The sequence below is a fragment of the Saccopteryx leptura genome, chromosome 1 (assembly GCF_036850995.1).
Source record: "Saccopteryx leptura isolate mSacLep1 chromosome 1, mSacLep1_pri_phased_curated, whole genome shotgun sequence".
Taxonomy (NCBI): domain Eukaryota; kingdom Metazoa; phylum Chordata; class Mammalia; order Chiroptera; family Emballonuridae; genus Saccopteryx; species Saccopteryx leptura.
In genome coordinates this window covers 156,096,667-156,157,614 of record NC_089503.1, presented here as the reverse complement: position 1 = coordinate 156,157,614, position 60,948 = coordinate 156,096,667, and the positions used below count along the sequence as shown (strand labels likewise).

The 60,948-nt window shown below is 44.1% G+C and overlaps 1 protein-coding gene and 1 non-coding gene across 5 annotated transcripts; one reads left to right on the top strand and one right to left on the bottom strand.

Annotated features, from left to right (window-relative positions):
* Positions 1–7,749: 7,749 nt before the first annotated feature.
* Positions 7,750–32,988, bottom strand: HMGCS1 (3-hydroxy-3-methylglutaryl-CoA synthase 1). 4 transcript variants are annotated; one of them, XM_066378252.1, is made up of 13 exons: positions 32,876–32,988; positions 31,968–32,153; positions 26,908–26,968; positions 19,359–19,491; positions 17,792–18,249; positions 16,898–17,023; positions 16,240–16,404; positions 13,529–13,694; positions 12,559–12,729; positions 11,995–12,101; positions 11,109–11,234; positions 10,716–10,879; positions 7,750–9,479 (listed from the first exon to the last, which is right to left on the bottom strand). In XM_066378252.1, the coding sequence occupies exons 5-13, from the start codon at positions 18,237–18,239 to the stop codon at positions 9,390–9,392; spliced, it is 1,563 nt and encodes a 520-aa protein (XP_066234349.1). In that variant the 5' UTR covers positions 18,240–18,249; positions 19,359–19,491; positions 26,908–26,968; positions 31,968–32,153; positions 32,876–32,988; the 3' UTR covers positions 7,750–9,389. The 4 variants fall into 4 exon arrangements, with proteins under 4 accessions (XP_066234349.1, XP_066234338.1, XP_066234331.1 ...); XM_066378241.1 differs by lacking the exon at positions 19,359–19,491; XM_066378234.1 differs by lacking the exons at positions 19,359–19,491; positions 31,968–32,153 and having other exon boundaries at positions 32,876–32,926.
* Positions 32,989–36,735: 3,747 nt separating this feature from the next.
* On the top strand, positions 36,736–36,842 carry LOC136390310 (U6 spliceosomal RNA). Its single transcript, XR_010748723.1, has one exon. It is a non-coding gene; the product is annotated as a U6 spliceosomal RNA (small nuclear RNA).
* The last annotated feature ends 24,106 nt before the right edge of the window (positions 36,843–60,948 follow it).

Below are 60,948 nucleotides of genomic sequence, written 5' to 3'. Positions count from 1 at the left end.
AACAGAGCGACGCCCCGGAGGGGCAGAGCATCACCCCCTGGTGGGCAGAGCGTCGCCCCCTGGTGGGCATGCCGGGTGGATCCCGGTCGGGTGCATGCGGGAGTCTGACTGTCTCTCCCCGTTTCCAGCTTCAGAAAAATACAAAAAAAAAAAAAAAAGCACATTGGAACATTTGGGCATCACAGAAGAGCATATTCAGAACAACCAAGGGAGAGATGCATGGAGCTATCATGTAGAGCAGTTTATTTGGGAAGTGATCCTAGAGACCAGGCGTGAGGGGCAGGGGAGAGACAACGAAAAAGCCAGTACAACTTGGCTAGTGCTCCAGGTGACTGGTGCTCAGCCCTGCAGGCTCCTCTGAGGAGCCATGATCTTAGGAGTCTGCCCAGGGTACAAAAGGGAAAAACATTTATCCATCAGCATCTGTTCATGTTGCTCAGGAGCGGCCCCACAGTTTCACCGGCCCTGCACGCTCAGATTACACTGTGTGAGTGCCAAATGGGCTCCCTATGTTCCCCACGCCAGTGTTAGGGAAGCCCTGGGAAGTGAGAGGCACGCACCACTGGCCTGAGACAAGATGCGGTCAAGTAGGACCTGCACGGAGCTATCCACACGTGCATGGGAACGGTCACTGCATCAGTGGCTGGGGGAAGCAGTGGCTGAAAGGGTCTGAGATGCACACAGGGGCTGCCCAATGCAGTCCAGCCCCACCTAGCTCTACCCAGAGTTACCTTCTTAAATCCAATGCATAGCAGTTCTCTCCTCCAAGGGCTGGGGCTTGGGGGTGGGACCTGGAGGCACTTTTTTTTTTTTGGAGGCACTATTAAAGGAGCAGAATTAGTAGAAGAAGCTATAGCCTTGGTCCTCAAGTTCTAGTGCATCAGAATCACCTGGAGGGGTCATTAAAACAGATTGAGGAGGGCCCAGCCACGCAGTTTTTGATTCAGAGTATCTGGGGTGGGATCTATGAATTTGCATTTCTCCCAAGTTCCTGGGTTATGATGACGCTGCCAGTCAGGGACCACACTTTGAACACCACTGAGCTGCTGACCTTACGGCAGCTAGCCTTGGGGCCATAACTGGACTCACCCCGTTCTGAATTTCTCTCACCTCTGGCATGGATTTCAGCTGGTCTAGGTTGGGTAGTATGACCCAGACATTGATTGTCCAAGGATCTGAGCCTTTAGCTGCCTTGGCTTCAATCGCCTGCTCACTGTCATCATGAGGTCCAACAGTGACACTCCAATGAATCTCTGGAGTTCCAGACATACTCTCCTTTGAATCCTTATGATAATCAGGGTCAACAATCAAAGCACCTTTCTCTGCCTGCTTGACAACTGGCACAGAGATCCCAAAGTGACAGTGTGACAGTCATAGATTCCAGTTTACTGGACCCTTACTGGGTGCCCCTGAGGACCAAACCACTCTGATATAGCTGAGCCTAGGTTGTAGGAAACAGAAGTAGAAACTCTTCACGTGGGTCATTGATTGTGCTGGTGAGGGAAGTCAACCCGACGTCGGCCTGTTGGGTCCCAGCCTTGTGTATGTTAATAATAGGGGGGGCATGTATCTGCCAGCCATTATGAAAGCATGCTTACTGAATCCTGGAGGACAACCCCTCAGCCCTGCAGGGTACTGTCCTGTAGCTGGTGCCTTCCCTGACCTGCTCCGTTGTTCCACTTATACTGGCTGCTTCTGGTGGTGTGGCGAATATTAAGATGAGCAGACCCTGTGGTCGGGTGGCCATTGCCCCACTGCCTTTGCAGAAACAGTGGTCCTTGAGGGGATGTTATGTGAGATCCCATGACAGTGAGCCCGATATTCTCACCATAACATGATTGTATTGTAGAAAACACTGTGGGCAGGAAAGGCAAACCCATATTCCTACTAGATGTCAACTCCAGTGAGGACACGTCACTGCTGTGCCCACAACTCTGGCTCCAATAACACCCAGCTCATGAGACGTCAGTCCCATGGCTTGGTCCCTTACTGTCCCATACTCAAGTGCCCAGTAGCACTCTGGGAATCTGAGTAGTTCTCCGTTGCAGAAAGCATGTCCTCCCTCCAAATTCCTCCAGGGCCAAGCTATAACCTCCTGGGGCTGCCAGAGCCTCCACACAGCATTCTTCACTGCCACATGTACAGCTGGTGTAGCAGCACAGTTTTGATTGAAGCCTGAAACTGTGTCTTTATGTGTATGTGTCTTTGTGTGTGTGTGTGTGTGTGGGTGGGTCCACTTGAAGCTGGCAGCCCCAATAAATGGGTTGGAGGAATACACCAAGCACAACACCTGTGCTTGTAAAACCCAGAGAGGCCTATAGACCCTGTGTCTCTTGTCCCAGGGCCCAGGGGTACAAGGTGCAACAACTTCACTGCAGAATGAATATGCAGGCACGCCCCAGGTCATCAGTCCTCTGCTTCCTCAACGTGGGTGGCCCCCAGTTCCTCATGGAAGTTATCACCCACACTCTGACACACACATAAACCTTACCAGGGCTACTGGAAGCCTTGCCACTTTCTAATGCTAAATCCACCATGGGCAAGCACGATGTTCTGCAGAATGTCCAGCTTCAAGATACTGAGTGTGCCCTGGCCAGTTGGCTCAGTGGTAGAGCGTCGACCTGGCGTGCAGAAGTCCGGGGTTCGATTCCCAGCCAGGGCACACAGGAGAAGCGTCCATCTGCTTCTCCACCCCTCCCCCTCTCCTTCCTCTCTGTCTCTCTCTTCCCTTCCCTCAGCCAAGGCTCCATTGGAGCAAAGATGGCCCGGGCGCTGGGGATGGCTCCTTGGCCTCTGCCCCAGGTGCTAGAGTGGCTCTAGTCGCGCAGAGCGACGCCCCGGAGGGGCAGAGCATCGCCCCCTGGTGGGCAGAGCGTCACCCCCTGGTGGGCGTGCCCGGTGGATCCCGGTCAGGCGCATGCGGGAGTCTGTCTGACTGCCTCCCCCCCCCCCACCCCCCCGTTTTCAGCTTCGGAAAAATACCAAAAAAAAAAAAAGATACTGAGTGTATTGCATATACTTGTTGCCCCAGAAGACCTGGCCTCCCTCTGTTCCCCCGCCCCATGCACTGGATTGATAATTTGCTTACATCTGAGACCATCGTTTTCTCACTGGGGCAGGCTACACCAGGCTTCTGCTCACCAGCCTGCCTATTTTCTTTTTTTGGCTATGCAAGTCAAGTAACACTCTAGCCAGCTGTCACTCAGAACTCTGGGATCTGTTAGCCATTGTCACAAACCCCTGCAGGTAAAGGCACCCTGATTTCCATTTCAGCCTTCCCACCCATTACAGTATGTCCAACCTCACCCCTGATAGTTAAGTAATAATATACAGCCTCTGCCATACGAGAATCCCACCGTCCCCACTTAAATAGCATGCCCTGTTCCATGGCAGCATTTCCTGTCGACCCCCGAGAACTGCCACTGAACTTCCCACCAATGCTGAGCATTCTTTTTTTTTTTCTGAAGCTGGAAACGGGGAGAGACAGTCAGACAGACTCCCGCATGCACCCGACCGGGATCCACCCGGCACGCCCACCAAGGGCGACGCTCTGCCCACCAGGGGGCGATGCTCTGCCATCCGGGGCGTCGCTCTGCCGCGACCAGAGCCACTCTAGCGCCTGGGGCAGAGGCCAAGGAGCTATCCCCAGCACCTGGGCCATCTTTGCTCCAATGGAGCCTTGGCTGCGGGAGAGGAAGAGAGAGACAGAGAGGAAGGAGGAGGGGGGTGGAGAAGCAAATGGGTGCTTCTCCTATGTGCCCTGGCCGGGAATCGAACCCGGGTCCCCCATATGCCAGGCCGACGCTCTACCGCTGAGCCAACCGGCCAGGGCCATGCTGAGCATTCTTTATTGCTCCCGTGCAGGGCATGTGCTTCTGGGGACACAGGTGGTTCTTCCTTCTCATGTAATGAGTCCATTCTAGCCCTCACACCTCCTGGAACTGTCCTTCCCTTTCCTGAATTCGATGCCCCGGCAGTTCCACTGTGTCCGCCTCATTCCCTGTGAGCCACACCCATGTTCAACCTCAACAGCCATCCCAGCAATGCAGTAGTACCAGCTCAGAGGTCCTTGACCCCAAGTCAGAGGTCAAGAGTCTCTCATCCTGCCTTATATTCCTCCATCAGACTTCACCTCGGGCCTGTGACCGTCAGGACCCGCTTGCCCGCCTTCCTCTTGGTCCCGACAGTCCGCACCAGCCAGGTTGAGTTCTGTCAGTGTCTAAGCGGTCTCCTCCTAGATACAGACATGGGTTGTATTTCTCTGCTCAGGCTGTGTTAGGACTCGACCCAGTTCTCCTGGAGAATAAAGGAGGTTTTGGAAAGGGGATCTGGAGGAGGTCCAGCGTCCCCTTGCAGGTATCTGCCTCCCCAGAGGCAATGGGAGGGTTTTCAGGCAAGGAAGACCTGCAGGAAGGAAATCCTGGTGTCCTGCGTTCTCAGACTCCTCCACCCTCCTGTCACTCAGACCCCAGGCTCCTCCTCTTCCTGTCAGGGCCCTGACTTGGATAAAGGAGACTTGTCGAGACTGAGTTTATCTTTTTTGCAGTTCAGCCACCCTTCAGGTGGATCCTGAGATTGTTTTGGGTAGTTTCTAATGCTGCAGGAGAAAAAGCCCTCCTCCTAACCCTGGCCTTTGAGGTCCCTGAGTCTCCAGCTGATGGTTGGCTGAATGCAGCTTGTTCAGATTTTCCCCCAGGCCTCCAAAGCAGTTCATAAAAGCTGGCCAAATCTAGTCTTCATCATCGCCTCCATGCTGTTCAAGCACCACAGGTAACAGAACCCCGGGCTCACCGTCCACCTGCACCTCCAGGTGATTGTCTTGGTAGTGACCGTGCAGTGCGAGTATGCAGGGGGTTCTCAGCACCCTACTCACCAAAGTGCATTGGAGTTGTGTCTATGTCATGATGTTTTAGAGGTGTAAAACAACACAAATATATTATCTCACCGTTCTGTGAGATAGAAGTCCATCATAGGCCTTCCTGCGCTTAGATCAGGTGGAGGTCGGTCTGGGCTCCCTTCTCAAGGCACTAGGGAGAACCCATTTAATGGCTTCTTCCTGCTTCTAGAGGCGTCCTGTATTCCTTGGCTCGTAGATCCCTCCATCTGTCCTCAAAGCCAGCAGTGTGCATCCTCTGACCAGCCTTCCATAGGGCCATATCTGACCATGACCTAGACAGGTCGCTTTTAAGGACCCAAGTGATTAGGTTGGGCTTATCCAGACCATCTAGGAAAATCTCCCATCTGAGGTCCTTAGCCATAACCATACCTGCTTCACCACATGGGGTAACATTCTCAGGGTCCAGAGGTGGTCATCCTCAGGGGTGGGGCCGTCATTCTGCCAACTACAAACAGCAATGGGAAGTTTACCATGACTGATGAGTAAACCAGCTCCACCCTCCTTGAGGGCCTGCTTTATGACTATTCTGGGTATCAGTCAACTTAGCCTCAATTTTCCACAACAGTAGAGCCTGAGATGAAAGTTTGTAGGCAAGTCATTTATTTGGGAAGGGACCCAAGACATAGGACACACAGGAGTGGAACAGAAGAGGACACTACCATGAACGGACCATCGGAAGCTGCTTGATTCTGCAGGATCTTCTGATGCTGCTCAGAACCATGCTCAGGGGATGGATAGAGAAGCATTTATTCGCAAGTGTCTACCACTAGTTGAGGGTGACCCTCTGGGAACTTAACTCATCTGCTCTTCTGGGGTAGAAATTTTGGGCACCGAATGAGTTCTGTGGGGACCCAACATCAAAGGGAAGCCAAAGTGAAAGGTGTATGGCAGGGATCCAAGGGGAGGGGCTATCATATTTTGAGATCTTGGTCAAGATCGCAGGGCAGACAGTCGGAAGTGGGGCCCAAGGTTTCTGATGCACAGGTCAAAGGCTTGAGGGCTGGAACATGCTTGGCACGTTTGAGGAATGAAAGCAGTACGGTACTGGCAGGGACCAGATCTGCAGGAATCTGCAAGCCTGAATAAGGAATTTGGTGCACAGGGTGAAAAGGACTTACTACTCAGTAAGGTGGTCCAGGCAGCCATGAGGACAGAAGCAACTCTTGAGCTAGACTTCAAAGATCAACAAGATTTTGGTAAGGTGGGTTGGACCTTTTACAAAACTCAATAACTTTTATTTTTACTATTGATGTCTACATGGTGGTGGAATAGGACCAAGTTCCTTGTTTTCTACTTCTAAACATTAAAAATGCACACACATTTTTTATTACAAGCTAGAGTCCTGATACAGAAGTTTGCTGAAGATTGGTGTTCATAAACTCCAGCATCAAATTACTGCCTTTATAGTAATTGGAGGGAAGATCACTGGTCAATTATTTGCTTCCACCACCCTTTGGGGGGGAGGGATGAAGAACCTATGATTCAATTAAGAGCAGCTGCTAGAAATTTTAAAGAAAGTATTCACCTGTGTCAAGATTACACAGCTTGCCTGACCAGGCAGTGGATAGAGCATCGGACTGGGATGCAAAGGACCCAGGTTCGAGACCCCGAGGTCGCCAGCTCGGACCCAAGATCACTGGCTCCAGCAAGGGATTACTTGGTCTGCTGTAGCAACCACGGTCAAGGCACATATGAGAAAGCAATCAATGAACAACTAAGGTGCCACAATGAAAAACTGATGATTGATGCTTCTCATCTCTCTCCGTTCCTGTCTGTCCCTATCTATCCCTCTCTCAGTATCTGTAAAAAAAAAAAAAAAAGATTACACAGTTCGCCTGACCAGGCAGTGGCACAGTGAATAGAGCGTCGGACTGGGATGTAGAAGACCCAGGTTCGAGACCCCAAGGTCGCCAGCTTGAGCACGGGCTCATCTGGTTTGAGCAAAGCTCACCAGCTTGGACCCAAGGTCGCTGGCTCGAGCAAGGGGTTACTCGGTCTGCTGAAGGCCCACGGTCAAGGCACATATGAGAGAGCAATCAATGAACAACTAAGGTGTTGCAACGAAAAACTGATGATTGATGCTTCTCATCTCTCTTCATTCCTGTCTGTTTGTCCCTATCTGACTCTCTGTAAAAAAAAAAAATAAAAATAAGATTACACAGCTCTAAGTCACTTAAAGACCGTTATAGTCCTCGCTCTATTAGATTTCCACTTGACTCTTCTTGAGGACATTTCAAACAGCAGACAAGAGATGAAGTGTTTCAACTGTCACAGGAGGATCAAAAGTTGATGTTTGCATCTAGTTGAATTTCATCTAGTGTTAATCTTAGACTCACTCATTAGTGCGCATAAAAATAAAATTAAGAAACCAGAAGGTGGGGGGAAAGCTATATTGATTAGGGTTCTAGAATTTGCAGAAGTGATCTTAGAGAACACTGGCCTTTTTCTGAATAACTCAAAGATAGGAGACTATTCTAGAAAATAAATGAAATTACTAAATATTGAATCTAGGCACGATGATAAAATGAGCTAATTAGTACTCAAGAATTAGGTTTACTTCCTAATTCATGCAATTCTAAGAGTTGACAGGACTCTTAGAGATTACCTAGTCCAATATTACAGTATTATCCTTCATAAAACCCCTGGGAGCACCAAACACCACTCACCTTGTCAGTCTTGACTTCTGAGTGCCATGTTTAAATCATGTTTTCAAATGTTTATTGAATAATGAACAAATTAATTGGTGAATGAGTAAACTGAGATGACATGAACGCCCATATCTGAATACAGATTATTGATTTCTTGCCTAAATGTTAGTTCAAAAGGGAAAAAGAATACTCAAATATCTGAAATATTTCTCTAAAACTTTATTCAGTTATTCCCCTCACTGTCTGTGAGGTGTACAGTTAATTCTCTGCCGGTATTACTAGGCCTGCCCATTGCTGGCAATGGGCGTTGAGAAAAACCTATTTTCTGACACCCAAACGTTCAATTACTCTTTCCAAAACACACCAAACTCCCAATACTTGTGAAAGTATTGCATGCACCATTTCCCCATCAGTCTTTAAATCTGAACCTCCATCATCAACCTATATCAGTAAGTGTTAAAATGAAATTATTTTAACAAATTATGACTGTACAAATCAAAATACCACTAGTTAATATTAGACAAGAGTATTTTACAAACAGTACATATTACCTTGCAATTTGTAACATTACATATTTGTGTAAGTTCATTTTAGATAAGTGAAACTTCACAGAATTGAACAGCAAATAAAGTTTAAAATTTTAATTCTGTACATTAGTTCCAACTATCTCTATTTTACAATCTATAAGGCTCATGTCATTGTTCAGCACCAAAAATATCTACAGAACTGTCTAACCAGTCTTACTCTACCATGTGATAGTTCCTTTTAAGGTAAAAGTCTGAGAAAATGCTTTACAAATCCTACTTCCAGATCTTGAAGTGGAACATTCGTTTTGGCTGATCAAACTATGTAAAAACTTGGGTTTCACTTTTTATTTTCATTAAACAGGTTTGTTTTTTTTTAAAAAAGGACATGAATACTTACACCATGACTTTAGGCTGTCAGTCTTCACATTGAATTTATAGCACGGAAGCCTAAGAAGTCACCTAAGAATGCCTTGCCCTATCCTTCCTTTTTAAAATTTTTAAAAGGCAGCCAGAAAAATGTTTTCTTTATTTTTCAAAGTAAGGTACAAAGGTTGCAGCAACAAACTTTCTCATACACAAGTTCTAGTAAGAACTCCACGTTGTGGGCCTGAGCCAGCGTGGCTGAGTCCGCAGCTCCCAAGAGTACCAGGTGGGCGGCCCAGACGCCTGCCCAGGGCGGCACCGCTGTCAGAACCCTTTACAATCACTCGTCACCACCGGCCTGGGTAGAGAGCCACATTCCGGTTCCCAGAACCAGAGTTTCCATCCCAACTCTTCTCTCTCTTCAGAATGTACAAAGTTTAAAAAAGAACGTCTGTCTTGCCATTTTCAAACAGGGTTTGTGCATATCACATGTAAGAGCACACATTCTTTATACTAGAAGCTTTTTTCAAAAACCACAGGTACTTTCAGCAATTTTATTCGTTCAAAGTATAAAATTCTTCCATGTTCACAAAAATTAAAAATTGACTAGTATCTCTGCTCTTTTCTGCCGGAAGCACACGATTCATCAAACCACATTAAAAAACTAATAAGCTTCATGCATACACATGGCCGGAGAGGTATGAAGTTTCACAGAGCCCTTAACATCACTGGAGTACGGTAAGCACTGGCTAGATCACAACAGAAAGCATATTAGCAAACTGAGCAAAGCGACTTCCCCAAGAACGCGGTGGTTTTCCAGGCTCCATGTCAGTCACATAAAAATTTAAGCAATATGTAATCCTTTAATATTGTCCCCAGACATCCCATGCCCAACCGTCCCATACATACCAGCCCCACCCCCCACACGGAAGGCCCGTGCCGCCCAGCCGTTCCTCAGTGCTCCCCGTTGCTGATGACAGCTGCTTCCGGGTCGGCTGCTGTCCCCGGGAGTCTTGGCACTTTCTTAGCCGGGCTTGGAATATGCTAAAATCAAAGGGGAAAAGTTGTGTCTCTTTCTTTTTTCTTTTGAGTCATGTGCTAATAAAAGTTCCAATGGAAAAACAGAGAAAACAACTTTGAAGAGGTTTGTGCTAAATATATATTCTCTGTTCTTAGCGGGAACTAAATATCCATTCGTTACCTTATGGTGAATTTATTATGCAATTATCAATATAGCAAGAGAGAGGGGAAGGCCACAGAGATCTATCAGACACTGTATTCTACTTGTTACATTTTGCATTCATGACTCAAACTCTAGAAGGTTGACCTGCTACCTAATTTGTATAATAGCAAGAAGACTGCAGGCCCCAAATTTGGGGTGAGCAGATAAGTAACTTCAAGGTTATAAAGTCCTTGGTTGAAGCCTAATTATCTAGTCTTTATTTTGTATTTTTCTGAAGTGGGAAGCAAGGAGGCAGAGACAGACTCCCACATGCACCCGATCAGGATGCACCCAGCATGCCCACCAGGGAGTGATGCTCTGTCCATCTGGGGCCTTGCTCCTTTGCAACTGGAGCCATTCTAGCACCTGAGGCAGAGGCCATGGAACCATCCTCAGTGCCTGGGCCAACTTTGCTCCAATGGAGCCTTGGCTGCGGGAGGGGAAGAGAGAGAGAGGAAGGAGAGGGGGAAGGGTGGAGAAGCAGATGGGTGCTTCTCCTGTGTGCCCTGGCCAGGAATCGAACCCAGGACTCCTGCACGCCGGGCTGATGCTCTACCACTGAGCCAACTGGCCAGGGCTATGAAATCTTTAAATGTCTTACAGCCCCGTCTCTAAAATGGGCCCAGTATCATATATTGCAAAGTAGTTTGTATAAGGGTTAAATTAGAGAACATAAATGAAGTACCAAGCATGGCAGAAACACAAAGCACAGCTATTACTGTTAACTCCTGGTAATTCTGACCTGTATGAAGAGGTGAGGGCCTCACACCTTGCCCTGATTCCCTCACTAGACATACCCTGGAGATCAGCTTCCCTTTAAATTCTGGTATTATAAAACCTAGTATTGACTGTGCATTTTAAAAATGCTAATAATTTAAGTGCAAGGACTTTATAAAATTGGACAATGGCACAGCAGTCGTCCAACCCCAGAGCCCTGCGCAGAACGTCCCTGCTTCCCCATCCTCCTCTAGGTGGCCAAGCCTCAGCTGGGTGCTGCAGGCGCAGGGCCTGGAGCAGCAGGTGCACCAGGGGAAGCTCAGGACAAGCATGCTCCCTACCTCAGCCGCTGAGCTCGGGTGCACCAGCCCCACTCCTCCGTCCAGAGTGTCCTCGCTGGGGGAGGGTCGCCGGGCGTAGGTTCTCCTGTGCTTCTCGTCCACTCTCACGAGGTACCATGTCCCTTCAGCTAGCGAGTCTACCGGGCTCTGCGGGATGTAGTTGACTAAAGGAAAGGGAGAGAATATAAAAAATTAGTTGTGACATACAACTTATCTGGCAACAAATGAGAGAAGTTCCATATTTCCCTCTAGTTTTTACCAGCATCAGATCAGTGTGAATACAGCCTAGATATATGAAAACCCTTGTCTTCCATGTGACGTCACAAGTGTTGCTGTGCCCTCTAAGAGGCTCTGGATGTACAATTGTGGACATTAACAATGTAAGGTTTTTACCCAGGTGATGAGTGTCCTCTCTGAGCTTCATGCTTTCAGTAAAGACAGCTGGTGCCACACAAGTTCTCAAGTCAAGCCTCGATTTAAGATCACATAAACTTGCTGTTATTTTATCAAGAGCAGATCCTATAATAATAAATAATTCCAACATTAAAAGACTAAAAATAGCATGTCCAAAAGCCTACACAAATGTTGCCAAAAGGAAAACTGGCTGTCGTTCAGTTACACATAGACGGGATCTGTCTGGCCGCTCCCTGTGCCGTGCCCAGCTCTGTGCAGGGTCAGCCAGAGCCCCGGGCAGGAAGCAGACAGGTGGGACCAGGAACTGCAACTGGCTTGTTGTCTCGGCAACCCATGACAGCTTTTAAAGCAATGCCAAGTGTACCATCACTTTTTTTCAATGCTTTTGCTTCTTTCAGCTCACGAAAGGCACAGAAATTTCCTTACATATAGCCAAGACCATAAAGCTATAAAAACCAGATAACGTAGATATTAGTGCACAATAAGAAATCATTTCGTATTACTCAGGTGATCAGACTCGATTATTAAACACTCAAACCTGCCTTTCCCAATTACATGTTTAAAACATGAGATAAAAGATAAAGTTATTTACCAAAAAAGGAAACGTCAAAAACACTTATACCATAAAATATGTTTAAACTGATACTTCTTTTCTGACTTGGAAGGCAGGCAAGAAGACACCCTCACTCAGACACAGCCCTGCCCCTGGCCCAGTCCAGGCAGATTTTAGACTGGAGTACAAAGCTGGCTACGGGAGGAGTAACGACGATGGCGACGTGGTGACGACCCACGGGGCAAACTGGGGAGCTCGCCGGAGACGACGCCAAGTCCCCTCAATGCAGCCCTGCCGAAAGACAGCGCTCACCTGGGGTGGCATCCTGTGTGACTTTGAGGGAGTACAGCGTGGCAGCCAAGCCGGAACCGTAGGAGAACACACCAATCCTCTTCCCTGCCAGCTGCTGCGGCGAGTACCTGTGTGGCAAAGAAGTCATTAGGAAGGTTCCTCGATCCAAGCAACGGTGGGCAGGAAGCTAGGAACAGGAATAAAAACCCATCCCGTGGCCTTAGGGGCCTAACCAAAAGCTTCTGCCTTGCACAAGCGCACTGAGCCAAGCACTTTTCTCTCTGAGAATGATGGGGCTTACTTAGAACAGGTATTTTACCATACAACAAGCTACCTTGCCAACCCCGGGTTTATGGCTCAACTGTAGGTCAGGAATAATAAATCCATGAGAACAGTAGCCAGAAAAGCCAGGTGACACTGAATGCTCTGGACTGACTGTGGCCTCACCCAGGCAGCCTTCATGTCAAGGGACAATGGGCCAGAGAGCCTGGGAATAAAGCAGCTGCCTGTGATCTGGCACCAGACCTGGTCTTAGAACCCAAGCACACCCCACGCGAGAACTCAAGCAGCCCAGACGGTACTCACTGTGCTAGGACAGATGCGAGGGAGCCGTACACAGATGACGTGTACATATTTCCGTTCTGATTTGATACGAGCAAAGACGCCTTTGTTTTCTGATTAAAGAGTTCAGAACTAGCCTTCATAAATGCCTTTTCCACGTCTCTGTCAAAGTAGGTATCTTCTAGTTTAACATCCCTGGAAGATTTGTAAAAAAGACAGTTTTAGTGTTCAAAGACTCCATTTTTATTGTATTAGACAGTGCACCTAATTAATGTTCTAATCTGCCCGTGTGTTGTAACTCTGCTTTTCATGATTCCATTTGTTAAAAGCCAAGTAGGATGTTATGGAAGACAGAACAGTTGTAGATAGAAAACCCTTTTTTTCAAAGTTTTTTTTTTTTACAATCAAGTTAAGAGAATTTGAGTCTAATGGGGTGATAAAACCACTAAAGCACTGTTGTCCCCAAAGTATACTAGTAGGCCCATAATGTCTACTTAGTTAGAAGGGTCATTATAGTGTAAGAACCAGGTCTCGGAAGTTGGGTAGAGCTGGGTCCGCGGGGGAGGGACCTAGGCAGGGAGACAGCGGCGCAGCAGGGCAGCAGCCAGGGAGCCCTGGAGGGGGTGTGACGGAGCATGGAAACGGCCCGACACTGGCCGTGAGCAGGGTGGAGCTGGGCCCGGGGACAGAGAGCAGCAGGGAGGACAGCGCGGACACTGTGTGACACAGGCACGTGTGGGCCCCTCAGTGTGGTGATGACAGAAGGGAGCTAAAAGTGGAAAGCGGAAAATCTGAGTGGGAATGATGACAGAATTCGTGTAGGTAAGCCACCACTTCTCTGGGACTGGTTTCTTCACTGATGACATTAATCAATCAGACTAGATTACTTCTAAGATCCTTTGACTATAAAATGTCAGGTCTGTACAAATAATGGTTTAACACATATAAAAATGCTCTCACACAGAAGGAAAACAATCCTAACAAGTCCTCTTACCCAAAGGCTTCCAAGCCACTGTAGATACTGTTTTTATCTCTGTTCTGGTCATTAAGGAAGTCGTTCAGCAGCATCCGGGCCAGAGACTTCTGAACCAGCTTACAGTAGGGTGAGTGGAAGATCATGAAGCTGAAGTCATTCAAGGTAAAATCTCTATCATTCCCCTCTGAAAAAGAAACCCAAAGGCATTAGAAAATCCATGTAGGCCACTGAGTTTTGAAGTTTTATTTTTGAACAGAGCTAGGATATTTTTAGTATCTTTAAATCACAACCAAAAATATACTGTACCATGAAATAGCTCTATGGTTTAAAATTCATATCACAAAGACATTCAGGGGTAGAACAATATACACTACACTATCACTGTTTTTCACAAGTGAGAGTCATAACCCATTAGTGAGTTGTGTCATCAATTTAGTGGGTCAATGCCTATATTTTTTATCTTAAAAAATTTGTTTTGGGCCCTGGCCGGTTGGCTCAGCGGTAGAGCGTCGGCCTGGCGTGCGGGGGACCTGGGTTCAATTCCCGGCCAGGGCACATGGGAGAAGCGCCCATTTGCTTCTCCACCCCCACCCCTCCTTCCTCTCTGACCTCTCTTCCCCTCCCACAGCCGAGGCCCCATTGGAACGAAGGTGGCCCGGGCGCTGGGGATGGCTCCTTGGCCTCTGCCCCAGGTGCTAGAGTGGCTCTGGTCGCTGCAGAGCGACGCCCCGGAGGGGCAGAGCATCGCCCCCTGGTGGGCAGAGCTTCGCCCCTGGTGGGTGTGCCGGGTGGATCCCGGTCAGGCGCATTCGGGAGTCTATCTGACTGTCTCTCCCCGTTTCCAGCTTCAGAAAAATACAGAAAAGGAAAAAAAAAAAAAAAATTTGTTTTGCCTGACCAGGTGGTGGCGCAGTGGATAGAGCATTGGACTGGGACGCAGAGGACCCAGGTTCGAGACCCCAAGGTCGTCAGTTTGAGCACAGGCTTATCTGGTCTGCTGAAGGCCCCTGGTCAAGGCACATATGAGAGAGCAATCAATGAACTAAGATGCTGCAACATCTGTCTGTCTGTCCCTATCTTTCCATCTCTCTGTCACAAAAATAAATAAATAAAAATTGGGTGTTTTTTTTGTTTTTAATGAAAGTAGAAAATAAACTGCATAATTTGCAGAATGAATAAGTAATTTCATGACATTTTTGTTCAAGTTTAGCATGCATAAGTAATGTTAGGTGTATTTCTTACTGTGATCCTAATAAAGGTAGAAAATCACTGTATTGTTGAATGTGTCCTGAGAGACAGTGTGACATATCACATACAGCAAGAATGCTTCTTATCTAGAGCTACTAGGTTCTGAATACCTGTTTTCTAATCCTCTTTCACAACCTCTATAAAGCACAGCTGGACTACAGGGTAAGCATATTTTATGTGATACTATGCGTTTTAACAGCATTGACCCAAACACTGTCCTTTCCACACCTCAAGATTTTGTTCCATTCAAGTTCTGTCAGGATGTTGTTTTGTAGACCAGTGGTCCCTAACCTTTTTTGGGCCACAGACCAGTTTAACGTCAGAAAATATTTTCACAGACTGGCCTTTAGGGTGGGATGGATAAATGTACAAAATAAAATTATGCGACTGGCGTAAAAAACTGTGGTATTTTTAAATATAATTGTTGAACTTACAAGACAAGCATCAAGAGTGAGTCTTAGACGGATGTAACAGAGGGAATCTGGTCATTTTTTAAAAATAAAACATCGTTCAGACTAAAACATAAATAAAACGGAAATAATGTAAGTTACTTATTCTTTCTCTGCGGCCCGGTACCAAATGGCTCACAGACCGGTACTGGTCAGCGGCCCAGGGGTCGGGGATCACTGTTGTAGACAACATGCTGTGATGTGACATCTACTGCCACGTCCATATTCAAGTTACATCGTGAAGTCTGCCACTCTTGAAGTGGTCATCAAAGACATAGGCTGCTTGATGTTTAACCAAGTGTCCTAAGCATATACCTGAGGTTGTATCATCATTATTTTTATTCTAAAAAACTATGCAGCTTAGATTCTAAAAATAATTATAAAGTACACTACTGGGGGAATAAAGGGAACTTTTTTTAGGGTTAGATAAAGACTAATGATGACATTAAAAAAGCAAATATGAATTCACAAGTCAATGCAAATGGGGGAAAGGGAGATCACACTTTAAAAATTGAGCTTCACTAGTTTTCTCTGGATCACAGCTGCAAACTAAAACCTTGTGAAGCCCTGGCCAAATAAATAGCTTGGTTGGTTAGAGCATTGTCTCGATGCACAAGGTTTGCTGGTTTGATCCCTGATCAGGGCACATACAGGAGCAGGCCCATGTTTCTGTCTCTCCCTCCCTCCCTTTCTTCTAAAATCAATAATTTTTTTAAAAAAGCACCTTATAGGAATGCCTTTCTTGAAAGATGAACAGAATTAAAGTTACTTTCTTTTACCCTACTTCTGGTTTTCTTACTGGGGTAAGTCAACCTAAGTATTTTCGCAGAGATATTGTATACCTCATTTCCAAAGCTTACCTCTTTTCCTAAATTACCCATTCTCCAAAACTACAGAAAAATGCTATTTGGTGAACGAAGCAGAAATAGTTCAAGGACACTGATGAAGGATGCCCAGGAAGCACCTGCTCACTGAAGACTCTGGCACATCATCACCCCCAGAGACCGAGCCCAGCAAGCCGGAGAACCCCACCTTTCTGCCACTTGGCATGGATCTTTTTGCGGTAGACAGAGTAGCAGCGGTCCAAGGCGCTGAGGTAGCACTGGATGGACAGCTTCCCATCCACAACGGGATATTCAGAAAGCATGTCCGGCTTGTAGAAGTCATAGGCATGTTGCATGTGTGTTCCACGCAGTCCTGTTAGAACCGAAAGGAAGATGTCAGGGTTTCTGCTTCTCGATGGTTGCATGTGAGCACCACTGGGGCCTTCCTTAACAAGTCACCCCTTGCCAGTGTGCATATATAATCACCCAGGAAGTCAACACATGATTAAAATAAAACAGGCTAAGACTCCTTGGGTGTACATTTTCATGCAAGTTTCATAAGTCTTACTGGGAGACTACAATTTCTTTACTGAACTGAAAACAAACTTAACATTTACTGTGCCTATGGGCAAGTTACTCCTTTAAGTTATTAAACCCAATGTAACCCATTTCACTTCTCTGTAAATGGAGAAGTATCTCTCGTCTCATACAATTGCTGTGAAGACTAACTATAGTAACACACATACCACACTTAGCAGCAGGTGGTACCTGCATTGAATGAACAGTCACTACTAGATTCTATTTTCAAATCTCTCAGCATATTGTGCTAATTAGAGAAAACACAAAGAACTTTCACAAACACTCACCTCGCTCAATAATTAAAGGAGCATTGGGCCCAATGAGCAGTGCGACGGCTCCCACTCCGCCGGTGGGCCTGGCGTTGCCTGTGGCATACACAGCAATATCTCCTGCAACTACCAGGGCATACCGGCCTGAAAAACATGGTTAGCGCAAAAGCAGGTGAGCCATACTATAGATGTTACGCTGGAAATTGAAGTGCTACATTTTCCCCACAATATGTTTTCCCCTTTTTAGGTAAAGAAAGAAAATGGTCTGACTAAATTTGATAATTACCCAACATGTGCCTGACAGGTAGTGGCACAGTGGATAGAACGCTGACCTGGGACGCTGAGGTCCCAGGATCATAACCCCGAGGTTGTCAGCTTGAGCATGGGCTCATCTGCTTTAAGTGTGGGGTCACAGATGTGATCCCATGGTTGCTGGCTTGAGCAAAGAGTCACTGGCTCGATTTAAACTCCCTGGATCAATGCATGTATGAGAAGCAATTAGAGTTATGCAACTACAAGTTGATGCTTCTCATTTCTCTCCCTTCCTAAGGCCTGACATGTGGTGGCAGTGGACAAAGCATTGACCTGGAATGCTGAGGTTGCCAGTTTAAAACCCTGGGCTTGCCCGAGTCAAGGCACATACGGGGAGCAACTACCATAAGTTGATACTCTCCCTGCCCCCACCTTCTCTCTCGTCTCTCTAAAACAAAAAGAAAAATAAAAAAAAATTTTAATTATCCAACATGATAAAGATAACTGATTCATCATACAGGTGAACTGAAAGTCATAGCTATATTTCTGAATATATTCCAATAAGCAAAGTGGTCATGTTTGCATATGTCATTAATTAAAAGGTTATTTGGGCCTATTCATCCTCAAGGACCATTTCCTTGAGACAGAGACGTAACGTACCATCCCACGAGCTGGACTCGATCCAGTTCACAGCGTTGAAGAGCGCGGCCGTGCCCCCATAGCAGGCATTCATAGTGTCTACTCCTTCTATATCTGTGTTCCCAGACTCCTCAAAGAGCTGCATCAAATTAGTCTTCACTGACTTCGATTTGTCGATGATTGTCTCTGTTCCGACTTCCAGTCGCCCAATGCAATCGTAAGAAAGGCTATGTCTCTCCATGAGATTCTGAACCACAGTCAAGCAAAGAGAGTTGATATCTTCTCTATCTGTGCAGAAGCCCATCTTGGCCTGGCCCAAACCAATAGTATACTTTCCAGCGTCTACACCATCGTATTTTTCCAACTCTGCTTGGTCAACATATTGAGAGGGAAAATAGATCTCAAGGGCAACAATTCCCACATCTTTTGGCCAGCAGGCTTCTGCATTCAAAGGAAGTGAACCAGGCATGATGAAAGAGCTTTAGAAGAAAAACAAAAGCCATCGTTTGTTATATAATCTCAAGTTCAAAGTTGAGAAATCAACATTAGAGTTCAACCATCACCTAAAATATTAGTTTACTTTCTAAGTTTAGCATATTTTACTTAGGGCAGTCAATTTTAAATATGTAAAAGTAATAATATAGTAAGAAACGCTATTATTTAAAATTATTATCTTTCAAAAAGGTTTGCACTTTATTAAACATTAGACATCTTTAGATTTGAAGCATGATTATTACAAATAAAGGAAACTCAAATAAGATTCTTCAGTATTGGTCTGACTGGTGGTGATGCAGTGGAGAGTGTTGACCTGAGCCACTCTGGTCCCTGGTTTGAAACCACGAGGTCACTGGCTTGAGCCCAAGGGTCACTCACATGAGCAAGGGGTCACTGGCTCAGCTTGAGCTCCCCCCCAAAAAAATATATATGAGAAGCAATCAATGAACAACTAAAGTGAAGCAACTACGAGTTGATGCTTCCCATCTCTCCTTTCACTCTCCCTTCCTGTCTCTTTTTCTCTCAAATCAATAAAACATAAAAATTAAAAAAAGATTCTTCTGTGTTGTAAAGAACTATAAGATGAAATATAGTGACAATTTAGTATTATGGTCCACAAATCGGAATTCAAGTACCTGGTCTATTCCTGGCCACTCAAAGTTTAAATAAGTTAGTCAGTCATCACAGTCATTATTCATAGCTATTAACTTTATGGGACTTTAAAAATTGTTAGATCAAACAATACTGCATTCTTCATTGATCTTCTAAACAACCTCAGCTAGTAGAAAAACCACAATATAGAAGTCTACCAAGCCGATCTATATACAGCCCTGATGTTATGATCCTACCCTTCCAAAGAAGCCCCCTCCCAGAACCCAAATGATTAAAATTTTAAGCGAAGACAAGTTCCAGGACCTACCACAGGTTCAAATGCCAATATTCTATATTTTCTCTAACTAATGTCTAGGTGGTAAATAATCATAAAACCACAAGTATCACTTAGCTTCTAAATTAGAAAAAAGAAAAACTGATTTTAATTTGAAAACTGGTAAACCACACATTATTAGTATGGCAACTAACTCTTAGATAATACCTCTCAAAACCACTCCTCAAAGCCCAAGGTTGCTGGCGTGGCTGGAGCCCCCCGGTCAAGTATAAGAAGCAATCGATGAACAACTCAGCTGATGCAACTGTGAATTGATGCTTCTCATTTCTCTCCCTCCTGTCTGTCTCTCTCCAGAAAAGAAAAACAAACAACAAAAAACCCTCACAAACTTGTTGACCAAGCTACAGGAGTAAAGGGGCCAGTGGGTATTCAGATCCCATGAGCTCCCACTCCAACTGAAGCTGCTGGAGCCACTGTGTCCAATTCTCTGCCGCTGCTCTGGCACCCAGAGACCCACGCCTGCGGCTGCCATCGCCACACCTCCTCCCCTCTACCCCCACTGGGGTGCCCCCATCGCAGTCCCACCAGAACCCAGTTGGCACAGGAGTCAGAGAAATGGAGTTGTCAGGCTCTGAGGAGTGGCACAGCCCTCATTTTTATAGAAAAAAATTCTTCCCGTTAACTAAACTTCTACAACTCAGTTTCCTGTTTACGTACTACATAATTGGACGGTGTTGCCCAAGCGGCAGGATTTCAGCTCTTCAATGACATAAGGGCTTGGCTTACGAGAGTTACCTGGGTCAAACTGCTTCACTAACCTTCTATAGCATTTGCCAACTCACCTCTAATTTGACTCCTGAAAATACAAAGTCAAATCCTGTATTGGTCACCTGTCCTCTGCCACACTGCAAACTCTGGAATGGCGTTAGGTATAATGAAATTACAGACCACCGCCAAAGTGAGTTAAATGTTGAAATCTTGAGAGAATATCAAAAGTATTATAGAAAGGCTGTCCTTAAACCATGAAATCTAACCTTAGCCCATAAATCATCAAATTATGTATATATTAAAACCTAAAAAATAAGCACCTTAAAATATAATCTAACTTAAAGATCTTAAGCGGTATCTGTTGTATCTTCTTTCTAAATATTAGAATCATATATTTTTTCATTCAGCCAAACAACAGCACGTTGCATGTCTAAGATTTGAGGTGAGTTTCAGATATGACCCTCGCTCTCTCAAACATGGACTGTGTCTCTTGGGGTGGTAAGATAAATAATTAACAATAAACAGCAGAGACAGTCGCATTGTGTTTTAGGGAATTATGGGACTCAGTTTGGTGTAAGGGGCGTGTGTGAGAAAGGCTTCCGAGTCCCTGGTGCCCAACTTGAGTCTTAGCAAAGAGCAGGTCATCAGGAAAAGCTCTGCAGAAACGACGGTGGTAGGAGATTTTCAGCAGGGTGAATGGTGCACACAAAGGCACACCCCAAGGAACTATAAAAAGTGTAACTAATTTATTGAAGTGAAAGGTGAGGCCCAGTGAGTAGATCAGATTGTTAGTAGGTCTACATGATCACTGGATCCGGTCCTAAGGGTCTGGTATGATTAGGGAGCTTCAAGTTTACCATAGAGACAATAAGACATCAGAATATTAAGCAGGAATAACAGGGTCATATTTAGTGTTCAGATGAGTATTTTTCCAATTCTAAAATCAAGTCAGTGGATGATAAACAACACTTAAAAAAAAACAACAACAACAAAAAGCCAGGGAGTATCAGACTGTAAGCACAGGGTAAATATTTATATAAGAATTTTGTGTCAGTTATCACACCTCCATGAAGCGTGCTTCTCACAGAGGGCCACTGCCTCACAGTCACTCGTGCTGTCTAGAGAACGAATTTGAGTTAGGAAGCTGATGCAGCAGTCCCAATAAGATGGGCCATGAACTACAGCCTGAACTCTACAGCACAAGGCTTGAAGAAACAGCTTTAGAAAATATGAGAGAAGCAAAAAATTGGCAGGACTGTGATAGACTAGACCCGCAATTTTCAACCAGTGTGTCACAAAATTTTTTTAAATGTGCAGTACCTGACTACTTAGTCAGGGGCACTGACCTCTTTCCCTTAGATTGTCAGATAAAAACATGACAATAGCCAGGCAGCCCTCAGGGACTGGTTCATTTAGTGAGAGGCCGGCCTCAAGCTCCCTGGGGCCCCCAGGCCTCTGCGAGCCTCAGACTGGAGAGCACAGGCTGCCCATCCCTGTCCTCCACTGGCATCGCGACAATAAAGCAAGCTGCCCTTTTATGCTGAAAAATAAATAAATAAATAAATTACAAATAAAAATAATAAAATGACAACAGCCAATATAACAATAGCTACCCGGTGTGACTGAATCAAAATTATACTTATTTTATCAGATGGGCAAAAACATACTTTTAGATGTGCCGCAGAATTGTAGTAAATAGTTTAGGTGTGCCATGAGATGAATAAGGCTGAAAATCACTCAGCTAGATGTTAGGAGAAGGAGTGCTCAGGATGACATCCAGATGTGTAGCCTCTACTGTTTTAACTCGACTGGCTCACTGGTTCCTCTAATGAATACAGAGAAGCCCCTTTCCGTCTTGTTCTACCTTCCCCTTCTCCCACGAAACCATCAATTTCATAGTCTAAACTTGGCTACACTGGAACTTTTTTATTTTTTTAGAAAGGAGAGAGAGAGGGAGAGAGAGAGAGGAGAGAGACAGAGAGAGAGAAGGGGGGAGGAGCAGGAAGCATCAACTCCCATATGTGTCTTGACCAGGCAAGCCCAGGGTTTCGAACCAGCGACCTCAGCATTTCCAGGTGATGCTTTATCCACTGCGCCACCACAGGTCAGGCTACACTGGAACTTTAATGAAGATATAAGGACTATCTAATAGCACTAGGCAGATTCTTAGTGTAAAATAAAAGTAAGAATAAGCCTTCTATACAGTCCACAGAGAAGAACTCTACAACTACTGTTCTAAAGACCAGTCCGTATACTTATAAGAGGAGCCCCTCCTGCAGGCCAACTCTAAGTCACAAAAGCAGAAGTAGGAGTATTAGCCACCTTCCCAGCCTGTCCCACAGATTCCAACTTTTTAATATACTCTAAACAAGCTGGGGATAGTGTAATCTTCCCAGCCTGGCCCAATGGCTCACAATGCTTGCGGAAACGAAAAGGACAGGTATATACACCATCTTCTGAAGGTATAAACAAGTTTATAAAAAGTCATTAAAGCCAGGCTTTAATTCCAGAATTACTCTGTATGTACCATATTTATGACAACTAACCAGCTCTGATTAATTCTTGTATTACAGCACTTAAAAATAAGCTGTTGCCCTGGCCGGTTGGCTCCGTGGTGGAGCGTCGGTCAGGCTTGTGAAAGTCCCAGGTTCAATTTCCGGCCAGGGCACACAAGAGAAGCGCCCATCTGCTTCTCCACCCCTCCCCCTCTCCTTCCTCTCTGTCTCTCTCTTCCCCTCCCGCAGCCAAAGCTTCACTGGAGCAAAGTTGGCCTGGGCGCTGAGGATGGCTCCATGGCCTCTGCCTCAGGCGCTAGAATGCTAGAATGGCTCCGGTTGCAACAAGCTGTGCTCCAGATGGGCAGAGCATCGCTCCCTAATGGGCATGCCAGGTGGTTCCCGGTTGGGCACTGTGGGAGTCAGTCTCTCTGCCTCCTTGCTTCTCACTTCAGAAAAAAATTAAAAATAATAATAATAATAATAATAAGCAGTCATTCTTAAACTTCCTAGAGGTTAAATAAGCAGCTTGTTTCACTTGGAAAAACAAATGTAGCTTAACTAAAATAACCCACAGTCAAGGTGAATCATGGCTCTGAGGTTGGTGTGGAAAAACTATTTACATTGTCTAAATCAATCAGTAATGCTCATGCCCATTCTCTTGGCTAAGTTTTCATTATACTCTTAGTAAAAAGCAATCTTCTTTTTTTTTTTTTTTTCTTTTTCTGAAGCTGGAAACGGGGAGAGACAGTCAGACAGACTCCCGCATGTGCCCGACCGGGATCCACCCGGCACGCCCACCAGGGGGCGTCGCTCTGTCGCGACCAGAGCCACTCCAGCGCCTGGGGCAGAGGCCAAGGAGCCATCCCCAGCGTCCGGGCCATCTCTGTTCCAATGGAGCCTTGGCTGCAGGAGGGGAAGAGAGAGACAGAGAGGAAGGAGAGGGGGAGGGGTGGAGAAGCAAATGGGCGCTTCTCCTATGTGCCCTGGCCGGGAATCGAACCCAGGACCTCTGCACGCCAGGCCGACGCTCTACCATTGAGCCAACCGGCCAGGGCAAAAAGCAATCTAATGTGAAATATTTAGCTTTTGGTTAAAATTACAGAAGAGTTAAGATTAATTAAGAAAGGGAGAAAAATTATTACAGGAAAGCACTTTTTCCATGGCATTTCAAACAACAAAAAGTTTATATAATTTGTGGTGTGTAATACAGTGTGTCCATAAAGTCATGGTGCACTTTTGACAGGTCACAGGAAAGCAACAAAAGACAACAGAAATGTGAAATCTGCACCAAATAAAAGGAAAACACTCCTAGTTTCTGTAGGATGATGTGGCAGCATGTGCGCATGTGCAGATGATGATGTAACACCGTGTATACAGCAGAGCAGCCCACAGCAATGCCAGTCAAGATGTGGATGGTACAGAGGAAAGTTCAGTGTGTTCTGTGGCTCGCTAAATCCGAATCCGTGACCAAAGTGCAACGTGTATATCGGAGTGTTTATAATGAAGCGCCACCACATAGGAATAACATTACTCGGTGGGATAAGTAGTTGAAGGAAACCAGCAGCTTGGTTTAGAAACCCCGTTCTGGTAGGCCATCAGTCAGTGACGAGTCTATAGAGGCTATACAGGATAGCTACCTAAGGAGCCCTAAAAAAATCTGTGTGTGAGCCCACATCAAACTGCACTGAATAGGTATGAAACTGGGAGAGTTTTCCTTTTATTTAGTGCAGATTTCACATTTCTATCGTCTTTTGTTGCTTTCCTGCGACCGGTCAAAAGTGCAGCATGACTTTACGGACACACTGTATTTACCTTTATCCTATTAAGTGTATACTCTTATGTTGTCCTCTCAAATGCTCTCTGAAGTAGGCCAGATACAAATTAGAAATAGAAAGAAAAAAAAAAGGCTACCTAAAGATCTGAGATATTCACAATATGGTGTTAACCCCATAGAGAATGAGGTATTTCTGATTACTCATAATAAAAAAAAGTCTAAGCAGAATGGGTATTCTGCATAAAATATGTCAATTTCTTTTCTTTTTTTTTTTTTTTAATATTTTTCTGAAGCTGGAAACGGGGAGAGACAGTCAGACAGACTCCCGCATGCGACCGACCGGGATCCACCCGGCACGCCCACCAGGGGCGATGCTCTGCCCACCAGGGGGCGATGCTCTGCCCCTCCGGGGCATCGCTCTGTCGCCTGGGGCAGAGGCCAAGGAGCCATCCCCAGCACCCGGGCCATCTCTGCTCCAATGGAGCCTCGGCTGCGGGAGGGGAAGAGAGAGACAGAGAGGAAGGAGGGGGGGATAGAGAAGCAAATGGGCGCTTCTCCTATGTGCCCTGGCCGGGAATCAAACCCAGGTCCCCCGCACGCCAGGCCGACGCTCTACCGCTGAGCCAACCAGCCAGGGCCTCAATTTCTTTAAAGAGGAAGAAAGAAGTATACTTTCACCACAGAACTCTACAACCCTCTCAAAGCTATCTCCAACAAGAACATACCAACAGAAGACTCAAGTCTGTTCTAAAGGGAAGGCGCAGCCCTTCTGGGGGACAAAAAAGGATTCCAGGTCTTATTTCCTAGGAGGACACAAAAGGGACCAATTTGATCCTCTGAGAATCTTTAAAATTTGGGTATAAACAAAAACTGGAAAAGGGGGAGAAAGGGAAAGGCAGAGCAATCCACCAAGAATGCTGAAGCGAGAGCTACCCGACCGGGGGCATCCAGGACTGGTGAGCGCGGGGCTTTGGCATCAATCCATCAATCCATCCATCCCAGGGAGTCGAGGCAAGCCTCCTGAGTGAGTCTCTGCCTCCCCTCTCCCCCCAACCTCGGCTAATCAGTCCAAAATGCACGCCTGACCTTTGTCAAGAGGCTACTGAAAACTCTTCCAACTTCTCTATTATCTGGGATCAGTATCTCTGCACTAAACAAGGAGTCTCTAGAGAGCAGGAAGCGTGTCTTGTCCTTCTCTGTGTCTCCGGTACCCAGCCCAGCACTTGGCTACGGTGGAAACTGAAGGTTGAATAAATAAAATTCTACTAGCCTTTTAAACCAAGAATCAGAAGTAATCGCAGCAAATCATACTACCGAAACACATACACAAAATGGCAGAATCACACAAGAGGAGCTCCATGACAACACAAAATAACAATGGCCACAAATAATTAGATTATTGGTTCAAACAAATTTATAACCACTGTCTAACCTCACATAATCATAAATATCCATCCATAGCTGGCTACATATCATTTGAGGCTGTAATCTAAAAAGCACTGTTGGTACATATTACCTGTGATTTTTTTTCTGACTAAGCAATATGCATGGTTCTGGTTTATTATTTAGATTGAGTTCTCTTATGAATGAATTTCTTTTTAAAGTGAGGGGAGGGGAGATAGACAGACTCCTGCATGTGCCCCGACTGGGATTTACCCAGCAACCCCCATCTGGGTCCTATGGTCCAGTACCTAGTTATTTTTAGCACTTGAGGCTGACCCGCTCAAACCAACTGCAGGTTATGCATGAACCAATCAAGCCACTAGCTGCAGGAGGGGAAGAGGGAGAGAAAGAGGAAAGGGGGGTGGAGAGAGGCAAGCAGTCGTTACTCCTGTGTACCTTGACTGGGAATTGAACACGGGATATCCATACACTGGGCCAACACTCTTCCACTAAGCCACTGGCCAGAGCCGAATATTCTTAAAATTAGTTCTAGCCTGACCTGCAGTGGCACAGTGGATAAAGCAACAACCTGGAATGCTGAAGTCGCTGGTTCAAAACCTCGGGGTTGCCCGGTCAAGGCACATAAGAGAAGAAACTACGACAAGTTGATGCCACCTGCTCTTTCCCAACCCCCTTTCTCTCTCTCTAAAATCAATAAATAAAAAATCTTAAAAAAAAAAAAAAATCAGTTCTAGGCCCTGGCCGGTTGGCTCAGTGGTAGAGCGTCGGCCTGGTGTGCAGGAGTCCCGGGTTCGATTCCCGACCAGGGCACATAGGAGAAGCGCCCATCTGCTTCTCCACACCCCACCCCTCTCCTTCCTCTCTGTCTCTCTTCCCCTCCCGCAGCCGAGGCTCCATTGGAGCAAAGATGGCCCAGGCGCTGGGGATGGCTCCTTGGCCTCTGCCCCAGGCGCTAGAGTGGCTCTGGTCGCAACAGAGCGACACCCCGGAGGGGCAGAGCATCGCCCCCTGGTGGGCGTGCCGGGTGGATCCCGGTTGGCGCATGCGGGAGTCTGTCTGACTGCCTCCCCGTTTCCAGCTTCAGGAAAAAAAAAAATCAGTTCTAGCTTTTAACCATTAGTCTACTAAACTGAAAATTAGTCTCCTTCAGCATTATGGCATTAATTACTGTTTAAAGCTAAGAGTGTAACCCTATAAAGAGTTTTAAGGATATGTGGTGCATACGGATGATTATTTGCCTTGTGATAAAAGTTAAATTCCCCCTTCCATTCTAGAGGAACACTCTCTTCAGTAGCAGGACAGGACACCATACCTGTGTGAGGGACAAAGGACTTCAGTCTCCAGGTCTGTCACTCTGCGTCCTCCTTCAGGCACTAGGAATTCCAAATAAGAACTTCATTTAAAGTCATAAACTACCACACAAATTCAAATAATGACTTCAAATCAAAGTGAGTTAAAATAAATATTTCCTTGTCTAATCACATCATGTAGTAATGACTTTGCTTAGAAAAAATGGTACATAAAGCTTATAAATAAAACTTGCTCTTTTATTAGCTCTTATAGTGGTAGGCTCTGTCCTGGTAATGAATTGACATAAGTTCATGTTCAGGCTTTCAACCAAGTATAATGCTGGGAGAGTTGTAGTCTTGACTAAATCTGGGTTTTCAAGAACTGGGAGAAAGGGCCTGACCAGTGGTGACGCAATGGATAGGGCACTGACTGGAACACTGAGGTCTTTGGTTCAAAACCCAAGGTCACCAGCTTGAGCACAGGGTTACTGGCTCTGTTTGAGCCCCCTGGTCAAGGCACATATGAGAAACAATTAATGAACAACTAAAGTGACACTACAAGTTGATGCTTCTCATCTCTCTCTCCTTCTCAAAATCAATTAAAAAAAAAAAAAAGAATTGGGAGAAAGGAATGAGTTATGCTGGGATAACAAATTTCCAGTGTAGAGACTTACACATTCAAGAACTTGCTCAGCACTTAGGATCTTGTGGTTTTCACAATAATTTGTGCCTCTTTCAGCCTCAATTTTCTCATCAGTAAAATGAAACTAATATCTGCCCTCCTGGCTCATTGTGAGGGATTGTTGAGAAGATAAAATATGTGAATAATGCTATTATCCTAGTTCTCAGTATTAAAAAAACAACAACCTATTTTTTTAGTGAGATGTAATTATCTTCATTTATTTACTCTTATGCTCCTGGTTTTCAACTGGGCCACTTTTGCCCTTCCTAACCTTTTAGAGTGATTTCCCCCTAGGTGCTTGTATTAGGAAAAAAGCATTTGATATATTAAGACAAAGGAACATGAAGCTTTAGCAATATTTATATTATGTGATAATAAAATGGGACAGTGCCTGCAGCATTTTCCTTAGCCCATCAGTTTGGTAGGATTGTTACTTGAGATTAACAGTTTCTGTGTTTAACAGTTGCCTTATCTCTCTAATTACCGGCCAATCTGGGATCTGCCCAGAGACTACATGAGATGCTAAAGCTTTACTGCTTTTACATCATTAGATCATTAGGAGCTCTTTACCTTTTACTGCATTAAGATTGGTCGCACCTCCCAAAATAAATAAGTCCTGGGTTTTACAGGAAAAGATGACTACTACATTCTAAAAAAACCTCTTTGATTAAAGTACTAAATACACACTTTGAAAATAAAATAATCTAATTTTTGGTCTTTTGCTATCTCAAATTATGCTTCTGTGACCTGAAAATGAAAGCAGATCATGGAGAGCAGTCTCACTGGGAGGGGAGAAAACCCGGTTCCTTCTGCATGTTGAGACTATTTAGAAAACAGTAATATTTCTTCTTGAAGCCATGTATATATGTGTGTGCATCTGATACTATTTGGGCCAAGAAAACTTCCCCCACACCGCCAGTATTCCCACCTTCAATCTGGATTATTCAAACTGGGGGGAAGGACGGCATCTGAGATCTCCCCGGCATACGCTGTCAGTTTGGCTCAAATAAACTTTTATAAAATTTTAAAATAATAATAAATAAACTGGGCAAGAAGGTTAGGGGAGGAGGAGAAGGAGGGGGTAGGGGAGGGAAAGAGAGGCTGCAGGCCATCAGATTCTCAGGAAAGAGGCCTGTTAAACAGAGGCAGCCACTGCCACTCTGGGGGAGGCCGCCAGAGAGGGGTTTGGCTTTCTCTCCTCTTCTGCAACTGCTAGGTGGGTTTGCTGTTCTGACTACAACAACCCTGCTTAAGTCCCCAACAAGTCATCAGCTTATTTTCACAGGAGTTTTCAGAGCAAGCAACAGAACAGAGCAACATGGGTCAGGACGCAGTAAATGCATCACAAGTCGCTGGGCAGGTTCCCAAAGCACATTTGGAGACTTGGAGATGCACTGAGTTTGGCAAACATGAAAACTGAAGAACGATGAGACTGCCTGGGGCCAGACAGGTTTCTGCAGTGATGCCTCCTTCTGGGGTTCAGTGAGTACTCTCAATTCTTCCTTCTGGCTCCCAAGCCTTTATTCAAACAGGTGCTCAGAGAGGTGCAGCCAGTACACATTTTGGTACAAGATAAACTATAAGCAGTACCTGGTGATCTTTTTCACTAGTACAGCAGAGAAATTCAGGAAATTGAGACTAAGCCACCTTTCTACCTTAGGAGCAAGCAAGCAAAACTGCTGTTTAGAAAGCCTTGCCTACACTGTACACTCTGGTTTAGTTCTCTAAGTGTAAAACATGGACATCCCTGCCTGCCCCACCCCGAATTCCTGGTCTACTTCTCAGAGATTCTACTCATATTTCAAGATCCTGTTGTAGGCTACAGGCTACCTGTTCCAGGAAGGTTTCCTCGAGTTTTCTCATAGGCCCTGCACTCCTACAGCAGTCACGTCATTCACACTGGGAGTCTTCATATTTACACTCAAGAGAAACCTATGGGCAGTCTTCTTATCCACACTGGGTTGGGGGAGAAGATTCCTCTTGGGGGAAGGATTGTATTTTGAATCTTCTGAAATCCCTTTGAGACCTTAGAGCGAAGAGCACTCAACTGCCATTTTTTAAAGGGCTGAATTTGGAGATACAGCAATTAGAGGACAAATATTGCAGATTGAAGTACTTGTAGAAACCCTCACTAGTGAGTTCTTTTTGCTATCACTATGAAGATGAACACCAAAGAGTGTGCAGAAAGTTGGCATTTGACTGTTGTTCAAAGCAAATAGGAGGTTTCAGTTATTCCCAGATCCTAACCTGAAAAATGTAAGGAGTCAAATAGAATCAGAAAAGAACATATGTTGGTCTTACAATCACTTCCACATGCACACATACCCAACCAAAAATGCTACAAAGATCAAGACTGGGAGTTTGAAAGATTAGGTTTTCTTCTACTGCTCTAACCATACTCAGTTGACAGACAGCAAGTGAGCATCAGCATGTGCCAGGCATCAGCATGAGTAGATCATTGAGAACTGAGTCCTATGCTCACTTCAACAGCACACATACTAGAAAGAATTGAGTCCTACCACCCTCCCATTAGATTGGGTAACACGTTTCTCAACCTTTTTAATCCATACCACCTTCTTGAGAAACATAAAAAAGTCACACCTTCTATATTTGGTTTTTTAGTAACCCAACATAAAATTGTAAGATTTTATATTCCTTTCTAAATGAAACTAAACAGATTTTTTTTTTAAGTAAGAGGAGGGGAGATAGTGAGACAGACCCCTGCATGTGCCCCAACTGGGATCCACCTCTGGGGACAGAGGCTCGAATCAACAGAGCTATTATTTAGCACTTGAGGCTGAAGCACTCAGACCAGCTGAGCAATCCTCAGCACCCAGGGCCCACGATCAAACCAACTGAGCCACTAGCAGCAGGAGGGGAAGATGGAGAGAACGAGAAGAGGGAAAAGAGAAGCAGGTGGTCACTTCTCTTGTGTGCCCTGACCAGGAATCAAACCTGGGACAGTCAGACGCTGGGCCAATACTCAATTCAGAGAGCAAACTGGCCAGGGTCACAGAGATTCTGATACATAACCTATCAAGCTTGTCCATCCACAACCAACTGTATCACCCCAGTGTATAATTCAGTTCCACTGGATTATAATTTTAAATAATTCTAGGATATCCCGAAAACACATTACATCAATATCAGAGTTTTACATTTCCTGTGATAAAAGCTACTTAAATTCTTGATCAAAAATTCTCAAAATTAGCCCTGGCCAGTTGGCTCAGTGGTAGAGTGTCAGCGCTGAGGATGGCTCCTTGGCCTCTGCCCCAGGTGCTAGAGTGGCTCTGGTCGCAACAGAGCAACGCCCCAGATGGGCAGAGCATCACCCCCTGGTGGGCATGCCAGGTGGATCCCAGTCGGGCGCATGCGGGAGTCTGTCTGCCGGCCTCCCCGTTTCCAACTTCAGAAAATAAAAATAAATAAATAAATAATTCTCAAAATTGCCTGACCTGTGTGGTGGTGCAGTGGATAGAGCATCCATCTGGAACACTGAGGTTACAAGTTTAAAACCCTGGGCTCGCCCGATCAAGGCATATACAAGAAGCAATCAGTGAGCAACTAAAGTGAAGCAACGATGATCTTGCTTCCTCTCTCCCTCTCTCTCTAAAATCAATAAATCTTAAAAAAAAACTATTTAAAAAAATCTCAAAATCAATCTGTTAAGAGAAACAAGATATAAAAGCATTCTGGAGGAATATTTTAAATAAGATCAAAATCCAAGACCCAGAATTAGTCTAACAGATGACGTGGCCTTCTATGGCCTCAAACATAACATCCGTTTAACTCTCCCCATTAGAAACGCCTTCTGAGAACTGGAGTTACTGACGACTAAAGTAGAATTGAACTGAATTAAACTAGAATTGAAAAGCAGGGCAAACTTACAAACTCAGAAGAGAGAAACCTACAAAGGACAAAGAAATGAATGTCTTACTCCACTCTGGTTAAGACATGCTATTCCCAACCTTCTTAGCCTTACAAAATAACTGAAATTTGAAAAATAAAGTTTTGATTAATGAAAGAACACAAACTGCTTAGATGTCTCAAGCTACAAAGAACCATTTGGCACAGGTGGTAGTGACAAGGGCTTTCAAGCTGCCTTTTAACAGAATCTGTGCAATAAAAGTCCACACCCCATCTCATTAGGAGAAATCTGTTCACCAGATGAGCACTTCCATTTCTCTTAATTTTGTCATTCATCTCGCCCTTGTTTTTCACGATTCATCCCTGAAATAGAGCAAACGCTACTCTGCAGCGGCTTAACACATCGTCCTGCTGCAGTAGGGTGGCAGAGGCTCAGGAGGGGAGGGCTGCAGCGGCGGAGAGCAACCAAAGCACGTGAAGCCCTAAGGCCAAGGCCACGGGGCAAGCACGACAAGCGGGGACACCTCCCATTACCTGTGGTCCAAATCCCTCCTCCAAGGGGCTGTGAGCAATCCTCTCTCTACCCATGGTCAAGGCGGGACATACGTTTTCAAAGACTCCATGTACTTGGTTTTGAAATGTCCTTGGCTTAACCCAAAACCTCTTTCTTGTGTGTGAAGGCCAATTACATCATCCTAGCAGGTCAGGCTGGTCCTGAGGCTATTAGCAGGAGGGAGGTACAGGATTTCAGAACATCCGGAAACTCTGTGTTGTTTTTTTTTTTTTAAGTGGGCACAAAAAGTGTGGAGGTGGGAAGGTGGGAGGCAGGAATCTGTGATGTCCCAAGTGAGCACAGGGAGAAGCTGTCAAGAGCACACGTTCTCCGCCAGGTGAAATCCGGCTGCGATGCGTTCTTGCACCTGCGCTACAGAGGTAGCGCTGCCCACTCTCTTTTCTCCTACCCACTCCGTCTGGGCGGCAGGAGGGCACACCCCCCTGCCAGGCCGCCACCTGAGCGCGATCGCCCGTATCCTTCGACGTCCACCTTCCCCCTAGGCTGCGGGAAAGCCCTGGCAGCCCAGTCCCTTCCCACCCAGTGCCCCCACGAACACGGCCCGCCCTATCCCCTCCCGGTGGTCGCGGCCACTTCCCCGGCACCGCCAGGGGCTGGCTGTGCCACCAGAACCGCACCTTCAACTCCCTCTCACCCGCTCCCCTCCGCGCCCACCAGCTCATACCCGCCGCGGGGCTCCAGGTCCCCAGCAGGGGACCCACAGTGCCAGACTCCCGGCGGCCCACCCTCCGCGGCCAATGCCCCTGCCGCGAGCAGGACACAGCCGGAGCGCCTTCGGGCCTAGTCAAGGGCACCGCCTCCGCCCGGCTCTCACCCCGACCGCCGCCCCTCAGCAGTCCAGCTCCGGTCCTCCGAGAGGGACACTCACCCAAAGGTGACCTGGCAACCGCGGGAAAAGAGAGTAAGCCACGAAAGGCGCAGTGAGAGGCGACTCCCCTTGCGCCAGCTTTATAGCCGCCCACCCACCCGACTCCGGCACCGCCGGGAGGCGGTGGGAGGCGGGGCGGTGGTTCAAGCAGCCAATCGCGACCGGCAGACTCGCACGGCAGTGCCCGCCCTCCAGCCCAGCTTCTACCAATCAGAAAGGAGATAGAGGCGGTCCCTCTCTCGGGTTTTCCCTCGTGGCTGGAAGGGCGGGAGGAGGGGCGGTGTCAAGTCGGAGGACAGAGGAAGTGGGGTGAGAGAGTGACGTCGAGTGGCCCGAGAACCAGCCTGCCAATGACACGGCGGCGCGAGACGGCGAGAGCCAACTGGAGCGGAGTGAGAGGTTCTGTGACCAATTGGAGCAGAGTGAGAGGAGACAGGGGCCAATGGGGCCTCCGCGTCCCACCACTGGGGAGAGATGGTCTAGTGTGGGAGGGAAGTTGGTCCCCGCTTGAGAGTTGTCAGGTTGCCTAGCAACCAGAGCTAAGCTTCACCTGTAAGATTTCTGAACGACTCAATTTGAATTCAATCTTAACGTTTTCTAGTTTCCAGAACAGCCAAGTGCGACTGCCTTAAAAGTTTGAGCAGAATACGCCACCCAGAATTTGTAAATCTGTATATATTCTAGATGCTCAATGTTGTCACCTTGACTTTTTAAGAGACTACTAGCAAGATAGTCCTTTCTAATTAAACCTAAGACCAGGGGTCCCCAAACTTTTTACACAGGGGCCAGTTCACTGTGCCTCAGACCATTGGAGGGCCGGAGTATAAAAAAAACTATGAACAAATCCCTATGCACACTGCACATATCTTATTTTAAAGTAAAAAAACAAAACGGGAACAAATACAATATTTAAAATAAAGAACAAGTAAATTTAAATCAACAAGCTGACCAGTATTTCAATGGGAACTATGCGTTTGCTTTTGGCTAATGAGATGGTCAATGTGCTCCTCTCAGTGACCACCAATGAAAGAGGTGCTTCTTCCAGAAGTGCGGCGGGGGCCGGATACATGGCCTCAGGGGGCCGTAGTTTGGGGACCCCTGCCTAAGACTATTGTTAGGGTTAGACACCAGCTACGAAAGAAAGGGCTGTGTGTGAGCAGGAAAGTTGATCCTGATTCCGGGAATGTTGCTAGCCCATGCACTCTAAGGGGCTCCATGGAGCCTGTTTCCTTCTGTATCTTTTGAGCTTGATATGTTGTAGGTGCCAAAAAAGAGGATGTTAAAAAGGGGGAAGAAACCTCATAGTTCTCAGGGTAGGGAATCCACAGGATAGGGACTGGCTAGCTCCCCCAGCAAGCAGAGAGGAGCAATTCAAGCTTGAGGAAATCACTGGAATACTATTTAGGAGACTCCAAAGGAGGACAATTAGGGCCTTAAATGAGGCCCCTCCTCTGATAGGGAAACCCCAATACTTAGACTTGGTGTGAGACCACAGGAGGTTTAGAGTTGTTTGTATGTCTCACTCTCTGAGTTTGGAAGCTGTTGATAAGGGGCCACTGATGAGTCTGTGCATCAAGTAACTACTGTTATGTGAAAATGTATTGTCCACTATAGATACTAACCTTGTGAGAGACATTCTCAGCAGTAAAGTAGCAAAACACATTGACAAGGGAGCCACTGTGAAGTGGTAACAATTAAGTCACTTGGGGAAGAAGAACACTCGATAATGGCTTTCTCTCCACAATATTGCCATAACATTCATTCTGTTCCAGAATCAATGCCATTTCATACCTTCCAATAGTAACTAAGTGATAAGGGGAGAGACACAGCCTGATTGTAATCACTAGCAATTTTGAGAGGGGAATTAAACATTCTTGGCATGTTAGAATGCATTGAAAAGCAGTTAAAGACAAACACAAGAAAGAAGATACAGCGTTGTCCTTACGAAGGGGCAGCAAATATTATATATAGTTCAAACTCCAGCAGTACACAATGGGAAATGAATAGCCAGACAGTCATGAGGATGATCATCTTATACCACAGGAAACTACCATAGGGACAGACTACCTTTTTGATCAAATTAATCTTCAATTAGGCAAAGTGAGCATGGTTATTGATCACTGGGAAGCCAAGTAAATGGATAATGAATGGGTTAGTAATTAAATACAGAACATCTCAATTAAATTAAAAAAAAAGAAAAAGACTGAGATTCTGTGAAATGTCATAGAGATTATACCAGGCTCCACAAATATTAGGTATGGCAATGCAATTGAGGACAAAGTAAACAGGTAACTATTTTGGAAGGGGCTGCAAGTTTCTTTGAGCTACAATTTGACACGAGCACAGTGAAGTCAATGTCCTATTTAAATGTGCATTTTTAAGACATAGTAACATATATGTTCTATTACATTGTTGTTAAATTTAATGCCAAGTAGTATTGGTCAAGCCCTGTAGATGCTAGACATCAAAGGTAAAGTATACTATGTTGTTCTGTTCTACTTTTTCTTTTTTCAAATTATAAAAGAAAGTTTATTTAAAGTTATAGAGGTAGTAGAAGTGAGCCATATGGCTGCTTAGGCTCAGGGAACAAGTTACAGAAGCAAAGGAAAGGCCCTTGGAGCTGAAGAGAGGGAAAGTCAGAGGCAACATGCCTGGGGGGGGGGGGTGAGGGGGACAGGAAAGGCACAGCGAGTTTACCTCCAAAGGAACAAAGGATTCTCAAAAGGCAGGATGATGTAATGATAACATTTAGTGTTATAAATTCATGCACTGAGTGAATACTTTTTACCTACTCTGTGGCAGGGAGAGTGCTAGACTTAGGCTGTCCAGGAAAGCAAACACTAGCTACATGTGTCTCTTGAGCATTTGAAAGATGCCTAGTCCAAAGGGAGATGTGCTGTAAGTATACGTTACACACCAGATTTTAAAGACCTAGTGCTAAAAAAGGAAATAGCTCAATCATTTTTCTATTGATTACATGTGATGATAATATTTTCGTTATATTGTATATTATCCAAATTAATTTCACCTGTTTCATTTTAGTTTTGCATGTGGCTGCTAGAGAATGTAAAACTACATAAGCAGCTTCCATTTGGGCTAGACAACTGAAAGGCAGACTCTGCCCTTCGACGGGTTCACAGTCTGAAGAGTGGAGGAGCTGCTGTAAAGCCAGTAGCCACGGCCACTACTACAGCAGCCCGGCCCATGTAAGTTCGCGTTGGATTCGGACAGTCGGTAAAGAAACAATGGAGCCAGAAACTGGTGGGCCACCATCTTTAATTCTAGCTTGCACCCGGCGGGCAAGTAAAAACACACACTGGCCTCCAAAACCCACTCATTCAGTGCTCACAAAGCTACTGACTTATCCAAGTTTCCTAAAATCAAAGGTTTCTAGCTCACCAGACTTATTCACCTCTGTTCCCCATCTCCTTCCTTCTCCCTGCATAAACTCTGCACTAACTGACTTCTCACTCAACACTCCGCCATCTTGGCTGCTTCTCCTGGCCACATGGCCTCTTTCTGCTCTCTGCTCTGCTCTCTCATGCTAATCTCAGGAACCAAGAGAGCAAGCTCCTGTTCTGCCCCCATTTTATAGTGTAGAAATCCAGACTTTTAATCCAATATACAAAATAGGAAAGTCTCTAATACAAAGTCACTTTCTGAGGCATGATAGGATTGTACCACCCCCACATCAAAAAGGGTGGGAAAGGCTTAATCCCAAAACCAAGCCCCAGGCTACAAGGATTCTGCCTGCCCATAGCCCGCCCCCAACACACATTAATATCACCTGGGCAACGGCCTCCACGTGGGCAGCACCATCTTTAACAAAGTGAGCATAATACATTTTATCTGCCCAACAGCTGCTCATTTCAGCAGCACGTGCACTCAAGTTGGAATGATAAGGGGAACATTAGCATGGCCCCTGAGCAAGGAAGACACTTAAATTCACGGAGCGTTCCATATTTAAAAAAAAAAAAGGCCCTGGCCAGTTAGCTCAGTGGTAGAGCATCAGCCTGGCGTGTGGGGGTCCTGGGTTCGATTCCCGGCCAGGGCACACAGGAGAAGCGCCCATCTGCTTCTCCACCCCTCCCCCTCTCCTTCCTCTCTGTCTCTCTCTTCCCCTCCGGCAGCCAAGGCTCCATTGGAGCAAAGATGGCCCGGGCGCTGGGGATGGCTCCTTGGCCTCTGCCCCAGGAGCTAGAGTGGCTCTGGTCGCAACAGAGCGACGCCCCAGATGGGCAGAGCACCCCCCCCCCTGTGGGCGTGCCCGGTGGATCCTGGTCGGGCGCATGCGGGAGTCTGACTGACTGCCTCCCCGTTTCCAACTTTAGAAAAATACAAAAAAAAAGAGTGGAGGAGAGAAAAATAAATATAGCTCAGTATCCAGCCTCAGATTCACCAGTTAAAGCATAGGAGAGGGTGGATGGGAGGCACCTTTAAATTTGCCAATAAAGGTATCGCTATCTCTTCAGGTTTAAACACCTTTATTTTGCCTAAACAGTCTGTCCCTTCAAAGTTGAACTCCCTGTAAGGGCTATTTGTCTTCAAACTTTCCACTTGGCAAGATGGCGTTGGGTTTTATGGCGCTTGCTGCGTTGTTCTGTCAGGGGAAGGGGCTCAGCCCTACTTGGGTTCTGGTACTGGCCTCCCTTTGCTGAGCATGACTTGGCCTTGGCTGTCCCCAGTGCTGAGGAGCCTACGGCGTCCCATTAGATGCCTGGGGTCCGCCCTCGGCAGCCCTCAGCTGCAGGCTCACTCAGATCTCGCCACCCTGCCCACCAGCATGGCGGCCACCTTCTTTCCTCTGCCTGACAGGAGGGGCTCGGTGATCCTTCCATGTGACTCGGGAACGGAGGGACCTGTCCTTCCCTGACTGCGCAATGATACATGTTCTATTCTACTGCCGCATTCCAAAGTGTCCCTGTGTTCCCAGGGCGATAGTCTTCTCTCTTCCGAGTGTGCTCCCCTCAAAAGTTCTGACGGGAACTTGATTAAGAACCCTGCTGATTTAACACCGCACCCCGACAATCCGGTGTGATTTCCAACACTGCTCCCCTGTCGCCCTCCCTCTTGTCCCTCTCTCAGCCCTGAGAGGCTAACTGCTGGGAGGAGAGGGCGGTGCATAAAAGGCAGTGTTTAAATAACACAATTAGCATTTATGGTATAGTGCAAGTGCTACGCAAAGAAACATGTCCAAAGGACAACTGAAGTTCAAAGGAGGGGTATCTAATCCATCCTGGTGGTCAAGGAAGGCTTTTAAGAGCATGTGGTATTTATGTATGTATCACATCCCAAAATCTGGATTGAGTGCTGCTGTGTGCCAGGCACTGTTCTTGGCTCAGGGGTTCTGTGTGGTACACAATACAGACACAGTGTCTGATCCAGTTGAGCTTGACGGAAGAAAGCCAACCACTATGCAAGGAAGACAGTCAGTTGAGGTATCTTCAGGCTGTGCTAATACAATGAGGAAAATAATGCAGAATAATGAGAAAGGGACTTTGGGGTGGATAAGTGGATGACGAGGTTAGGAAAGATCTCTCTGAAAGGTGACACTTGGAGGACAAGAAAGGGGCAATATATGAACCTCTGGAGCAGAGTGACACAAGGGGGGGCTACAGAGGGTAAGGCTTGCCTGCTTGAAGAACAGGAAACAAAGTGTCCCTGTATCTCAGCTGAGTTTTGACGGACTACCAGGGCTTCTCTGGTGTGACCAGAAGGCAGGAGGAAGAGGTGGGGAGGGGGAGTCATTTCAGGGAAAGGGACTCATCAAGTGTCAGTGTGGGAACTGTGACTTTAATCAAGAATGAAGTTGAAGTTGTGACAAGTAACAGTGAAATCTCGCTTGGGCTGGGTTTTTCAGGTAAAAAGCGTGTTAATGGAGCAGGGTGCCATATTTTCTCTGTCCCATTGAGAGGGAAAGGAATGAGTTCAACGGAATGTCCTTCCCACACTGTGATCCTGAGAGTAATCTATTACTCACTTGTCAACATTGGTAATGAGAGTTTGCAGAATATCTATTCTTTTCCAAAGATTCTAACAAGGTTCTTTTTTACACTATCCCTTCAGTCAACCCCACTGACTGAACCTCAGTTTACAAATGAGGACACTGAGGAACAGAGGAGTTAGGCTACTTGTTCCAAGTTATTCAGTTACAAAGTAGCAAAGCTGGGATTCAAACCTGTCTTCTTTTATTAAAACAAACAAACAAACAAACAAACAAACAAAACCTGTCTTCTGAAGTCTGACCCATGTTCCTTCCACTATTCCATATATGAAAATGCAGTTGTGTTCAAAGACAGGGTGAATAAGGAAGGTAACTTCTCCTGATTGGCTTCAGGGGACAACACTTTTATACCCTGGGGAATCTCATCATAGAACAGGTTTGGTGCTCGGCTTGTGGCCTCAGCAGAATTATTTTATCAGCTTGCTAAGAACAAGTTCATCTCTGATGCGTGAAAAAATAAGAATGCCAGTTTACTACTTACTAGTATAAAAGGGACCACACCCCTCAAAATCTACATCATTCACCCTCTAGGTCAACCTACATGGGAGCTAAGTTATCCTCAGAACACTGATTGGCAAACAAACACAGGATTGGGAAAAATGTTAAACACGGCTCCTTCAAACTATTGGGTTAAGATAACATGATGTATCGATTTGTCAATAGGACAGTCTCCCCAGTAGGGTGGAAATATGCCAAGGCCATAAAGCTACCAATCGCCTTGCCCCATGCCACTGTACGACTGGCTGGGAAGAAGGTGGGGGAGTACCCCATCCCAGGACACTGCAGCCTGAAGCCGCATGCGAGAGCCTCCGTGGTCCCGTGGCTCCGTGGCTCCCAGAACGACAGGAGCAGGGGCAGTGCGGCAGCACTGTCAGACTTCCTTGTGGCTCTGCCTGCCACCTCTGTGGCTTTGATTGCCTTCTACCTGAGCCTCTGTCCTCCCAGTGTAACATTCTCTACTTTTAACATTGTTTGTGTAAATGATCACCTGTTAACTAATATGTGACTATAGATAAACAGCCTGTTTGCTTAATTCTAGAAACTGACTTAAAACAAACAAACAAAAAAAAACCCCCACCAGAATTTGACCTGAGGCATTCCAGCTCAGGGACACAGAACTAAGGTGATGGAAACCAGACCATGGCTTGGCTGGCTCCTAGGTGGCTGTTGGAACAAACTGTGCTGACCGAACATAGCACCCTCAACAAGAGCCCACCCTCCCCCTGCCTTGCCTGGTTCTGCCTCCCCTCCCCTACTCAGGAAAACCCCTGCCTGCACTGAGATGGTGAGATGGGCTTTGTGAGATGGTCTTCTCAGGCTGCCAGCTCTCCAATAGACTGACCTCTCTTTCCATCAGCCCCTGTCTCTGGAATATTGGCTTTTGAGTGGCAGGTGGTCAATGTTGTAAAGTAACCAGTGAGTTCTACAGAGACACCAAGGTAGGTTACAGAAGAAATTTTAGAAGGAGCTTTATTGCCGGTGACTTGCATGGGGCATATCAAACCCAAATCATGTAGCCATAAACACAGTTCTGAGGCTCTTTTATAGGCAAAATCACATACTGGTTGGGGGAGGAGGGAAAGGATGGGGAGCATGGTACAGAAGTCATTACTCTTCCTAACAAGCTCATTGAATTTTGCTTTCTTGTTACAACATTTATCTATAGGATCTATCAAAAGGAAAAACCATTCCTACACACTAAGACCATAAGATAACACAGTAGTGATGAATGTTTTACATATCTGGCAAAGACATCCCCAAACCTTCTAGGATTTACAACCTATCCCTGTCGCCACAATAGTGGGAAATGTTTAGTCTAGGATAAGGAGAGAAGCTAAATGAAGTTACTTTTGCTGAGAGTGTTGGGGTTAGCTTATTAGGAAGTCTAAAGCTAGTCCCCATTTGCTTAGTTTATAAGTTTTGCACATACAAAGAAATTCAAAATGATGATTATTAGAAAGCATATAAAATGTTACTGAATACTGTTTTTTCAAGCAAAGGGGAGGAGGGTGGTTCGTGATCCCTTTGTCTACAGGTGTACGTCAATCTCATGACTCCAGGATGGGAGGGTGAGTCAGAGGATTAGTGTAGAAATTTTTAATTAAGGTATGTAATCATTGTTTCCTAAAGGCTTTTCAGAAAAGAGAAGAGGAAGGGGTTTTCAGATAGGTTCTATCTTCTTTGGTCTGTCTAGCAGGTGGAGCCAGTCTTTCCAGAGAACTATAGGAAGTAGTAGTTAGATTATGACCAGCTGACTCAGTTTGCCCCTGCAAGCTCTTCTTGTTTTTGTTTTTGTTTTCTCTCAGAAAGGAGTAAGGGGCCTGACTCTTCCTTTTAAAATGGTAACATTAACACTTTTTTTTTTTTACAATTCCTTGACACCTTATTATACCAAATCTGGGGTTGGGTATCCACCAACGAAGATGGCTGCAACAGGTCTAAGCATCGTGCTTCCACGGCAATATTCAAAGGTTGGAAGAGAGGGAGAGGGGTTCTCTAAGTCGCTTTGGAAGAGCAAAGACAACTTTTCCAGAAGCTTCCTGTGGGCTTCCTCTTGTAGCTGCTTGGGCAGAATTGCAGCCCGTTCCTATATCAATCGTTATAGGAGGATTGTAATTAGCTTCAGCCTTTCCTAATAAAAAGCTGGATTCTGTTCATGAAGATAGAAGGATAGGCAGAAACCATTTCTGCCATGGAAGGAGTCCCCGAGCTGGGAGCTGTTCCACTCGACCTGCTCTCTTCCTATGTGTGGGTTAGGGTATACCTTGAGGCTGCATGGAGGTTGGGCTGTCATAGGACTCTTTCTGCCAGGGTTGGGGTTTCATGACAATATACTCCCTGGAAGCCCTAATTAGTTGCTGGTTGGTTTAATTTGAAGATTTCATTTACTGGTATATTAGCCAATACTCTTTTGACTGCAAAGCATAGAAACCAACACAAAGTAGCATAGTCACTTGGTTCATATAATGAAAAACCCAAGCAGTTGGTTTTGTTTAAAGATACAGGTACTTGGAAAGCCCAGGCCAGCTGGCTCAATGGTAGAGCATTGGGCCCAGCATGTGGAAGTCCTGGGTTCGATTCCCAGACAGGGCACACAGGAGAAGCACTCATCTGCTTCTCAACCCTTCCCCTCTCCTTTCTCTCTATCTCTCTCTTCCCCTCCTGCAGCCGGGGCTTTATTGGAGCAAAGTTGGCCTGGGTGTTGAGGATGACTTCATGGTCTCTGCCTCAGGCGCTAGAATGGCTCTGGTTGCAACAGAGCAACAGCACAGATGGGCAGAGCATCGCCCCCTGGTGGGCATGCTGAGTGGATCCTGGTAAGGCGCATGCGAGAGTCTGTCGGTCTGCCTCCCCACTTCTCACCTCAGAAAAATAAACAGACACACACACACACACAAAATAATAATAAAGTTAATTGGATCGAAGAAGTTAGTTGACGTCTTTTACTATTATTGTGTTCTCCATCTTTCAGAAATTATTTCTTCAGTGTTGCGATGTTTTCCAGAACAGTTCCTTCCTTGCTTGATTCCCATCTTTCATGGTTAGCAGTTGGAAACCAGGCAGACAAAGTTGTCCCTGCAGAGCCCACTTTCTGTTAGCGTGGTCGGAGGAGAAGCATACTCCTGGGTGTCTCCTCCACTCCTGGGGCTCTGCTGCAACACAACCTTACTTCACGAATAATAAAGGACATAGCCAGCAGAGAGATGAAGAGATACAAGTGTGAGGTCCAGAAAGGTCTCAAAAGCAAGAGCATCTGCCCTATGGAGTTTGGACTGTGCTACCCTCCCAGCACATGGGTACATTCTAGTCCACTGACTAAAACACTCTGCAGACCTTGTCCTTTTAAGTTTTGGAGGAGGCTTTATTTCTCAAGTATGGTTGATTAAATAACACTGGGGAACAATTTTTTTTTCATTTTCTGTTGCAGAGGGTTTTAGAATATTTTATATATTTCTGCATCATTGATTCCAAATCTGAAATCTGTTTTTTTGGTGCATGCTCTAGTTTTTATGCAATTTTAATTTCTTTGTGTTATAGTTAATGGCATGCATTGGTTTTTAAATTGGAGTTAAAGGGCAACGACTCTTGGATTGAACATAACCACAAGGCAATTAATCTTTTACAAACATCACTTTTACATAATTGTAGTTGTTTTTAAATGTAAAAAATTATTATCTGATAAAAACACTTTCTTCTTTTGTTTTGTTTTATTATAATTATTATTATTATTTTTTACAGAGACAGAGAGAGAGTCAGAGAAAGGGATAGATAGGAACAGACAGACAGGAATGGAGAGAGATGAGAACCATCAATCATTAGTTTTTCATTGCAACACCTTAGTTGTTCATTGATTGCTTTCTCATATGTGCCTTGACCACGGGCCTTCAGCAGACCGAGTAACCCCTTGCTCAAGCCAGCGACCTTGGGTCCAAGCTGGTGAACTTTTGCTCAAAGCAGATGAGCCCATGCTCAAGCTGGCGACCTCAGAGTCTCGAACTTGGGTCTTCCACATCCCAGTCCGATGCTCTATCCACTGCACCACTGCCTGGTCAGGCTCTTCTTTTGTTTTAAGATTGAATGATAGCTTCTTCGAGTAGTTGTAAATGTAAGAATAGTCCTGACACCTTCTGTTATACATGTGGCTGTTACACACTTCAATGTCAAAGGCACAATATTTCATCATTTGTGACATGTGCATATATTGCTTATTTTCAAGTTCCCCTCAGCGATCAAGACAAGAATTGGGCTCCTCATATTGTGTTTCATAATTGTGAGGAAATGCTTCGTGACTGGACAAAAGGAAAATGCAAAGGAATGCCTTTTGGTATTCCCATGGTTTGGCGTGAACCTAAGCAGTGACTGTTTTTTCTGTCTGATCCATACAAAGGGCATCGGCAAGAAAAAATGGCATATGATCACATATCCTAATATTCCTTCAGCAATATGACCTATCCCACACTCTGAGACACTCCCGGTTTCAGTTTTCAATGGTTTTATTTCTTCAAAGAACGAAGAAAGTGAACATGGTGATCAAGTCTATTTTGATAAGATGCATTGAGGAAATGGTTGTAGAATCTGAAGGGTCTTTTTCTGATGCCAAGCAGTCATTAACCCCTCAGCAGTTTAGCCAACCTGAATTGAATGACTTAGTAAGAGATTTGGGCCTATCAAAGAAGCAACTGAGTTATTAGCCTCCAAGGCTTCAAGAAAAGAATGTATTTCACCGGTCAGCTAAAGTATCCCCTATCAGGAAACGTGAACAAATTTTTGTGGACTTTTTTCCAAAGACAAACACTTTGTTTACTGTCATGATATCAGTAGTCTTCTCAGCCAGCTAGGTGTTACCACTTACAGTCCAACAGAATGGAGGCTATTTCTTGACAGCTCTAAACGAAGTCTGAAATGTGTTCTCCTACACAACGGTAATGTTTATGCAGTGGTTCCAATTGGCTATTCAACTCATCTGTGAGAAGATTATAATGACATAAAAATTGTCCTCTACTTTATGAAGTATGAGGAGCATAACTGGATCATTTGTGTGGATCTTAAAATGGTAAATTTCCTGCTAGGACAACAGAGAGGTTTCACAAAATATCCTTGCTTTCGGTGTTTGTGGGACAGTCGAGCTCGGGAGAAACACTGGACACAGAAGGAGTGGCCAAAACGTGAAGCTCTGGAAGTAGGGATGCACAATATTGTGAATGAACCTGTCGTTAATCGAGACAGGATCATTTTTCCCCCACTTCACATCAAACTTGGCTTAATGAAGCTCTTTGTTCAGGCTTTGAATAGAGAAAGTGAATGCTTTCAACATATTATTTCTGCTTTTCCTGCCTTGTCTTTCGAAAAGATAAAAGCAGGTGTATTCGCCTGACCTGTGGTGGCGCAGCGGATCATGCGTCAACCTGGAACGCTGAGGTTGCCGGTTCAAAACCCTGGGCTTGCCCGGTCAAGGCACATATGGGAGTTGATGCTTCCTGCTCCTCCCTCTTTCTCTCTCTCTCTCTTCTCTCTCTCTCTCTCTCTCTGTCTCTCTTCTCTAAAATGAATAAATAAAAATAATTAAAAAAAAAAAGCAGATGTATTCTATGGACCTCAAATCTGAACCCTCATACGTGACAAAGAATTTGCCAAGAAGATGAATAAGGAGGAGAAATCAGCATGGCAGTCTTTTGTGGCAGTTACAAAGAACTTCCTTGGCAACATAAAAACAGAAAACTATGAACTTCTGGTTCAAAGGATGCTGTTGACTTTTCGCGACATTGGATGTAATGAGTGTTAAGATTCACTTCCTGAACAGTCACCTTGATAACTTTCCCGAAAATCTTGGAGCTGTTAGTGATGAGCAGACTACTGCTGGAGCATCAAACGAGATTGTCCTCAACAAGTATACAAACGCAAGAGCTACAAACACAACTTTTTGCTTGAATAGAATTTAAATAAGTTTTGCGCAAATTTTATGATTAAAATAAGTGTTTTAATATGTTCTATTTTGAAATTGTAGACAAATTCTGATGCAATCATATCTTTTAGTGTATTAGTGTATTTACTGCATTATATAAATTATATTTTCACAAAGATGATGCCCAAGAAGACATTCTATTTCATTATGTTAACTAAATGTTGAAAATTTTACAAGATTAAAATTTTGAATTGCAAAAAACCTGTAGCTTACAGAGAAAAACTAATGTCAGATTTGAGATCAGCACACTTAAATTAGGTAAGCACAAGTGTTTTTGTGGATGCAACAAAAATTTTGTTCCCCAGTGTAATTAGCCATTGGTGATTGAATTAAATCTCTTGCCCCTCTCCCCTTCCTGGAGGTCAGGGGTCAGGGAGTGGGGGTAAGCCTGAAAGCTCCAACCCTCTAATCACGTCCTTGGTTTCCTTGGCAACAAGCCCCTGTCCTTAGGTGCTGTCCAAAAGTCACTTTACTAAATAAACTCAGGTGCTACTGAATGAAAGAGGTTTGTTGTGAATAACAAAAGACACCTTCATCCCTCTTGTTCACTTAGGAAAGTCCAAGGGTTTAGGAATTCTGTCAGAAACAGAACCCAACATATATTTCTTATTATAAATCACAATATCAAAGGTGGGGAGGAGCCAAAGAAATATATTAATCAATTCATAAATAAATGTAAATGTTATCAAATAGACTATTATTAAGAAAATGAAGCAGGGTGGCAGGATAGAATATGATTGGCTTGGAGGGGATGATGACACATGAGGAGCTGAGGAAAACAGTTATTTCTGGTGACAGTTGAGCTGAAAATTCAATGATAAGAGGGATCTAGAGTATGAAGCTCCGGGTGTTGTAAGAAGGGGAGTAAGCAACATGGGTGGGCCTACAGGGTATTATGCTGAGTGAAATAAATCAGACGGAGAAGCACAAATACTGTATAATTTCACTCATATGTGGAATCTGAAAAACAAAGTAAATTGACAAAAGAAAAGAGAAACAGACCCATAGACACAGAGTACAAAAAGATGGTTATCAGAAGGAACTGGGGTAGGTCAGATGGGTGAAAAGGAGTAAGAAGTACAAATTGAGTCTGACCTGAGGTGGTGCAGTGGATAACGCATCAACCTGGAATGCTGAGGTTGCCGGTTCAAAACCCCGGGCTTGCCTGGTCAAGGCACAAATGGGAGTTGATGCTTCTGCTCCTCCCCCTGTACTCTCTATCATTTTCCTCTCTTCTCTCTCTTTCTAATAAAAATGAATAAATAAAAATCTTTTAAAGAAATAGAAGTACAAATTGTTAGCTATAAAAATAGTCAGTGGGGCTCTAAAGTACAGCACCGGGGGGGGGGGGTATAGTTAACAATACTGTAATAACTATGTATGGTGCCAGGTACTCGAAATATTGAGAAGGGGGATCATTCTGTAGAGTATATAATTGTCTAACCACTATGCTGTATACCTGGAAGTAATACAAAATAATATTGAATGTCAACTGTGATTGGAAAAAAATCAATAAATAAACTCTGCCTGTTTGAAGAAGGGACAAAAGACACAAGCATGATCGAGCTGAGTTTTAAGAACAAGCAGGAATTAACCAGCCAGACTTGGTGACAGGGAGCGGGGGGATGAACTTCATTTATTTTAGGAAAAGAGAATAGTAGCAGTGTGGGAACCATCACTCTAACCAGAGAGAGAAACTCGTCTTAAAAGGGTCAGTATACCGTGAAAAGAGGAGAAAATGTGGAAGTTGTGGTCAGCCGCACAGAAACCCTTTAGTGTGGTGAGTTCTTCCTCTGTTCCAGCCTGGGCAAAAGGAGTGAGTTCAGTGGAGTGTCCTTCCCTCACAGTGGTCCTAGGAGTTCCCTGCTAACCACCTGTATGAACATGGTTTCATACTAGCTATCACTTATCAAGCATCTACTATTTTCTAAGCACTGTAATAGGCATCTTAGATACATCATCCCACTCACCAACCTTCAAGTGGATATCATTCCCAATTTACAAGTGAATAATTGAGTTGCAGAGAGTGTAAGTAACTTGTCCACAGTCAATGAGAAGTTGAGATTCAAACCTAGGCCACACAGGACAGTACCCATCTCTTTGAGGAACTGAGCATGCTCACAGATTTGGCCTATGAGTTCAGAAGCCAACTTTCATTTTCAGTAAAAGGCTCAGGAGTCAACTTACATCAACAAGTTTATAATGTGTATTATAATATAATTAGAATGCCAGTTCCAAACACGGTTGCCAGGAGAAGTACAGACCAATAAGATATGTAATCAAGAGTATAAAATGTCAACCCACACACATGTTTTAAAAACACTTTTTTGAAAGTATCTTTGATGCATGCAGGTATGTCCTGTCTAGGACTGACATTTCCTTTATGTGGGGAATGCAAGGAGAGCTCTGACTCTTTTTTTGACTTTCAACTTAGCAAACAAAATGTCACTATGCAAAAGCAGTTTTACAATACTAACTATATATTCCATTATAATCTCATTCTCAAAATGAGAGTCCCAAATCATAGCAAATATTAAGATAGAGGATTATTAAAGGAAAATATGCCCAGAACAGTTATGGAAGCTGAATACTTAAGACAGGATTGTTCTCAGAAGTCTACATAGGAAAAAAATATATATCAAAGCTAAAAACTTGTTTTTCCCAGACTATTTTATGAGGAATCGCAACTAAAATGCTGCAATGTTCACATTGGGATTAAAGTTTAAATGATATGTAATAAATGTTTTTTAAAAAGGGCCAGAAGAAAAAACATGAAAATTTGATGGCCACTTTTTTTTAAAACTTATTTATTCATTTTAGAGAGAGTAGAGAGAGAGAGAGAGAGAGAAGGCAAGAAGCAGGAACCATCAATTCCCGTATGTGCCCTGACCAGGCAAGCCCAGGGTTTTGAACCAGTGGCCTCAGTGTTCCAGGTCAGCACTTTATTCACTGCGCCACCACAGGACAAGCAAAGGCTATTTTTTAATATTGGCTTGAGGCTCAGTTTCTGAATTGAAAAAAGGATGTTAAGTCACTATAACCACATAGTGAATACTTCCAGTTTAAAACATAGTAAAAGGCCCTGGCTGGTTGGCTCAGTGGTAGAGCATCGGCCTGGCGTGCAGGAGTCCCAGGTTCGATTCCTGGCCAGGGCACACAGGAGAAGCACCCATCTGCTTCTCCACCCCTCCCCCTCTCCTTCCTCTCTGTCTCTCTCTTCCTCTCCCGCAGCCAAGGCTCCATTGGAGCAAAGTTGGCCCAGGCACTGAGGATGGCTCCATGGCCTCTGCCTCAGGTGCTAGAATGGCTCTGGTCGCAACAGAGCAATGCCCCAGATGGGCAGAGCATCACCCCCTGGTGGGCATGCTGGGTGGATCCCGATCGAGTGCATGCGGGAGTCTGTCTGACTGCCTCCCTGTTTCCAACTTCAGAAAAATACAAAAAACCAAAAAAACCAAAACGAACAAACAAAAAAAACATAGTAAAAAATGTGTGATATAATAAGCCTGAAAACTTTAATATTTCTTGGCTTACATATTTCCTTACTTGACTCTCCTAGTTAGAATTAAGATAAACATTTACTGCTATATTACTTTTTGTCTGTGGATATTAACTCTTTAAAAGTTGAACTTTGTGCCTGACTGGAGGTGGCGAAGCAAGTTGATGTTTCCTGGTCCCCACCCCCTACCCTTTCTCCTCTCTCTCTCTCTCTCTCTCTCTCTCTCTCTTTCTTTTCTCTAAAATCAATATAAAATATTTTTTTAAAAAGTCAAACTTTGTGTCTCATCTCTGGTGATAATAAAGACACTATGGAATACAAAATTGCAAGTTTAGGCATGACCTACTTTAACCAATGCAAACATTTGCATTAAGGCCAAAAATAGCTGTTGTGCACATTTGTCTTTTTTTCTTTTTTCTCTTGACTTCTTAGCATGTGGACCTCCTTCCTGTATTTAGGAACTTCCCTGTGAATGTTCCTTGTCTTTCTTCCACAATCAGATGAGAGCAGATAGTCACTTTCCCAGATCACCCGAAGGTTAGGGAGACAACGGGTGACCTGGATTCAGCCTGTCGGATGCACCCACCTGGAACTTTGAACCCGAAGCCGCTGTTGCAAAGAAGCCAGGGAAGTGGAGACTTCTTCCTGACAGTGGCTGCCGTGGCTGCACTGTCCACTGTCCAGAGGCACAGGCCAACAGTGCGCTCAGGATCAGGGAGCCAAGCCACAGCCCTCGCGTGTGCTCAGCGGGCGCTTTCCGACTGACGTGTGTGTGGCTGCTGTGGGGGCTGGCTGGCCTCACTCCATTTCAGCCTGTTTTCCAGTCCCAGTTTTTCAGCCTTCCCTGAAATTCTCCAAGATGCCCAATATCATCTCAGTAAATCCCTCGTCTGCTCATACTAGCCAGAAATGGTCTCTGATACAATGGCTAACTTTCTATGGGCTGCGCCTTGCTGAATTTATTGTACTTAATTTTATGTTAAAAATAACATCTACAGCCTGGCCAGAGGTGGTGCAATGGATAGAGTGTTGACCTGGAACACTGAAAGGGCTGGTTTGAAACCCCAAAGTCATGGGCTCTAGCGCAGGATTGTCAACACGATCCCAAGGTCATCACTGTGAGCCCAAAGGTTGAGCCCAAAAGAGCTCGGGCTGGAGCAAGAGGTTGCCGGTTCGGTTTGAGCCTGAAGTTCAATCCTCAGTCAAGGCACATATGAGAAACGGTCAATGCACAACTAAAGTGAAGCAACTATGAGTTGATGCTTCTTATTCTCTCTCTCTTCCTGTCTCTCTCAAAAATAAGTAAGTAAATAAATAAAAATAATAAAGATAACCTCTATAGTTATTTGACTTTCCCTATTGGTATTGGGGGATTATAAACATGATGGTATGTGTTATAATCCAATAGTACCTGACTTTTAAAAATTAATTTGTTAAAGTAATCATAATAACATTATATAATTTCAGGTGTACAACTTTATAATACAACATCTGTGTACTCCTTTGTGAGCTCACCACCCAAAGTCTAGTCTGCTTCTGTCACCTTGTATTTGACTTCCTTCACCCTTTTCATCTGAGTCTTTTTAAAAATTTGGTCTTGTGAAACCTAGAAAAATAACATAAAAATGGTACAGGTCATGTTGAGGTTGAGGAGAAGGCATGTGGAGGGCATGACTGTACCATATCACTGGCCTCTCTGTACTTACCCATTCCATCTCCTCGGGAAAAAGGACTGACTTACCTGGTTAGAGGCTTTGGAAGAAGACACTCGGTATGTGCTCTCCCTCCCTGTTGGGAGCAGCAGCTTGAGGAAGGGGTGCTTTCTATTGTTCTCTACCCTGTGGTGGTTTGATGTATCTCCTGGCCCTTCCAAAAGAGGCGTGGCCTGGTCCCTCATGGGTGTACCTGGGAGGATGAATCTGTGATTCTGGGGTGCAGTATTAGGAAGCCCACGGAGACCACACACCTAGACTGTATCCTTTATCTTGGCTTTTATCGAATGCAATACCCTTAAATCTCAACCCACAAATGTTTCAGAACTTGACAAGAGAAGAGAACATTTTTATTTAAGGCCTCCCAGACTCTTAGATTTACACAAATTGTTCCTTGTGTACTATCAGAGTAAAATTTTTAAAGTTTAATGTGTCTATTTTGCTGGGGGTTCTTTTCCCCTTCCATATCATTCTGGATCCATTTCTGGAAAGATAAAACATTTAAAGAATAATCAATTAAAGGGTAAAGAAGAGAATTTTTTTTTACAGATATTCAAGGATTCTTTATTTCTTTTTTTTTTTTTTTTTTATAATTTTATTTTTTTAATGGGGTGACATCAATAAATCAGGATACATATATTCAAAGATAACAAGTCCAGGTTATCTTGTCGTTCAATTATGTTGCATACCCACCACCCAAAGTCAGATTGTCCTCTGTCACCTTCTATCTTGTTTTTTTTGTGCCCCTCCCCACCCCCTTTCCCTCTCCCATTCCCCCCTCCCCCCTGTAACCACCACACTCTTATCAATGTCTCTTAGTTTCACTATTATGTCCCACCTATGTATGGAATAATACAGTTCCTGGTTTTTTCTGATTTACTTATTTCGCTTCGTATCATGTTATCAAGATCCCACCATTTTGCTGTAAATGTTCCAATGTCATCATTTCTTATGGCTGAGTAGTATTCCATAGTGTATATGTGCCACATCTTCTTTATCCAGTCATCTATTGATGGGCTTTTTGGTTGTTTCCATGTCCTGGCCACTGTGAACAATGCTGCAATAAACATGGGGCTGCATGTGTCTTTACGTATCAATGTTTCTGAGTTTTTGGGGTATATACCCAGTAGAGGGATTGCTGGGTCATAAGGTAGTTCTATTTTCAGTTTTTTGAGGAACCACCATACTTTCTTCCATAATGGTTGTACTACTTTACATTCCCACCAACAGTGTATGAGGGTTCCTTTTTCTCCACAGCCTCTCCAACATTTGCTATTACCTGTCTTGCTAATGACAGCTAATCGAACAGGTGTGAGGTGGTATCTCATTGCCGTTTTGATTTGCATTTCTCCAATAGCTAAAGAAGATGAGCATCTTTTCATATATCTGTTGGCCATTTGTATTTCTTCCTGGGAGAAGTGTCTATTCATATCCTCTTCCCATTTTTTTATTGGATTGTTTGTTTGTTTGTTGTTGAGTTGAATGAGTTCTTTGTATATTTTGGATATTAGGCCCTTATCTGAGCTGTTGTTTGAAAATATCATTTCCCATTTAGTTGGCTTTCTGTTTATTTTGTTATCAGTTTCTCTTGCTGAGCAAAAACTTCTCAGTCTGATGTAGTCCCATTCATTAATTTTTGCCTTCACTTCTCTTGCCTGTGGAGTCAAATTCATAAAATGCTCTTTAAAGCCCAGGTCCATGAGTTGAGTACCTATGTCTTCTTCTATGTACTTAATTGTTTCAGGTCTTATGTTTAGATCTTTGATCCATTTTGAGTTAATTTTTGTACAGGGGGAGAGACTGTAGTCCAGTTTCATTCTTTTGCATGTGGCTTTCCAGTTTTCCCAGCACCATTTATTGAAGAGGCTTTCTTTTCTCCATTGTGTGTTGTTGGCCCCTTTATTAAAAATTATTTGACTATATATATGTGGTTTTATTTCTGGACTTTCTATTCTGTTCCATTGGTCTGATTGTCTATTTTTCTGCCAATACCATGCTGTTTTTATTGTCGTGGCCCTATAATATAGTTTGAAGTCAGGTATTGTAATGCCCCCAGCTTCATTCTTTTTCTTTAGGATTGCTTTCGCTATTCGGGGTTTTTTATAGTTCCATATAAATCTGATGATTTTTTGCTCTATTTCTTTAAAAAACGTCATTGGAAGTTTGATGGAAATTGCATTAAATTTGTATATTGCTTTGGGTAATATAGCCATCTTGATTATATTTATTCTTCCTAGCCAAGAACAAGGTATATTCTTCCATCTCATTATATCTTTTTCGATTTCCCTTAACAATGGTTTATAGTTTTCATTATATAAGTCCTTTACATTCTTTGTTATGTTTATTCCTAAGTATTTTATTTTTTTTGTTGCAATCCTGAAGGGGATTATTCTTTTGAATTCCTTCTCAGTTGTTTCATTGTTGGCATATAGAAAGGCTATTGACTTCTGTATGTTAATTTTGTATCCTGTGACCTTACTGTATTGGCTTTTTGTTTCTAGTAGTCTTTTTGTGGATTCTTTGGGGTTTTCGATGTATAGGATCATATCATCTGCAAAAAGTGATACCTTTACTTCTTCTTTTCCGATATGGATGCCTTTTATTTCTTTGTCTTGTCTGATTGCTCTGACTAGAACCTCTAGTACCACATTAAATAAGAGTGGAGAGAGTGGACAACCCTGTCTTGTTCCTGATTTAAGGGGGAAAGCTTTCAGTTTGGTGCCATTTAATATGATGTTAGCTGATGGTTTATCATATATGGCCTTTATCATGTTGAGATATTTTCCTTCTATACCCATTTTGTTGAGAGTCTTAAACATAAAATTGTGTTGTATTTTATCGAAAGCCTTTTCTGCGTCTATTGATAAGATCATGTGGTTTTTGTTCTTTGTTTTGTTGATATGGTGTATTACGTTAACCGTTTTACGTATGTTGAACCATCCTTGAGATTCTGGGATGAATCCCACTTGATCATGATGTATTATTTTTTTAATATGTTGTTGTATTCGATTTGCTAGTATTTTGTTTAGTATTTTAGCATCTGTATTCATTAGAGATATTGGTCTGTAGTTTTCTTTCTTTGTGCCATCCTTGCCTGGTTTTGGTATGAGGGTTATGTTGGCCTCATAAAATGTGTTTGGAAGTATTGCTTCTTCTTCAATTTTTTGGAAGACTTTGAGTAGAATAGGACCCAAGTCTTCTTTGAATGTTTGGTAAAATTCGCTGGTATAGCCGTCAGGGCCTGGACTTTTATTTTTGGGGAGGTTTTTAATGGTTTTTTCTATTTCTTCTCTACTGATAGGTCTGTTTAGGCTTTCTGCTTCTTCTTGACTCAGTCTAGGAAGGTTGTATTGTTCTAGGAATTTATCCATTTCTTCTAGGTTGTTGTATTTAGTGGCATAAAGTTTTTCATAGTATTCTACAATAATTCTTTGTATATCTACGGTGTCCGTGGTGATTTCTCCTCTTTCATTATGGATTTTGTTTATATGAGTTCTTTCTCTTTTTTCCTTGGTAAGTCTTGCCAAGGGTTTGTCAATTTTGTTGATCTTTTCAAAGAACCAGCTCCTTGTTCTATTAATTTTTTCTATAGTTTTTCTGTTCTCTAATTCATTTATTTCTGCTCTGATTTTTATTATCTCCTTTCTTCAGCTGGTTTTGGGTTGTCTTTGTTCTTCTTTTTCTAGTTCCTTAAGGTGGGAAGTTAAGTGGTTCACTTGGGCTCTCTCTTGTTTGTTCATATATGCCTGAAGTGATATGAACTTCCCTCTTATCACTGCTTTTGCTGCATCCCATAGATTCTGATATGTCGTATTGTCATTTTCATTAGTCTGTATATATATTTTGATCTCTGCACTTATTTCTTCTTTGACCCATTCATTTTTTAAAAGTATGTTGTTTAGTTTCCACATTTTTGTGGGATTTTTTTCCTCTTTTTTGCAGTTGAATTCTAGTTTCAAGGCTTTATGATCAGAAAATATGCTTGGTACAACTTCAATTTTTCTGAATTTGCTGATGTTGATTTTGTGGCCCAACATATGGTCAATTCTTGAGAATGATCCATGTACACTGGAGAAAAATGTATACTCAGTCACTTTGGGATGAATTGTCCTGTAGATGTTTATCATATCCAGGTGCTCTAGTGTTTTGTTTAAGGCCACTATGTCTTTGTTGATTCTCTGTTTGGATGACCGATCTAGAGCCGTCAGCGGTGTATTGAGGTCTCCAAGTATGATTGTGTTTTTGTCAGTTTTTGTTTTAAGATCAATAAGTAGCTGTCTTATATATTTTGGTGCTCCTTGGTTTGGTGCATATATATTAAGAATTGTTATGTCTTCTTGATTCAGTGTCCCCTTAGCCATTATGAAATGGCCATTTTTGTCTCTGAGTACTTTTCCTGTCTTGTAGTCAGCATTATCCGATATGAGTATTGCTACACCTGCTTTTTTTTTTATGTTATTTGCTTGGAGTATTGTTTTCCAGCCTTTCACTTTGAATTTGTTTTTATCCTTGTTACTTAGATGAGTTTCCTGTAGGCAGCATACAGTTGGATTTTCTTTTTTAATCCATTCTGCTACTCTGTGCCTTTTTATTGGTGAGTTTAATCCGTTTACATTTAGTGTAATTATTGATACTTGTGAGTTCCCTATTGCCATTTTATAGATTGCTTTCTGTTAGTTTTGTGTCTTGTTTGATCCTTCTCTTTCGTTTTTCTATCTTTTGTTTTTATTTGGTTGTATTCCATACATCTTTCCTCTGTTGCTATATTTTTTATCTCATGTGCTTCTGTGGTGGTTTTTTCAATGGTGGTTACCTTTGAGTAATGAAAAGGGTCCCTACCCTGTTCATTGTAGCGAACTATTTTGTGAGTACTTTTGCACTCCATCGTCCTTTGCTACTGTTAATCTCCATCTTCTCCCCCCCTTCCTTTTTGTTGTTGTCACAGTTTAAATTTGGTTTTATTGTGTTCTTCTTGGAGCTTTTACTTGTGGCTCTGTTTTTTTTTGTTCTTTGTATCTGATTGGAGAACCCCCTTTAGTAATTCCTGGAGTGGGGGTTTTCTGATGATAAATTCCCTCATCTTTTCTGTATCTGTGAATGTTTTTATTTCTCCTTCATATTTGAAGGATAGCTTTGATGGGTATAGTATTCATGGCTGAAAGTTCCTCTCTTTCAGGACTTTAAATATTGGGGTCCACTCTCTTCTAGCTTGTAGAGTTTCTGCTGAGAAATCTGATGATAATCTAATGGGCCTTCCTTTATATGTTGTATTCTTCTTTTTCCTGGCTGCCTTGAGAATTTTTTCTTTGCTGTTGGTTTGTGTCAATTTCATTATGATATGCCTTGGAGTAGGTTTGTTGGGGTTAAGAAAACTCGGAGTTCTGTTTGCTTCTTGAACTTGAGGCTTTAGTTCTTTCCACAGGCTTGGGAAGTTCTCATCTATTATTTGTTTGGGTATGTTCTCCATTCCATTTTCTCTCTCTTCTCCCTCTGATATACCTATTATTCTTATGTTATTCTTTTTGATGGAGTCAGATAATTCTTGTAGGGCTATCTCATTTTTTTTAATTTTTGAGTCTCTTTCTTCTTCTCTCTGTTGTGCCTCAAGTTGCTTGTCTTCTATTTCACTAATCCTCTCTTCTATCTGACCTGTTCTATTAGCTAAGCTTGTTACTTCGTTTTTCAGCTCGTGAATTGAGTTTTTCATCTCTGTTTGATTTGTTTTTATAGTTTCAATTTCCTTGGACATATATTCTTTGTGTTCATTGAGTTGTTTTCTGAGCTCCCTAAATTGCCTTTCTGTGTTTTCTTGTATATCTCGGAGGATTTTTAGGATTTCTATCTTGAATTCTCTGTCATTTAGCTCCAAGGTTTCCAATATATTAAATTTTTTCTCCATAGATTTTTCCTCATCTAGCTGTGTTACCTCTCTTTCTTTTGTATCCAAGATATTTGATTTTCTCTTCCTTAATGGCATCTGAGGGTGGTTTTGTTGATAGTATTAATGAGATTTAATAAAGAATAAAAAGTTAAAAAAATAATAAAAAAAAATAAAAAATCGAAAAGAGTTTTTTTTTAAAAAAAATTAATAATGAAATAAAGAAAAATAAAATAAAATAAAAATTTTTAAAAAAGGAAATTATTCCCCCCCCTCCTTTTTTCCTCTCCTCTCCTCTCCCCTCTTTCTTGAGAAAATCTTGTGGTGAACTGTGAATTATAACAAACAATGCCTGTGATGGAGGGCCTGAATTGGGGAAAAGTAATAAAGGGGCAAAAAAAAAAAGAAAGAAAAAAAAAGAAAAACGTAAAAAAAAAGAAAAAAGAAAAAAAAGAGCGTATGGACCCACAAAAAGCAAATAAGGAAAAAATTTGGGTCAAGAACAAAATGATTTGCTTTTAGGTGTTGGTTGTCTAAGAGTTATGATGAGAGGAATAAGAGGAAAACGGAAAAATGGGGGGACAAATTAAAAAATTACTATTGTATTTAGTGGAACAAGAACTAGATAAAATGGAGAGCCAGGGATGGGAGCACTGCTAGTGAGTTAAAAAGGTGAAGTAAAAACCCCCCAAAATGCCACAAACATAAGTTTGAGTCCCAGATAAGATAATTTGTTTGTTATTGAGGTTTGAATGAGAGGAGATGTAAAGGAGAAAGGAAGAAACTAATATAGAGGGAGAAAAGAAAGAGAAAGAGAGAAAAAAAGAGGGAACCACTAAAAGAAGATAAAAGAAAGGAGAGAGAGAGAGAGAGTTAAGGGTTTTGGAGTGCAACCCTCCTAGAGAGAAAGGAAGAGAAGAGAAAAGATAATGGGAGATGTAACACTTATGGGTAGTGTAGTTCAAGGAGAGGAGAGAGTAAGACCGGCAGAGAGTTAATCAGCCAAATTGGAGGAGGAAAAAAAGTATCAAGAATGAAGATAAGAGAAACAAACGAACAAATATAATAAAATGGGATAGGTTATAAAGTCTGCAGATTATTCTTGATTTTGAGAGGTTATCTTCTTGCTTTTTCTTTTCTCTCCCTCTTCTTGGTCAGTGACTCTGTACCCCGGGTTCTGCCCCTTTGGCACGCTCAGGTAGAGGTTTGCAGTTGATAAGTCTCTATGGCGATGTCATGTATTGTGCTTTAGTCTCGTTGGCAGTTGAGGCTCATTAGCATTTATAGGCTCCGATAGTGAGAGAGTCCGTGTTCCTGGAGCCTTTCTCCTAGTCTTTCCTTCCTCAATTAGTAGCCTGATAATCCAGCTATGGGGTTGCTGCTGCCTCTGCCTGGATAGTAAGAGGCTCAAAGAGCTGGCAACTCCCCACTCTATTTCCACTCAGCACAGGGCTCTGGGTAAGGCTCAGTCAGTCAGAGCTGCTAGCATAATCAGGCGGGCTTTCCGCCCACTCAAAGACCTCTGGCTCTGTCTGCCACTCTGTCCGGTAACACAGGCGGGCACCCACTTCCGGGGCGCTTGGAGGAAACTCTCACTCACTGGCTGCGCATGCAGACCAGGATATCCAGCCAGCAGTCTCACGCTCTGAGTGAAACCCCCAACCGCAGGGAAAAGTTGCAGCATTGGAATTGAGTCTCGCTCCGTCCCCGTGCACGGCTCCTGCAAGGCGCTGGGGCGGCCCGAGATTCCGCTTTGGCCCACACAAAGGCCCCTGACTCTGCCCCTCTATGCGATAACACGGGCGCGCACTGCCGAGGCACTTGGAGGAATCACTCATTCACTATCTGCATGCGCAAACCAGGATATGAGGCCGGCAGCGTTACCCTCTGAGTGAAACCCCCTCCAGCATGGATAATCTCCACCGTTGGAATTAGTTCTCACTCCCTCCCGTGCGTGGCTTTCCCAGGGCACTTGGGCTGCCCAGAGACTCTGCCCTCAGCCCACAGAAAGGCCTCTGACCCTGCCTCTCCGTGGGGCAACACGGGCACCCACTCTCAGGGCCTAGGAAGAAATCTCTTGCCCAGTAGCTGCACGCACTGACCAGGAGACCGGGTAAAATGGCCGCCCCGCTTGTCTTTCTTTGTTTGGGTTTGGCACGAGTGTTAGCTTGTATTGCCCGGGTTGCCACAGGATCAGTTTTTCCTCGGCTTGGATCTCCGCGCCACAGCCTGGTTCGGCCGTTTGTGCCGCGGCCTGGATCTATTCACCCCCTTTGCCTGCCTCAGTTTCTATATTCACAGTTATCAGAGAAAGCTGCCCTGTTTAGGTTAGTGAGGAAGGCGGAGCATTTCCTATTCCCTATTTCCTTCGGGGTTTGGTAATATATTTAGCCAATTTTTCACTTGACCATACCTTTGGGTGTATTGCGAAGCATCTGGAGGCTCCAAGTATAGGTTTTTCTGTTTCTGGTTGAAGATCTTGTTGAGTTTTGGGGGAGATTTATCAGTATCGCTTCCTACCCCGCCATTACTCTCGATTCTTTATTTCTTCTTGAAAAGCAGGCAGATGCTAATTTCAGAGTTTCTTTTCTTTCTTTTTTTTTTTTTTGTTTTGTATTTTTCTGAAGTTGGAAACGGGGAGGCAGTCAGACAGATCCACCTGGCATGCCCACCAGGGGGCGATGCTCTGCCCATCTGGGACATTGCTCTGTTGCAACCAGAGCCATTGTAGCACCTGAGGCAGAGGCCATAGAGCCATCCCCAGCACCCGGGCCAACTTTGCTCCAATGGAGCCTTGGCTGCGGGAGGGGAAGAGAAAGACAGAGAGGAAGGAGAGGGGGAGGGGTGGAGAAGCAGATGGGCGCTTCTCCTGTGTGCCCTGGCCAGGAATCGAACCCGGGACTCCTGCATGCCAGGCTGATGCTCTACCACTGAGCCAACCAGCCAGGGCCCAGAGTTTCTCATAAATAAGATTATACTTTAAAACATGCCTTTGGTCCCATTGGTTAGTGGTTTCTTCACACCATACATACATCTCTTTTTTTCCCCTTTATTATTAATTTTAATGAGGTGACATTGATTAATTAGGGTACATAGATTCAGAGAAAACATCTCCAGGTTATTTTGACAATTGATTATGTTGTATACCCATCACCCAAAGTCAAATTGTCTTCTGTCACCTTCTCTCTGGTTTTCTTTGTGCCCCTCCCCTTTCTTCCCCTCTCCCCTCCTCTACCCCCCCCCCCCATAGCCACCACACTCTTGTCCATGTCCCTGAGTCTTTTTTATGTCCCACCTATGTATGGAATCATACAGTTTTTATTTTTTTCTGATTTACTTATTTCACTCAGTATAATGTTATCAAGGTCCATCCATGTTGTTTTAAATGATCCAATATCATCATTTCTTATGGCTGAGTAGTATTCCATAGTATATATATACCACATCTTCTTTATCCATTCATAAAAAGGAGAATTTTAATGTAAAAAATTATTAAGTAAATGACATGATTGGGGCAAAGGGATTGGCTGGTCCAGCAATAAAGACAACTCGGAAGAATACAGGAATGGCAGAGAGAAGGAGCAACCACTGGCCTGAGGGCAGAAAGAGAGTGTGGGAGGAGAAGCCCTCACTCCATCAAACCGAGCTCTGGAGTGCTGGAGAGAGTTTGGCTGTGGTTAGTGGGCTAGTAGAAAAATCACTGTGGTGCCATCATGTCCTTTGGAATTTGCTGGAAATTCACCCTCCAGGGGGTTGGGGAAGTCGTCTGGGCTCACCAGAGACACTGGATTACAAAACTGCTCAAAGCTAGGGAGCTGGTATGAGGGAGTGGGAAGTAACAGGCCTCTGGGTACTCCGTAAGGGGTCAAAGGGTTCAGTAGTAATCATTCTTATTAAGAATAGCCTGTCTCAAGAACAATAGAACATCTATAAGGCTATTGCTCATGTCAAGCCAGCATCCTAGAGGTCATTCCTGCATGCCAGATCCCCACCATCTGCACTCTACTATGCGACTAACTGCATATTTAGTAATAAATCACTGACCTCCCTAAAGATATATAAACTGGCCAGTCAGCCAAGACCATAAGGTGGTTTTTTGGACCTGAGTCCCCTGCCTCCTCAGGTTGCTGGCTGTTGGGCAGATAAGATATATTATGCTCACTTTGTTAAAGATGGCGCTGCCCACATAGAAGCCTGTCACCCAGGTGATGATATTAGTTGCTCTTCTTGCTTGGGATGGGCATGATTATGTTAATATGTGTTGGGGGAGGGCTTTCCCACCAACAGGTTTTATTTTTTATTTTATTTATTTTTTTGTTTTTTGTTTTTTTTTAAAGACTTTATTCAATTTTCAGAGAGGAGAGAGAGGGAAAGAAGGAGAGAGAGAGAGAAGGAGGAGGAGCCAGTTTATGCAGAGTTTGTGCAGAGAGGAGATGGGGAACAGGTGAATGAGACTAGTGAGGTTAGAAACCTTTGATTCTAGGAAACTCGGATAAGTCAGTGGCTTTGGGAGCCCT

What these genes read in the sequence shown, in the direction of transcription:
- HMGCS1 (XM_066378252.1), bottom strand. Translation starts at nt 18,239, where the DNA reads ATGCCTGGTTCACTTCCTTTGAATGCAGAAGCCTGCTGGCCAAAAGAT. An exon ending in AGTGGCTTGGAAGCCTTTGG is followed by an intron (nt 12,730 to 13,528) that starts GTAAGAGGACTT and finishes CAAATCTTCCAG; the next exon opens with GGATGTTAAACTAGAAGATA. An exon ending in AGAGGACACTCATCACCTGG is followed by an intron (nt 10,880 to 11,108) that starts GTAAAAACCTTA and finishes CCTTTCCTTTAG; the next exon opens with TCAACTACATCCCGCAGAGC.